We start from the raw sequence: 72089 nt of genomic DNA, 5'->3' as shown, positions 1-72089 counted from the left end.
AGGCCCCGAGCGCGGAAAACAATACTCAAGCCGCTGAATCACTTACAAACGCCTTCTACCAGCACCTGCAGGACTGCATGGATAAGGCAATCCCAAGCAAAACAAAGACTCTTTGTACCAAAGGCAAGCGTCCAGTCTGGTGGACCCCAGCCATAAACAAACTCTACAACAAAAGGAGGAAGCTACTACAAGATAGAGCAAAATCCTTAAAAGGTAAGACACCCTTGATCACTATAAGTAAAAACTAAGAGCTCTCATAAAATCATCCAAAGCAAATTTCGAGAGAAAAATAGCTAAAGACTCAAAAGACAATCATAAGGCCTTCTTTAGCTATGTTAGAAACCTAGGAGGAAACTCCCAGATATGCTCAGAACTAGTTCAAAATGATGTGAAGATTACTGATCCTACAGACATTGCCAACATACTGGCTGACAGGTTCAGTGCAAACTTCTCCCCACTCCCCAAAGGAGAGATATCTATACCAAATGAGTGCAGCCCCAAACATCTCCAGCCCAAGTGAGAACTGCTCTCTCCAAAGCAAAAACACAGCATCCATGGGACCCGATGGTGTCCCCGGCTGTGTGCTCCACGAACTCAATGAGGAATTAAACCCACAGCTAGGACAGCTGTTTAATCAAAGTCTTACCTCTGGATACGTACCCAGGAGTGGCGCACTGCAACTGTGGTCCCACTTCACAAAGGCGGTGCCTCCACAGACCCTGGAAATTACCGCCCATTAGCTTGACAAGCCTTATCTGCAAAGCCATGGAGAGGATCATAATGGACCTCATAAATAAAGACATAGGAATTTGCAGACTTTGGATCCAACCCAGTTTGGCTTTGTCAAAGGCAGATCATGCCTTTTAAACTTGGTTGACTTTTTGAAACAGTCACCAAAGCCATTGATGAGGGAAAGGCAGTCCATACAGCCTACCTCGATCTGGCTAAGGCCTTCGATACAATACCCCACTCGGGTATCATTGAAAAACTCATCAGCTTAAATGTTAACCCATACATCACAAGATGGGTTGCAAACTGGCTGAGTGACAGAACCCACAGGGTCAGAGTTGCTGGCGCCATGTCAGACTCAAAGCCTGTCACAAGTGGTGTCCCACAGGGCTCAGTCCTGGGCCCACTCTTGTTTGGCATCTACTTTTCCGAGAGTACAAGCAAACCCAGGAGGGTTAAGACGGACAAAGTTTGCAGATGACTGCAACCGTGGCGCCATAGTAGAAAACACATCTGACACAGATATCCTTCAGAAGGGTCTCACAGAAACGGATAACTGGTGCCAGAGCCACGGCCTAAAGTTAAATGCCAAAATGCATAGTCATACCCTTCGGGAAAAACAAGGTTACCCCTAGCTACCAAATAGGTGGCAATCCACTGAGCACAGAAGAAGTTATCAGGGACCTGGGGACCCAGGTTGATAGTAGTCTGTCATTCGACACCCATGTAGCTAAAGTAGTTAGGAAGTCCTTCTACATTGCCCACCTTATCATGAAGGGATTCTCATCTAGATCAAGGGAGGTCATAGTCTCCTTTACTCATCACCATCAGACCAATGATTGAGTACAATGCCCCATTGAATGTATCTGACCCGACACTTGCAGCAGCTGGAGAGGCCACAAAGTTCCTCACCAAAAGGATAAAGGGTCTCAAAAATCTGTCCTATGCTGCCCGACTGAAAGAACTCCAGCTCTATTCAGTCGCCACTTTGCTCAGAGGTGACCTTTGCCTAACATACAAGGCCATGTCAAACCCAGATTTGATGAATATGCTTCACCTCAAAAATCTAGATCCATCAGAGCCACAAGGGCGGGAGACTTAAACCTCGACACGGCTATTAATAGGACGTGCTGGAGAGATAGATTCATCACCCAAAGACTCCCTATGCTGTGGAACAAAATCCCGGTACATGTGAGGCAGAGCACCTCGCTGGCCTTGTTCAAGAGAAATCTTGACCAATGGATGGGAGATCGCAGATATACCCCAGGAATTACCTCAGTGTCACTGCTCGACAGAGGCACAGCAAAATAATGGGTATAGTTCCCCATACTAAAGGGGTGGCGTAAGCCACAAAACAATGGGCTAGGCTTATAAATGCCCTCGGGCAGATAGCCTAGTATGAACCTATGAACCTATGAACCTATTAGCTATGCCCCCTTCTGACAGACTATAAGGTAGTTATTACTACCACCAACCCCTACTTATCAGCTACTATAAAGTACTATAAAGGCCCTTACCAAGAGTGACCAGTCCTACTGTTTAATGTTACTGTTATCCAAATGGTAATTGTGACCAAGACTAAGGCTATTTAGAAGTGGGCTGTACAGTGTCACCAAATACATATGCAAGTACTCTAAGAGCTTAAATATCTCCAAACAAACCAGCCACAAAGATAGGTTTAAATATATTTAATAATAAATAATAAAAGAACAAGACAATACTCAAACAACACAGTAACTACAGTGTTCAGAATCACAGGAAATATTTTAAAACAACATTGCAGGACAGTCTCAAATAAATACAGAAAATATCAAAACTAATCTTTACTATATTCCTATCTATCTCTAAAATAAATACTTTGCCTAAATCTTACTTCCAGAGCAACACACAGACAGAAGTGCTGAAAGGATGTTTCTAGGTCCAAGACAAGATACAAAATGCCAGTCTTTCTCTTAGAGAATTCCTAAATTGCTAACAAACATTACTGCTCGGCCAACTTGGATGGCATCACTCTTTGTCACATGCCATCAGTTCCCAGGCTAACAGATACCAACAGAATTTTATCAGATCTGTGTGAGAAGTACATATCTCTCAGATAGTCAGCTGCTAGGAAGCAATAAAACACTTTACATGTTAAACCTGTAATTCAAGTTACTTTCAGGACAATAGAAACACTTCTAGCTCTAGACACTATGTCTGCTTGCTGCATTGTAACTGAAAGATAACACAATCATAAAACATTTTGATTCCAGCCTATTTTCTTGAAGTTTTGCAAGTTAACTCTGTATGTTCCAGCTTCTGCTATTAAAACATACATTTACACAGGTATATAGTTTATATACATTTCTGTTCTTTGCCAGTAGGGTACACTGTGGTTACATTCTTAAAGCTCAGTGCATAACATACAGTTCTGTATAAATCATAGCAATATTCTTAAATGACATAGAATTATTTACAAAATTCCAGCTAGCTGGTCTGGCAGCATCACAGTAAGTATCAATGATTAGAGAATGGGTGACCCGTACATTGGCGTCCTGATTAGAGAATGAACGTTCTTCAGCAGGGTGTCAATTAAAAGGTAGTGCTCACTGAAAAATGAGTCTGCTATTTCATGGCAGCATATTAAGCTGCTGTGGAGCTCAGACTGAAAGTAACATAATGGCCACCATTATTTTACCATCACTAAGCAGTGCTTTTGCTGTTTAGTGAGTGCAAAATAAAAAAAATAGAAAAGAGTGTATGTGTGTGTGTGTGTGTGTGTGTGTGTGTGTGTGTGTGTGTATGCATGCATGAAAGTGAGAGTGAGATTGATTGAGCCATTATTTTACATTCACTAAGCAGTGCTTTTGCTCTTTAGTGAGTGTAAATTTAAAAGAAACATAAAAAGAAAAGAAAAATCTGTGTGTGTGTGTGTGTGTGTGTGTGTGTGTGTGTGTGTGTGTGTGTGTGTGTGTGTCTGCATGTGTGTGTGTGTGTGTGTGTGTGTGTGTGTGTGTGTGTGCATGTGTCTGCGCGTGTGTGTTTGCATGCATGAAAGCAGAAGTGTGTTTCTGTCTGTGTGTGTGAAGAGTGAGAGTGATCAAGCAGTGGCAGCAGCAACAGTTAAGAGGTTTACATACCTCTCGACCTCTTAGATCAAGAAATCTGGATAAAGCCTAAAGGAAAGGGGGGACAAAGGCTCATAAATAGAAACATATTTTAAATATTGCTCTTATAAAGTTACAATGTTGCTTCAATAGCAGGATTTGTGTTAACATGCATTCTCTGAAATGCAAGCGTGTGTGTGTGTGTGTGTGTGTGTGTGTGTGTGTGTGTGTGTGTGTGTGTGTGTGTGTGTGTGTGTGTGTGAGAGAGAGACAGTGAGAGCAACTGACCAGAGGCAGCAGCAGTTAAGAGGTTAGTATACCTCTGGACTCCTTAGCTCAAGAAATCGGAATGAAGTCTAAAATAAAGGGAGAACAAATGATCAAAACTAGGAACAGATTTTAAATACTGCTCTTATAAAAATTAGCAAGTTGCTTGAATAACAGGATTTGACTTGGCATGCATTTTCTGAAGGAAATAAAGTCTGAAACTCAAATGTGTGTCATTATGTTGTAATTTCAGTCCCCATAACAGACAACAAACTACAGATGTTATTAGTAAGGGAACAAAAGTGAAGTAAATATCTGGATTTTTTTGAAAATTTTGTGTTTTGGATGTAAAACACATAATCCAAACACCATTTACATATACTACAGCAAGTTTGAAACATTAGGCAGAGAAATTATTTTACATCAAAAATATGCAAAAAATAATATTATAATAAAAAACAAGTAAGTAAAACACAACAATTTTACAGACAGCCCATTCTGTAAGCACAATAATGCCCTCCAGGGTGTGTGTTACTGTGTAAATAATGCCATTCCATGGGGTGTAGAGGCTCTCTCCCTGCAGCACTGGGCCTCATAACACCCCTGGTTGGGTGTTATTTACATAGTAATACACAGGGTGGGCTGGGCATTATTGCTTGCTTAACAGATATGCTGAAGTTATGCCCTCATAAATGAGATAGCTAACTGCATTTACTTGTATCCATAATCACTGATTTTCATCATTAGATCACTGCTGCAGTAGCCTTAGCTATATGAGTTATATTCTGCCTAGGCTATAACAGCTAACCAGCTTCCAAAGCTTAAAGGCACCTTTGAAATACTCAGGCCATTGACATCTCAATCAGGGCTTGAGAAAATATGGGCACCAAGACCATCACAGCTTTCCTGCTGTCAAACAGCTCTTCTCTTGCAAACTTTTGAGGATCGATGGTCAGCCAGCATTTCTCTATTGCTGTGCATATTAGTTTAATTTTTTGGGGGGAAGGACAAAACCTTCTCCAACTAATTTTATGGCTGAAACAATACTTTTCTGACAAAAGCCATATTTTTCTTCAAAATAACTATTGTCTGTCTCTTGACATTTGCATCAGTTAAAAGTGTGGTTCTTTAATAGTTTTAGTTCAAAAATTTTTTTCTGTGGTTTCTCTGGACTTTATTGTTAAAAAATGTATATCGTTTGTAGGTGCTGGAGCAAGTATATGTTGCGCTTGCTATAGTGTTTTTTTTTTATTTTTTATTTTTTTATGAATGAACAGCTGTTTTCATACTAGCCAGTTATTGACTGCTGCTGTCACTGTTACCCAGATTTACAGCTTCTTTTGGCTTTAACCTTGGATCAACTTACTTGTTCCTCAGTTCTTTCTTCCTCCAGCCACAAAAAGAAGAAAATTTCCAGTCAGCATTTGACTCTAAAGCAAGATACTACTTTGACTCAGCCACAGATGGGTGACTTTGCAGTGGCCATTTCTGATTACTCAGACCACTCATCTTCTTCTTTGGTTTCCTCTGGTGTAGTCCCTTCAGTCACCATGGACTACAGGTTAGACACATCCTCTGAGGCAGTTGGAGTGTTCTTGTTAGGCATGGGAGAACTGCTCTTCTCAGTTTCAAATGAAGGAGTGGAGAATGTTTATCAGCCTAGCGGGACTGAGTTTCCTGTTCCACTGAGTGATGTCCCTGGCAGGAGTTGGTCTGCTTCTATGGAGATTCCTGTCAAATGACACAGAAACTTAAACATTTGCCATCTCCTGCCTCTGATGATCTAGACAGGGAAGATTTACTGGACTTTGCTCAAAACTTAGTTCAGGCTCTTAACCATTTTCTTTCTAAGATTTACTGGTAAGAGAAAAAGAGTCTGTAGTCCAAGATCCATCCGATCTGCTAAGCTTCTCATTTTATGACATAAAGTGAACGCAGCTACTCTGCAGAAGAACTGTATTCCGAAGTTTGTATCCATAATAGTTCATAGATTCATAGGTGTGTACTAGGCTAATGGCCCTGGAGCCTTTACAAGCCTAACCCAAAAAAAGTACCTAGGAATCATGCCACCCAATGTTAGTTCACAGTGGCCCTATCCAGCAGGGTAACTGGAGTCATCTCTGGGGTAAACTTTCTGTTACCCATCCACTCATCAAGATTTCTCTTGAAGAGGGCCAGCGAGGTGCTCTGCTTGACATGAATGGGAAGCTTATTCCAGAGTATGGGCAGTCTTTAGGAGATGAACCTGTCCCTCCAGCATGTCCTGTTAACTGCAGTAATGAGGTTGTGATCTCTGGAGTGTGTGGTGCAAGGTGGGGGGGGGAGTTCTTTAGGTGTAGCATTTTAAGTAGGAAAAAAGAACTGCCATGTATAATAGGTGGGAGTAATGGCTTTCTACCATATCCTCTTCATATTAAAGGGGAATGTAAATGGTCTTACAGGTACAGACAAAAAGCAAAGTGTATTACATTATATGAGGAAAAGCAGGATACAAATAGCAATGATGCAGGACAGAAATGAATATGTGAATTTGACAAAATATAGGATTTCAGGATGGATATTCAGCAGAATATCAGGGATAAAGGAAACTGGAAGTGATAATACTGATTGCTGGGGGGGGGGGGGGACTCCAATAGTAATAACGGTAGAGGATTATAATGGCATTCATTTGTTTGTCACCAAAAACTGCTATTATAGAGCTGAGGAAAATGTTGGAAGACATAAGGGCTAGCCACCTAGCTGTGTGAACAATGGTTCTAGATGACTGCCACTTTTGTGATGATACCCAAACCCCATGTGCTAAAATGGGGGAAAGGGGGTTTATGGATAGATGGAATCAGTTTTCAGCAGGGATTATTATTTATGGATGGGGACTGGAACTTGATTTGCAGTAGTACAGACATACGAGAGAGATCCCGAAGGGAAAATACAACAAGAGAGTGTAGATTTTTGAAGAAATATATGAAAATTAAAAATAAATAAAAATACAACAAGAGGGTATAGATTTCTGAAGAAATATTCTTCTTAAGAAATATATGATCATATTTGATATGGAAGAGGTGAATTCAATAGAAAGAACTAAGAGTTTACAAATTATTCACCAAGGTACAATGACTGGGCTAGACTGGATGGAAATGTTTTACAGAAACAGATCCATTTAATTGAAAGCTTTGACACTCGCCCAATAATGGTTTCAGATCATGTGTCCTTAAAAACTGAGATAAAAATGCAGAGTAATGAATTAAAAATGAGGGAGTGGCACTTTCCAACCTACCTGTAAAAAGAGGAATTTAAGGAATGAGTAAAGTGGTAACTAGTGAGTATGGTAATACAAAAATGGAGTTTAAAAACAGGGTAGAAATAAAAGATAAAGAGATCTAGTTAAGAGGTAAGAGGAATTATTTAGAGAAGCTAACAAACGTTAAATAAAGTACTGCAGAATAACTAGAATTTCACAGACTAAGAAGAGGGCCAAATACAAAGGGCTAAAGAGAAAATAAGGGAGTATTAAGTTTAGAAATGTGGATGTTAAATGACATTTTTTTTAATCTATAGAGCAAAACATTTTTACACAGTGACAAAGGCAACAGAAAGTAAAAGGGGTTGTTGCCTATTCCTATGAAGGTATTCGCGATATTTCGGAAATTTTATAAAAATCTGTGTAATGCAGAGGAATATGGAAACCAAGAAAAGTTACAAACCGAAATATAATTATGGGAGACTTAATTATGCCAAGATTAGAGGAAGGTGAGGTTCAACAAATAACAGTTAAAAGAGAGGAGATAACACTGATGCACAATGAATTAACAGGGAACCTTTCAGGAACAAAAGGCATTCCTGTGGATGTTTGTAAGTTTGGAGGGAAGAAAGTAATAAACATCTGGAAGGTTTTGTTTAACAGTATTTTAAAAAGAAGGAAGGGAAGTATTAGCACATTTTTAGAAAGCTGTGGTGGCTGTATTCCCCATAGAGAATAAAAGCCATTCAGACCCAGCTTTATGCAGAGCCATTTCAATTTAAAACCATGATTTAAGTGTCCATGTCTACACTAGCTAAGAGAATGGAAAAAAGGTTGCCAAAAGTGGTTTTGTGGAGGGGAAGAAAACAGTTGACAGCACTAATAGAACAATAATGATCCACAGGCAAGCAGAATATAAGAAAATACCACAAGTATCGGTGTGTCTTGGTGAAGAGAAAACATGCAACAGAGTCAGCTGAAGTTCTTCTGGTAGGGCAACAGAAACATTTGCATTCCTTGACAGAATAATAGGATTCATTAGCAGGATATACACTGGGTCAGAGGCAAGACATGAAGTGGGAAACTTCCTCCCCCAACAAGCTGTGTTTGAACAGAGGAGACAGGCAGGGGTATCTTGTTTTCCCTCTATTTGTTTTATATTTAGAGCCACTGATAAAGAAAATAATGGCCTCATATATTTAAAAATATAATTGGTGTGGTAATCAAGAAAAGTTAGCTTTATTTGCAGATGACATTATTTTGTACCTTATAAATCCAGGACATGTTGGTGCTGTACAACATTCTGAGACAGTTTCAGATTTTCTGTAGACATAAAATTAATACCAATAAAACAAAGGCTATAGTCGTAAATTATGTATCCACACTCAAATTGGATCAGTGATACCCATACTTATGGAGACACAATAAGATGAAGTATTTAGGAGTATGGATCAAAAAGGATTGCATTATGGCAGCTAATGAGCTATGAGAAGAAACAAACTAAACAAAATATAATACAAAAATTGAGAATCTGGAAGGTCTTAATTATGGGTATGTACAGTAACATACAAGAAGTGAATATGTTTGTAGTCCTTTTAGTTTTATATACTGATCAGGAATACCTTTATCAACTAGGAAGTTGTGGACAATAAGTAATAAAGACATGAAGGAATTTATTTGGGAGGGGAAGAGGCCAAGAGTTAAGTAGGAAATGTTGATCCTCCCCTTACAAGGTAGTTTTTAATTACCAGATTTACACAGTTAAGGCTCATGTACGTAACACAAGCAGAGATTATACATCAAAGTGGAAATGGATGTTGATGAAATAGTGAAAGTTCAAAACATAAGGTGCAAATTAAGATTTTGGATGCAGACTTTTAAGGAAAGTAACAACCAAATAGAATATTATATCTGTAAAGCAGCAGATTCTAGGAACTAAGTCAACACTGTAATGGAGAAAGGAGATTCTGCCAGTATGGATGACTACAAGCAGGAGTATTGAAAACAGGCAAGAGAGGTCTGGAACTTACAGGAGAGAACTGGCAAAGTAACTAAGTTATTGGGAACAAATAACTAGACAGGAAAGATAATAGAGTGGGATGATGCTATGCAGAAGTTTATTTTTTTTTCACTAAACAAGAAACATCCTTATTAAATTATCACTTATGACATAGGTAAGCATACACTTGTATAAATGAAAGCAAACCATACTGACAAAATTTTAGTTGCAAACATTATACACCACTTAAAATGGATCCAGTCACTGTCAGTCAAACATTACATAGCTCATTCAACTCTGTCCTTTTAAACCTCATTCCTCCTCTGCATGTATTGTTCTCACAACTTCCATTCTTGTCTATGTAATTTGCTCCTACCCTTTTCTTAGTATGCCAGTTTTGGTTGTTTTACTGTTACTATATTCACTACTTCTAGTACAACTGGTTACACTTTGATTTCCATTTCCTGGTAATTGCTTTTTTGGTAGTCGTCATAATTAAGACTCAGCAAGGCCTTACTATGTCTAGGCAATTCTGATTCTGTATCACAGCTCAGAAAACATAATTTCCCCAGTCACACCAATTTACTCACCCAGTATTTCTGACAGAGTAGTCTGCATGGAATTTTCAATGTCCACCACCTGATTACACTGCCAGAAATTGTTCCCAGTTACCTCTTCCCCATCAAATCTCCAAAATCTACTTACCTGAGAAAAACTCTCTGAAGTCTACTCGGGGTATAAAAACACCTATGCAAACACCTCCATGCAAAGATCCCAAATCCTCCAAACTTTGTTACATATTTGGAAGACACCCCCCATTGTTTCCCTGTGAATTGCTTATCCAATCTCTCTTCCCAATTCTTTTCAACCTCCTCTGACTGATTCCCATAGTTATCATGCAGTATTCCATATGCTCCACCAAATATTCTCCTAATCGCATCTTCTTGGTCACTACCCATCATTCACAAATATAGGTAAGGATGCAAAAGAAAAGACCAAAGAGTTCCCAAGGATTAAGCCCTGATTGTTTGAACCAGGCTCTGCTGATGTGCATCTCTGGGACATTTCATAGGATCATAGGAGGTTACTAGGCTATTGGCCCTGAGACCCTTATAAGCCTAGCCAAGAGTTTAGCCCATATTTAGACAAATCAGCACCCAATGCCCCTGTCCAGCAGGGACATGGGTGAAATCCTAGAGGTATATTTTCTGATTCCCATCCAGTTATCCAGGTTGCACTTAAAAAGGGGTAAAGAGATACTGTGCTTGATGTAGAGAGGGAGTCTATTTCATAGATGGGGAGTCTCTGGGACACAAATCTGTCCCACCAACAAGTCTTGTTGATGTCACAGACCAGGTCGAGGCTGCGCGTGTGGGTTACTCCAGTGGAGCTTGACTTGCGGATATGCAGCAGTTCCATCAAGGTTGGCTCCATGATAACTTTGTATGCCAAACAGAGGTCACCTCTGAGGAGTCTGTATGAAACTGAGTAGAGGGATAGGGCTTTTAGCCTATCTGTGTATGGCAGATGTTTGAGGCCCTGGACTCTCCTGGTGAGGAACCTCTGTTGTCTCTCCAGCTGCTGCATGTGCTTTGTGAGGTATATGCCAGAAGGGGCGTTGTACTCAATAATAGGCCTTATAAGGGAAGAATACAGGGATGTTATGACCGCCTTGTCCCTGGATGAGATACCATTACTTATGAGGTGAGCCATGTAGAAGGCTTTCCACACAACGGAAGCAACATGGTGGTCAAAAGTCAGGTTGCTATCAAACTGAGTGCCCAGATCCCACACGACTGATTGCATACTTGGGACATTGTTATTAATATGATAATTTGTGGGGATGTCACTCTTCCCAAACGTGATGATGATGATGCATTTTTTAGTATTCAGCTTGAGGCCATGTCTCTGGCACCAGTCATTTGTCTAAATGAGACCCTCTTGGAGGATGTCCACATCACTAGAGGAACTGATGATAGCACCCAGCTTGCAGTCATCTGCAAACTTACTCAGCCGTAGCCCACTGGTTTTTGCCTGCACCTCAGAAAAGTATATCCCAAATAACAGAGGCCCCAAGTCCGAACCCTGGGGTATGCTGCTTGTTATGGGTCTACTGCTTGAGGTGGCTTCCCCTATTTTGACTACATGGGCTCTATCAGTGAGCTGATTTGCTACCCATCTGGTAACATATGGATTGATGCCTAGTTGAAAGAGTTTATCTATTATGCCCGAGTGGAGAATAGTGTCAAAGGCTTTGGCCAGGTCAAGATAGGTGGTGTGCACTGTCTTCCCCTCATCTATGGCTTTGGTGACTGTCTGAAAGAAGTCGACCAAATTTAGCAGACATAACCTCCCCTTGATGAAGCCAAACTGTGTGGGATCAAGTGTTTGGAGGTTGCCAATGTCCTTGTTAATGAGGTCCATGATAATCTGTTCCATGGCCTTGCAGATCAGGCTATAAGGACACCATATATACAAATGCCATAGATATAGCAAACTTGCTGGTTGACAGATTAGTCCCCCCCATCAGTAAATCAGGACATCCCCAATACCTGCCCCCTTCCCCTTATATCTAGGGAACAGGCCATCACTGCTCTCTCAAATACAAAAAATGCAGCCTCCATGGGACCCGATAACATCCCAGGCTGCAACCTACATGAACTCAGGAAGGATCTTGCAGCACCTTTGGGCATGCTACTCAACCAAAGCCTGAGTACCGGCTTCATCCCAGCCGAGTGGAGGACAGCCACTGTCATCCTTCTGCACAAAGGTGGAGCTTCCACTGATCCAGGAAATTATAGACCATCGGCCTAACCTGCCTGATCTGCAAGGCCATGGAATGGATTATCGTGGACATCATTAACAAGGACATTGACAACCTCCAAACACTTGATCCCACACAGTTTGGTTTTCTCAAGGGAAGGTTATTCCTGTTAAATTTGGTCGACTTCTTTGAGACAGTCTCCAAAGCCATGGACGAGGGGAAGAGGGTGCACGCCACCTACCTTGACCTGGCCAAAGTCTTTGTTACTATTCCCCACTCGGGTATAATAGATAAACTCTCTCAACTAGGCATCAACCCTTATGTTACTTTATGGTAGCAGACTGGCTCACTGATAGAACCCACCTAGTCAAAATAGGGGAAGCCACCTCAAGCAGTAGACCCTTAATGAGAGATGCACCCCAGGGATTGGTCTTGGGGCCTCTGTTGTTTGGGATATACTTTTATGAGGTGCAGGCCAAAACCAGTGGGCTATGGCTGACCAGGTTTTCAGATGACTGCAAGCTGGGAGCTGTCATCAGTTCCAATAAGGATGTGGGCATCCTCCAAGAGGGTCTCACCCAAATAAATGACTGGTGCCAGAAATATGGCCTCAAACTGAATGTCAAAAAATGCATCATCATCTCCTTTGGGGAGAGTGACACTCCCACAAATGATCACATTAATAACAAGGTCCTAAGCATGCAATCAGTTGTGAAGGACTTGAGCACCAAGGTTGATAACAAACTGACTTTTGACCACCATATTGCCTCCATTGTATGGAAAGCTTTCTATAAGGCCCACCTCATTAGGAAGGATATCTCATTCAGGGACAAGGATGTCATAACATCCCTGTATTCTTTGTTTATAAGACTCAGTATTGAGTACAACGCTCCTTTCGGCATGTACTTCACAAAGTACATGCAGCAGCTGGAGAGACCACAGAGGTTCCTCACCAGTAGAATCCTAGGCCTCACACATCTACCATACACAGATATTCTAAAAGCCCTGCCCCTCTACTCAGTCTCATACAGACTCCTCAGAGGTGATCTCTGTCTGGCATACAAAGCAATCTCAGACCCCGCCTTGATGGGACTGCTGCATATCCGCAAGTCAAGCTCCACTCAAGTAACCCACACGCGTGACCTCAACCTGTTCTGTGATATCAATAGGACTTCTTGGTGGGACAGATTTGTGTCCCAGAGACTCCCCCCTTCTGTGGGATATACTCCCTCTCCACGTCAGTCAAAGTACCACATTAACCCTTTTTTAAGCGCAACCTGGATAACCGGATAAAGAACAGAAAATACACCCCTGGGATTCCACCTGTGTCCTTGCTGGATAGGTGTATTGGGTGCTGACTTGTCAGAACATTGGCTAAATTCTTGGCTAGGCTTGTAACGGTCTCAGGGCCAATAGCCTAGTAACTCACTATGATCCTATGATTGTGTCAACTATGACATAGAAGACAGATTGATTAGAGGCCCTACTGGGGTCTACTTTATTTACGAGAAAGCTTAAAACAGCGAATGCATATGCATCAAACCATATGCATCGAACCGAGAAACCATCGAAATACAATAAAAATGGAACTACACAACAAACATGACATGTAACAGCTGTAGGCAGGAGAGCAAGCCCCCCCTGCATCCCCCCCCGCTACTTAAATATACCAACTCCGAGATCGCACTACATTGAAGTAAATGGAAATCTCCACCTACAGAGATTTCCATTTACAGTTTTCGATGGTTCACACTTGCGATGCATATGCATTCGCTGTTTTAAGCTTTCACATAAATAAAGTAGACCCGCCCTACTGCTAGAGAAACAGGCAGGAGACGGTAGGGTGGGTCTGGCCTCACCCATCTAAGGGGAGGGAAATGGTGGACTGTCCAAACTACTCCTGTGCAAGTTGGTAAAGGCTGCAGGATCAGGAAATATGGTTTAGGTACTCCACTCTATTACCAGTAACCCTCATTGGTAGACATGTAATAGCAGGCATATCCCAGGAGAGGGGAAAGAACACCCCCACATTGAATGTGTGCTTATATCAACTGCCAGGAGGTTAGGGGCTTAAGCACACAACTCCTGATAACTCTCCCTGTCATGGCTGCTAGGGAAGGGATGGCTGACAATCATCACAAAAGAGGAGGGAAATAGCCCTAAAAACAGCAAACTTTGAGATTCCTCTCATAACTAAGCTATCACTTCATCAGTATGCTGAGGTACATGATCTCCAGTACTGCTGCTGCACCTAGACGCTGGCTAATGCCCGACTCCCCTTAACTATGCCAATGAATAGTTTTCCATAGAAGTGAGCAAGCCAGAGTTGGCTTGAACCAGGTTACAGCGTGATAGTAAGTTTGGGTCTGGCTCCTTTTCTGGCAAGGTGACGAGCTAGGAATGAACTGAGCCAATTATTTTTTCTCGCTGCCTTCAGACCAGAGACCTGCAAACTGTGATAACTTTTTATTAGGTCCAGTCTGTGACACTGTACTATTTTATGGGCAGAACTTTTGGTGGGGGAGTTACCAGTGTATTGACTTTTTTTTTTTGCTAAACTTCAGACTGGACCTGCAGGCTCTGATTGTTTTATGTTAGGCCTGGTCTGCAAAGAAGAAATTATGATTGGTTATAAGGCTGATAGGGCAGCAGTTTAATCAGTTGGTCTCTTGCTGAAAGTTTCTACTTTCTTGATCCTTTGGGATAATGGCAGCTAGCAGTTTGACTAGAGTTTAAGCTTTTAAAAGATCTTTAGTCTGTTTCCTTTGGAGTTTCTTGCCAGCATGAGAAGCTTCTTGCCTGAAGAAAACATGGCATAGCCTGAGGACAAAGGACACTTAGCCTAGATTAATGAAGTCAGTGGACCAGTTCCATGTGTTGTTTTTTTTTTCAGTTCTGCTTGGCTAGTGGTGAAACCATTCCTTTTGGCTTCCTGGAGGACAGGATAGCCTACTAGTAAATAACATTTAAAACAAGCCTGCAGCTTATGTTAACATTAGGGAAAGACTGTATACAACTGCAGGTTGAACTGTATTTTTTTTTTGAATGCCAGAGGGTGGACTGTCAACCCATAGTCATACCTCTCAGCTTTGTTCAGAAGTCCTGAACAAAGCTGGAAATAATGGTGGAGCAAAGGATCACACCAGGGACATTTTTTAAATATTACTCTAATTCACTTAAAAAGTAAAACTAGTAACAGGTTTTACATCAACATGCATTTTCTAAGTAATAAGAAGTATGACACTCTGATGTATGGCATTATTGGCCATAATTCTCAGTGATTTACTATAGCAATAACCCATGCCTGGGTGTGGGTAATGCGGGATTTACCCACGGGTGGCGTGGTTTCGCCCGACGGACCAAACAAAGACAACCGTGGGTAAATCCCGCATTACCCACACCCAGGCATGGGTTATTGCTATTATACTATGACATTATTTAAGAAAATAAATAATTACTTTTCTTAAATAATGGCATTGTATAATGCCTCTTTGCTGCCCTTCCGCAGCTGGCTGGTATCTGCGGCAGTTCTGATGTACTGCGCATGCCTACGCAGTACATCAGAGCTGTGGCCAAAAGCAGCGAAGAAAGCAAGATCTCCGTTGCTTTTTACTGTTTCGCTATGTTAAATGGGTTTAACATAGCGAGACAGCTTTAAAATAAGCATCGGAGATGTCCGTTGCTTATTTTAAAGCTGTCTCGCTATGTTAAACCCATTTAACATAGCGAAACAGTAAAAAAGCGAGATCTTTTTCTCCTTTTAAACCTGTCTCGCTATGTTAAATGGGTTTAACATGAGACAGTTTAAAATAAGCAACAGAGATCTCCGTTGCTTATTTTAAAGCTGTCTCGCTATGTTAAACCCATTTAACATAACGAGACAGGTTTAAAAAGCAACGGAGAAAGCAAGATCTCCGTTGCTTTTACACTGTGTCGCTATGTTAAAGGAGTTTAACATAGCGAGACAGCTTTAAAAAGCAATGGAGATCTCTGTTGCTTTTAAACCTGTGTCGCTATGTTAAACTCTTTTAACATAGCGAGACAGTGTTTAAAGAGACTTATACTAATGGAAAAGTCCGGGCGACTGGACCTTTTCCATTAGTATAAGTCGATTTACAACGTGCACGCTGGCCAATCAGCATGCACGTTTTGGAATATTAATGGGGGGGTCATGGTATAATAGAGAATCAAACATTTTTTACAGGGAATATGGCAAAAATATGATGTCAAATCTGGAGCATTCTGCAAAGTTCTAAACATGCCAGTAGTCTGTTCAGCAGAGCTAAAAAGTGGTGTACAAGCTGTAGACTGAACTGTGTTTATATATATATATATATATATATATATATATATATATATATATATATATATATATATGTGTGTGTGTGTGTGTGTGTGTGTGTATATGTATACATATATATATATATATATATATATATATATATATATATATATATATATATATATATATATAGATATATATATATATATATATTTTTATTTTACATTTTGTTTGACAAGTAGTAGTAAAATTAACGTTCATTTTTTTTATTAGAAAAAAAAAAAAGAAGAAAGGAAAAAAGCACACACAAGTATTTGAGTAAAGTGGTAAGTGGTAGTAAAATTAAATTTATTATTTTTATTTTTGTTTGTATCTACGGAGTTGCATTTGATTTTCCTTGCCAGTTCAGAAAAGAAATAAGCTATATATAATATATAATATATCCAAGAGACATTTTCAGAACATACAACTCCAGAACACAACAACTTCTGCTAGGTAATAAATACAGCATAGTATATCCTACAATTTAGAGCTTTTCTTTTTTTTTTGTTTGTTTGTTCTCCCAAAATCTTTTTCTCCACCTTACAATGTGCATGCAAATTATTTAGCTCAGCAATAATTAATTTTAGATTTTGATAGTAATTCCTAGGATTTACTTTGAGTTTTTTGTTGTTTTTTGATCAAAAGCTAGCAAGAAAGCAGAGAGTGTGTGGGATTGTCTATGGAACCTACAATCATGGAAAATGATGACATTGTTAAAATGAAACATATTTACAGAAATAAATATTAATTAATTTTTAAACAACAAATAGGCAAGGTTAATTTGTTTTGTTTGGTTTTTGGGAAATAAAATTTACATCTTATTTAAACTGTACTTAACTGAATGTGATCCTATTTGTGCAGGGTGTGCAAATTGTGGAATGGCTTTGGCCATTTAGTATCTTTTTTTGTCTTTATTCTAGAACTTTGTTTCTTTTTTTTTTTATTTATTTTTGGACTTTATTTTTTTTTTTTATTTTTTTTTTGAATCCATTTTGTTACATTTTTTACATTTTATTTATTTATTTTTTTACATTTTATTTTTTACATGTTTTACATTTGGGCTTTTAAATAATTAAAAACATTTTAGTTTAACAAAAAAAAAACATATTAAACAGAACAACAAGACACAAAAAAATAAGCATAAATACAACATAATAGGCTAAATGCTCTATAATTAAACATACTTATATACTGGACTCAAGAGCTGCCATGACATGCAGGAATAGTGGAGAAGCTGAATGCATGAGCATGCATACTATGCAATTGTGCAGAGCAGCAATTCATATGCGCAGCTACCAGATGCACGAGCTTCCTGCACTACTATGCCATGATGCACACTACATTTGCTGGTGAAAACTATGCAAATTAGGTGAATTAGCGATTTAGCAAGCAGGCAGGTGTGCATGCAGAAATAGTGTAACCTGCAGAAGTAGTGTAACCTGCAGAAATGTATTCAGTTACTAGCTGAATGCATTTCTGCAAATAAGAAAATGGAAGAATGACAGCCTCAAATAAGGCATGTATTCCATTTATTAGGCATGCCAATGGCCAAATATATGGCCATTGGCATGAAAAATAGTTAAAATTTTTTAAAATAAATTTATTTATTTTTTGTCCGTTCTTGACTGTTTAAGCATAGGACAGCGGCGTGCAAATGGGATCCTGCCGAAAATAAAAAAAAAAGGGGGGGGTCAATTTTGAGAAAAAATCTGTATTTTGCCATTATAGCCAATGGCATGCAGAATGAAAACAATACCAGGGAATAGTGGTTGCTAAGGGGAAAGGCTCAGTGTAAGTGTAGTAACTCAGGAGTAAGGCAATGGTCTATGCAAATGAGGGGATTAATACTGAATCAGAAATTTCTTCTAAGTGTCAGACTGCACCTAACCGTGTAGGTGCTCTAACACCACTGTGTAGACAGGAGGAGCAGCTAGCATGAAAAGGGTGTGTGTCATGCTTACTGTAAGCACATTGGAGCTTAGTGGCCCGTGTCTGCCCTTAGCTAAGCACAGCTAAGGAAGGGTGTGTGTCTGAGGCTGTATTTTTCTATTCCATGAAATGCAGAGCGCGTTCGCATCCAGGGAGGGCCAGTTCTGCTTAACAGTGTTTACTTTAGCTAAACAGGTGTGTACAGCGTGCACCGGGCCTAAAACAAAATAAAACAAACAAAAAAAAAACGGGATAGAAGACTTGTTTACATTTGAGCACCGGGAATGCGCAATAGGGCTTAAACGGGGAGGAAATGGGAAGAGGAAACTGCAGTAGGAAGGCAATCAAGGAGAACTATCATAGCTGGCAGGTGGAATGTATCAGAATCAACCAATTACACAGACAGCAGCCCAGCACACTACTATAAACTATGCAAACACCTTTCAGTCTGTTTTTTCCCACAGACTCTATACCACTGGTGTACACATTTGGGGGGAATTTTAAACTGACAAAACTAACAAAACATGTTAGGGGTTGCTGTTGCTTTGATCTATCAGTATGTGCTAGAGACTGAGGGTGGTGAGGAAGATAATGCTGACAACCAACTCAGACCGAGGAGGAGGAGAAGAGTGTTCAGACCCAGGGTAAGTTGCCAGGGGCTACATGATCTGGAGATAGTGGAGCGCTACAGGGAGGGCAGGGACTTACTTCAGCAACTTGTTGAGCTTTGCCAGCCTTGCCTTAGAACCAGAACCAAAAGGATACCAAGGTATGTGTAGCCTTAAGAATACTAGCTACAGGTACTTTCCAAAGACCAACTGGGGGTACCATGGGGGTCTCACAGGGATCTGCATCCAGGATACTCCACCAGTTCCTGGATGCCATGTGACTGCATGCTGATTAACACATTTACTTCCCCAGCACCTGTGAGGAGAGGACCAGTGATATGAGTCTCTTCCACCATGTAGCAGAATACCTGGATGAACTGGGTGCCATAGACTGCATGCATATCCACATCAAAGCACCACCTGGTGACCAGGGTAGGGTCTACCTAAACCGTAAGGACTTCCACTCCATTGTCATGTGTGATGCCCAGGGCATTATCATGAATGTGTGTGCTGGCAGCCCTGGAAGCTTTCATGACTCCCACAACTGGCATTCGTCACAGCTGTACCGGGCATTTGCCATCCCATATGGCCATTTGGTGGGGGATGCTGGTTACTCACTGGAGCCATGGATGATGACACCCATCAGAAATGCACACACACCCACACAAGAATGCCATAATGAGGCACATGCACAAACCAGGATCATTATAGAGCATATGTTTGGGATGCTCAAGTCACGGTTCCTTTGCCTTGACATATCTGGTGGAGCCTTGCAGTACTCTTCAGCCACATGTGCACACATGTTCATAGTATTTGCCATGATCCTGTGGAAACAGCTGCAGCAGGAACAAAATGTGGAGGATCCACACAGCCTCACACCATTGCCAAGGTCTCCACAGGCACAGAGGGACTCGGAGGAGGAACATCCTGAGCCTGCCCCTCTAGGCAGATGGAGGCATGCCCAGTATGCCCTGTCCTTGGCAAAGAGGCAACACATAGCACATACACTGACACTGTAGGACCCAAGGGACTGATCTCTGTCTCTCTGACTCACACACACAGTAAAATGGATGCCAAACAACACACCACCTATACCCTACCATGTATAGGCAGTGTACTGTGTGCATCCGATATAGTCAGCCTTCAAGCACCATCATCACAACAGCTTCAGGCACAAAGTAAGTCAGTCTCCTTAACAAAATTAATTAATGGAGTGGAATGTTCTGATAGCATATCTGTGGTATTGATTCAAGCAAACAAGGGAATGGGGTGGTTTACTGGGATAGCAGCAGACAACTGTCGGACAGCATGAAGTGTATTCCCAGTGCTGGCCTACCCATACCATGCATTACCACCCTAGTTGACAAATACCACTGCAGTGTATGTGGTGAGGGTCATAGGTCACATGCATGGATGTCAAAGTGGGGGTCCCATACCCAACCCCAGCCTCACCCAGCAGATCAGCTGTAGAAAACCATACAGAAATGCCTGGCAAAGGCCCCCACTTGGCAACATCCATGAAATCCCCACCCACAGACATTTACACAGTGACATTACAGCAGGTCTGGCAGTGGCAGTATGGCTTTGAAAGGTAAGAAGTCTGAAACTACAAATGTCTATGCCAGAACAATCTGACCTGTGGTCGATACTGTTATGCCTGTAATCTGAAAGATAGGGCTCACCACTATGCTAAATGCGACCAAAATGTTAAGCAAATATCAGCACAATCGTTTCAAATGTGTATTGTGTACAGATGTGTCAACCTCCCCCCCTTAGTCCCATAGAAATGCAGTAACATGTCCCTAGCCTTAAGCAGCATCCAGCCATCAACTAGAGTGATGACTCAACACAGAAAGAAATTATCAGTAACACCCACAGTCAACTTACTGGTGCCATCCCAGGGATGTCCACTGCTGGCAGCCTGGGAACATATGAGAATGCACTGCCTTGCTACAGATGGCCTGCATCTGTCACACCTGGCCTACAGGACTGTGGCAAATGCCCATGCCTCTCCCACAGTACTCTGTTAGAGAATATCATGGGGTCCATAACACCAACATAACACAGTCTAAAAAAGGCAAAGGAAGGCCATGCTGCTAACTGCTCAGAGAAAACCTGCCAGTGTCAGAGAGCCAGAAATCTGACCAAAGCCATGAATAATGGGGTGAAAAAGGTCCAAAGAGGAGGGCATCTTTGAAATACTGCTCTAATAATGTAATAAAGTTGAAGGAATGATTGTAGTAACATGGAATGTCTGATGGGTATGAAGTCAGAAACTGCAATGTCAAATGTCAGTAATATCTGACTTCAACCCCGAATGACTTTCAAAACACTTTTCCTTGAAAACCACACTCGTTTGCGTAACTAACAAGACATATGAGTCATGAATGTGGACATTCTATGATACTCTGTACAGTCGACAGGCAGGGCCAGGAGTCTAAACATGGAAATGCACTCATTGCAGACAGTCCTAACCCTGGGAGATGGTGACATTTCTACACCCTTCCCTGATCATTCATCCTATGCAACATCCTGACCCCAAATGTGGCCAGCCAAGCAAAATGAGGTGGACCATATATATGTTTCATAGATTCATAGATTCATAGATTCATAGATTAGTACTAGGCTAACTGCCCTTGCTAGCCATTTTAAGCCTAGCCAATTATCCCTTGTGAGACTCAAACCCTGCACCTTGTGTTTGTAAGGCAAACACCTTAGCCATTAGGCCACTCTCCCAACCCCCTCAGACAAACACACACCTCCAAGCTGGTCAAACACCCTCCAAGTGCAGTCAACCTTTGAGCAGACCCATATGCAAAGCACTGGTAGCTATAGGCAAACATATCTGACCTAGGATACCCACCACCATATCTTATCCCCTACAAATCTATCTGGAGTCTGCCTGTCATCCTGAGCCTGTCTGACTTATATTACCCAACTGTGGACTGGAAATCAGACCAGACCAGAACAGAAATACACAGAGATTCCAACACTGTAATATATCACCAAGGTGACGGACTGTTTCCACAGCTCCAGCAGTCAGTTGCTTGTAGGCACACCTCTCAACAGGCTGGATTGTGCAAGAATGCGTAGCATTTGGCCCATAATTTTGGTGTGTGCATCATCTACCCTGTATTCCTCTGGTAAATCACTGTGATGATCTGAGGAGGTATGTCATTAGGTACTGAAACAATACATGACTGTGTCAAACAGCATATATGTCAGATGTCTGCTAAAACAAGCCCTGTAACCCTAGCAACCCATACATTACTGAGAGAAATAGTCGCAGTCACTGTATGGCCCATTGTCCCCCATTTTGAAAGGCTGTCTTCAGATATCCTGCACCAACAGGTTGAGAGGTATGGCTGTAGCACAAAACAAACCGTACTGGAGTACAACAATTCCTAGAATGGAGTCCCATATGTACTATAGAAGGTCACACTGGGCATGCTCATACACTTAGAGAAATGTCAGTAGGATCTAGGAATGTGAATGAACAGGTCTTCCCCACCCAGTGCACTTCCCATTGCCCAACATTAGCAATCCTGAAGATGTCTGTCACCATGGAAGTACCTTTCATCAGGCCTCAGCCCTATAAGCTCTGTGGCATGTGCGATAACTGTGTAACACTATAGTACAAACAACTAGTTAGATAGGAGTTCTAACATCAGTCATGGCAAATGTCAAAGTAAGTGTGTGTATGTGTGTGTGTGTGTGTGTGTGTGTGTGTGTGTGTGTGTGTGTGTGTATGTGTGTGTGTGTTTATACGCACGCACATGTGCATGTGTGTTTACAAGTTAAAGCTTTTGGGTCCATTCAAACCCAGTACACTTCCCCTTTCCCTACTTTAGCAGTCCTCCAGATATCAGTCACCTTAGAAGTCCCTTTTATCAGGCTTCAGCCCCATATGCTATGTGGTGTGTGTGATAACTGTGTAACACTACAGTACAAATAACTAGTTAGGTAGGAGTTCTAATCTCAGTTTTGGTAAATGTCAAACTGTGTGTGTGTTTACACGTTAAAGCTTTTGGGTCTATTCAAACCCTGTACACTTCCCCTTTCCCTACATTAGCAGTCCTGCAGATATCACTCACCTTAGAAGTCCCTTTCATCAGGCCTCAGCCCTATAAGCTCTGTGGGGTATGTGATAACTGCATAAAACTATAGTACAAATAACTAGTTAGGTGGGAGTTCTAATATCAGTCCTGGCAAATGTCAAACTGTGTGTGTGTGTGTGTGTGTGTGTGTGTGTGTGTGTGTGTGTGTGTGTGTATGTGTGTGTGTTTTCAAGTTAAAGCTTTTGGGTCCATTCAAACCCAGTACACTTCCCCTTTCCCACTTTAGCACTCCTGCAGATATCACTCACCTTAGAAGTCCCTTTTGTCAGGACTCAGCCCCATAAGCTGTGTGTGTGTGTATAAGTATGTGTCGAAGTGTATCTGTTTGTAGGACAAAGTATTTTGATAAGTTTAACACCCACTGCCCTACTTTATCAGTCCTACTGATGTAATTCCCCTTATAGGTTCATAGATGTGTAACAGACTAACGCACAGGAGCCTTTACAAGCCTAGCCCATAGAAGGGCCCTGCCATTATAGCACCCGATGTTACTTCCCAGTGCCTGTATCAAGCAGAGCCACTGCAGTGATCCTGGGGATGAACTATTACCCATCCGCTCATCAAGATTTCTCTGAAACAGGGTCAGCTAGGTGCTCTGCATGACATGTATGGGAAGTGTATTCCAGGGCATGTGCAGTCTCTTGGTGAGGGACCTGTCCCACCAGCATGTTGAAGTGATTGTGGTAATGAAGTAGAAGTCTCTGCAATGTGTGGTGTGGATGGACTGGGATGTCTTTATTAGTAGCATGTCTAAAACAGCTGGGTCAGACATGGCTTTGTAAGTCAAGCACAGATAGCCTCTAACTAGGTGATATGACACAGAGAATAGTTGGAGTCTTCTGAGTCTGTTTGTGTAGGATGTGTGTTTAATGCCTAGGAACCTCTTTGTGAAGTTATTCTGTGGCCTCTCCAGCTGTTGCAGGTGTCTACTGTGGTACATGGCAAATGGGCCAGAATACCTGATGAGTGGTATAATGAGAGGAACAGTAGACAGAGATCATTACCTCTGTCTTCTTGGATGCAAAACCCATGGTAATGCAATGTGCCACATAAAAGGACTTCTTGACTACAGCGGCAATATGGTGGTTGAAGGAGAGGTTGCTGTCAACCTGTGTCCCCAAATCTCTTATAATGCCTGCAGTGTTCATTGGGCTTCCAACAATGTGGTACTTACTGGGAACTGAGTGTTTTACCAAAGGGGATGATGATGCATTTTGTGATGTTAAGCTTCTGGCCATGGTTTCCACACCACGCATTGGTTGCAGTGAGGCCTTTCTGTAGGATGTCTGCATCACATGTGGAGTTAATGATAGCACCCAGCTTGCAGTCCTGTTGGGCTGGACTCCTGAGAAGTAGATGCTGGACTGGACACTACCTAGTCTTGATCCCTGTGGGACTCCACTTGTGACTGCTTGCCAGTCTGACTTTGATATTGCCACTGTCACACTGTGTGTTATGTGAACCAATTTGCAACCCACCCACTGATATAGGGGTTGATGCCTAGTTTGGTGGGTTTAGCAATAATTCTTGACTGAGGAATGGTATCAAAAGCCTTGGCCAGATCAAGGTAGGCTGTATGCAGTGCCTTACTATAATTTGTTTTTTCAGTGTATATCAGGGCTCTCATAATGTGTGTTGTGTCGAGGTATGTGTTCCACATGGTGTGGTGCAGGTGTTGACCTTATCCTCTTGACAAGCTAGTGCAGTTTTCACTGGAGAGTGCATATTTTTACATTTTGTGATATAGGGGTAACTCTCACAGATCTTAGTGTTTGGAGTTTAGAGGAGAGGGTTGTCTGTGTACAGGAGGCAGTTGCAACAGTGCCTCAGAATGGACAAGTGCACCAGGTTAATGGGCGAAAGCACAGAAAACTGCACTTCAATCATGCCAGGAGGGGTGCGCATAACTACTACATACTGGGGATAATTCTGTGAGGAATGAGTACTGCTGATGGCTCCCAGGTGTGCTATACTTATTGATACAATAACCTGTTGAACTGTAAAGCTATTATGCTATTTGAAGTGCAAGACAGAAAGAACTAGCAAGATGTAAGGGAAAACTGAAAGCAGAATTTCTACCACCTGTAATACTTTACCTAACTGCAGTTATCAGCACCTATGTCCAGTTGTTAGTCCAGTAAGCTCTGTAGCATGTGCGGTAACTGTGTAATACTATAGTACAAATAACTAGATAGACAGGGGTTCCAATCTCAAAACTGGCAAGTGTGTGTGTGTGTGTGTGTGTGTGTGTGTGTGTGTGTGTGTGTGTGTGTGTGTGTGTGTATGAGAATCATATACTGTGTGGATTGTACCATTTTAAGTTGTGTACCACCCTTTAGACTCCCCCTCACCCCAGTTTAGTAGTGCTGTTGATGTCATTCACCAAAGTACCTTTGGACTAGGTGAAGTTGTATAAGCTTCGTGGGGCATCTGATAACTGTGTAGAACTATAGTAGAAATAACTAGATAGGCAGGAGCTCTAATCCCAGTACTGGCAACTGTGTGTGTGTGTGTGTGTGTGTGTGTGTGTGTGTGTGTGTGTGTGTGTGTGTGTGTGTGTGTGTATGTGTGCGTGAATCATATACTGTGTGGATTATACCATTTTGAGTGGTATACCACCTTTTACACTTCCCCCACCCTAATTTAGTAGTCCTGTTGATGTCATTCACCTTAGAAGTACCTTTGGACTAGGTGAAATTGTATAAGCTCTGTGGCGTGTCTGATAATTGTGTAACACTATAGTAGACAGATAGGTAGGAGTTCTAATATCAATACTGGTGTGTTCATAGGTTCATAGGTTTATAGGTTAATACTAGGCTATCTGCCCTAGGGCATTTATAAGCCTAGCCAGAGTATGTTTGGCTTTCACCACCCATTTTAAATTAATTTTGCTATGCCCTTTTTCAAGGTTAGTATACTGTGCCTCTGTCTAACAGTGACACAGAAGTGATACCCGGGGTAAACCTACGATCTCCCATCCACTTATCAAGATTCCTCTTGACAGTCAATGAGGGACTCTGCCTAACCTGGACTGGGATTTTATTCCAGAGTGAAGGGAGCCTCTGGGTTATGAATCTGTCCCTCCAGCATGTCCTATTTATTTCAGTGCTGAGGTTCAAGTCTCTTGAGCATGTAGCTCGATGGGATTTGGATTTTTTGAGGTGCAGCATGTCCCTTAATTCCGGGTTGGACATGGATTTATACATTAGGCACAGGTCGCCTCTGAGCAGGCGGTATGCCACTAAGTAGAGCTGGAGTTTCTTTAACCGGGCAGCATATGGCATCTGTTTGAGCCCTTTGATCCTCTTGGTGAGGTACTTTTGGGGTCTTTCCAGTTGCTGCAGGTGTTTGGTAAGGTACATCCCAAAAGGGGCATTGTACTCGATTATGGGCCTGATGAGGGATGAGTAAAGAGGCACGATGACCTCCTCAAATCTAGATGTGAATCCCTTCATGATTAGGTGGGCTATATAAAATGTTTTTCTAACCACTTTGGCCACGTGGTTGTCAAATGAGAGATTGCTATCAACTTGGGTCCCCAGGTCCCTAATGACTTCTTCTGTACTTAATGGATTACCACCTATGTGGTAATTTGTGGGCACTTTGTTTTTACCAAAGGGGATGACTATACACTTTTTGGCGTTTAGCTTGAGGCCATGGCTCTGGTACCAGTTGTCTGTTTCTATGAGGCCCTTTTGGAGGATGCTTGTGTCGGCTGGAGAGTCGATTATAGCGCCCAGTTTGCAGTCATCTGCGAACTTGGTCAGCCACAGTCCTTCTGTGTTGGCCTGTACCTCCGAGAAATATATACCGAACAAGAGAGGTCCCAGGACACCACTTGCAACTGGTTTGGAGTCTGACATGGCTCCAGCTATTCTAACCATGTGGGTTCTGTCCTTGAGCCAGTTTGCAACCCATCTAGTGACATAGGGGTTTATATTTAAGCTGGTGAGCTTATCTATAATGCCCGAGTGGGGTATTGTATCGAAGGCTTTTGCGAGGCCCAGGTAGGCTGTGTGGACCACCTTCCCTTTGTCAATGGCCTTGGTGACGGTTTCAAAAAAGTCAACCAGGTTTAAGAGGCAGGATCTGCCCTTAACAAAGCTGAATTGGGTAGGATCCAGTGTCTGTAGGTCCCCAATATCTTTATTTATGAAGTCCATGATGATCCGGTCCATAGCTTTGCAGACCAAGCTAGTCAGGCTTATGGTGTGATAGTTTCCGGGGTCCATTGAGACACCACCTTTGTGGAGAGGGACCACTGTTGTTGCATGCCACTCTTTGGGTACATATCCTGTATTAAGGCTGAGATTGAACAGTAGTTTTATGTTTGGGTTTAGCTCTTCTTGGAGTTCATATAGGACACAGCCCGGGACACTGTCTGGTCCCATTGATGCTGTGTTTTTTTGCTTTGGAGAGGGCGGCTCTTACCTGAGCATCTGAGATGTCAGGGGGCAGCACTCTGCTGGGATAGATATTTGCCCTTTTGGTGGGGAGGGGGGGAGAAGTTTGCGCTGAACCTGTCAGCTAGGATGTTGGCAATGTCTGTGAGTACGGTATATTTTTTGTCATTTTGGATTAATGCTGAGCATATCTGGGAATTCCCACCCAGGTTCCTAACATAACTAAAGAAAACCTTGTGATTATCCTTAGTGTCCTGTGCAATTTTTCTCTCGAAGCTGGCCTTAGACGATTTTATGAGTGCCCTTAGTTTTTTGCTAATACTGATCAGAGATGCCTTCCCTTTTTGGGATTTTGCTCTATCATGTAGTAGCTTCCTCCTTCTATTGTATAATTTGTTTATGGCTGGGGTCCACTAGACAGGACATCTGCCTTTGGAGGATTGGGTCTTGGTTTTATTTGGGATTGCATGATCCATGCATTCCTGAAGGTGTTGATAGAATGCATTTATAAAGGATTCTGCGGTCTGGGCCGTATTTTCCACAGGCCCGGGGGCTTTGAAGGATTCCACCTCAGTTTTGAGGAGAGTGAAATTTGCTTTAGAGAAGTTTTTCACTGTGGTTTTCTTGGCAGGGGGTGGGGTCGGGATGTGAATATCCAGTGAGATCAGTTTATGGTCTGATCTTACCAGTGTGGGATACACTTCTGGTCTGGAGCATAGAGTCCCCATGTTGGTGATGATCAAGTCCAGTATGTTTTCCCCTCTTGTGGCAGTGGTAACAAGTTGTTCCATAGCATTTGAATTTATGAATTCTAGGAACATTTGGGCTAGGGTGCTGGAGCTAGAGTAATGCTCCCAGTCTATGTTTGGGTAGTTGAAGTCACCCAATATAATGGTGTTTGGAGAGACCTTATATTTTCCAGTGTTCTCAGGAAGGCCAAGTGGGGTTCCTGGGTTTGGGAGGGTGGTCTGTAGCAGGCTATAAACTGAAAGGCAGTTTTACCCACTGTTAGTTGCACATGGATAGTCTCTGATGCTTTGTGCTTTGCCACCAACCTGGAGGTGTGGGTATCTTTGATGAATATCGATACTCCCCCTCCTTTTGTGGTTCAGTCCAAGTTTTGAGGCCGAAAAGCATGGTATGAGGTATAACCTGGTAGTGCTGGACTGCTCTCGGGAGCCCTGAACCAGGTTTCTGTTACTGCACAGATATAGATGTTCTCCATGCTAAGGAGAGTTTCAAGTGCGTGCATCTTGAGGTTTAGACTTCTGGCGTTGAGTAGCATTACTCTTAGTTTCTTATCCCTTGTGATACCTATGGAGGTGGGTTTGTCTTTTAAGCCTTGCCTAAAAAAGGCACTATGGGTGTAGCAAGAGCCTTTGCCAATATCCGAAAGCCCATGGGTTACAGGTGCAAGCTGTCCCTAGTGAAGCATCGTGGCTTGTCGAGCATATCATCCCAGGCTGACAGGCATTGGATCCCCTTTGAATGACACCAGTACTTAAGCCAATTGTTGAAATTGATCATCTTGTCTTCATATTGTGGCATCATTCTTGGTGAGGGTAAGATGCTACTCAAGGTCAGGGTCATACCGGCCTGGGCTACATGCTCAGAGAGCTCCTCTATGTCTCTTTTCATGTAGTCCAGGGAGGTACATCTCAGGTCATTCACACCAGCATGGACAATGACTGAGTCATATTTGTACTTGCCTTGGAGTGACCTGAGTGCTTGTGTTATGTGGTGGATCCTAGCACCCGACAGGCTGCTCACCGTGACCTTCTCCTTGTTCAGCCTGGTGAGCAGGATGTCAGTGTGCCTCATGATAGAGTCACCTGTTACAAGTGTATCAGGTGTGTTGTTTAGCCTTAAGGGCTGTGACTGTTCGGCACACTGGCTTTGTGAGATATGTGTTGCACGTGTTTTGTTTTGGGGTAGCGGTTGCTTGGGTGTCTGCTTTGGAGGTCTCTGCTGCTTAGTCAGATCTTTATTTAGAGCCTCCGAGTATGTTTTTGTGTGATTATGTGTTTGGTTTGCTGTCGTGGTAGGTCTATGTGAGACTGGAATTGTACTGAGTGTGGTTTCCTTCTCCTCCTGACTGCTTATGCCAGTACTGAGTTGAGAGAGCTTAGCCTCCAGTTTGGCTGTATGGTTGCATCTCTCACATGTGTTAGAATTTGTTGGGAGGAGGAGAGGGTTGTCTGTGTACATGAGGCAGTTGTAACATTGCCTCAAGATTGCCAGGTTCACCAGCTGGACCGGAGAGGAGATTGACAACTGACCTTTGGACATGCTAGAATAATATTGGGAATTGTGTGTGTGTGTGTGTGTGTGTGTGTGTGTGTGTGTGTGTGTGTGTAACACTATAGTGGACATAGATAGGTAGGAGGTCTAATCTCAATACTGCTGTGTGTGTGTGTGTGTGTGTGTGTGTGTGTGTGTGTGTGTGTGTGTGTGTGTGTGTGTGTGTGTGTGTGTAACACTACAGTAGACATAGATAGGTAGTCAGTCTAATCTCAGTATTGGTGTGTGTGTTGTGTGTGTGTGTGTGTGTGTGTCTGTGTGTCTGTGTGTGTGTGTTTGCACCTGTGTGTGCGTGTAACACTATAGTAGACATACATAGATAGGTTGGAATTCTAATCTCAACACTGGTGTGTGTGTGTGTGTGTGTGTGTGTGTGTGTGTGTGTGTGTGTGTGTGTGTGTGTAACATTATTGTAGACATAGGTAGGTAGGATTTCTAATCTCAGTACTAGTGTGTGTGTGTGTGTGTGTGTGTGTGTGTGTGTGTGTGTGTGTGTGTGTGTGTGTGTGTGTGTGAGTGTGTGTGTGTGTGTGAGAGAGAGAGAGAGAGGGAGACACTATAGTAGACATAGGTAGGAGTTCTAATCTCAATACTGGTGTGTGTGTTTTGTTGTGTACTATATCTGTTGGGGGGTGTTTTGCAAATTTTTCACACTCAGTACACATCCAAATGTCCACTGTATAGGGCCCACTGTTGTCAACCACTATAGTGGTAGCTGTGGACACTCTGCAGCCCTATAAGCTGTGTGCCATCTGAAATAACTATGTAACAGTATGGACAGAAAAACAAGATAGGCGTGTCTTCTAATCCTATGCTACCATTCCCCACTCAGAAATAGACAAACACAGCGATCTAGGCATCTATCCCTACGTCACTTGGTGGGTTGCAAACTGGCTCATGCATAGGACCCACGGTGTGAAGGTAGCAGACTCCATGTCAGACTTCCAGCCAGTCATGAGTGAATTACTTCATGGTCTGGTCATGGGTCCCCTTATGTTTGTCATGTTTGCCTCTGACATACAAAACACAAAGAGACCCTGGCTGACAATGTCTGCAGACAATTGAAAGTTGGGTGCTATGTGTACATCAAATACACTCACCATCAGGATAGAAAAGTATTTACTGATGTATCTGGTACCTTGGCTTATGCCTTTAAAGAATGAATTATTACATCAGGCAGCTTTCTCTATATACCTCATACTTAATACATTCAATTAATCATCCTTCAATTACCAATCTATATTTAAAGTGCCCTTCATAAATTATACATTGCACATGTTCTGCTATGCATAATACATGTTATACAAAGATACAAAGTTACTAAGATGAATCCCACCTGCTTTCTAACATAAAAAGTGAGACACCAACAATGTCATTCCATTCCCATTAATAAAATGTGAGCATTCTCAACCATACAAATAACAAATGTCAGTTTATTTATTGTAAACATTAGTGTCTAACTCCGGTGGTGGTGCTGTGGTAGCGTTGTCACCTCACAGTAAGATGTTGTCCTGTTTGATTCTCAACTAAAGCGTCTTCTGTGTGGAGACATGCGTGAATGGGCGTACCTTCCTTGAAGGTTGTGCGTCAGGGCTGGCAACTCAGTATGTAAAAATCTACTGCCAATCATTAGCGGACCGGAGTTCCGCTGTGGTGACCCCTAACTGGGAAAAGCCGAAAGATACAAGTGTCTAATTCCATATTTAAACCTTTGGAATATAGTGTCCTGAAATGTATTATACATTTGGACTCCAATATTAACAACTTGTTAATATCCACCTCCCTGTTATTGGATTTAGGTTTAGCCAACACACTGAAAAAGAAAGTATCCACTGAACCACTATGTGCCTGAATAAAATGTGTAGCTACTGGATTTTCCAAACTATTCCTCCTTATGTCACTCAAATGTTCAATGATACTTTTCTTGACAGCTCTTTTAGTCTGTCCAATGTACCATTTTATCACAACCTACAATATAGACAATTCCACTAGATTCACAAGTGGATGCTTCACTTGCTCTATAAACCTTGCTATTGATGTTGACCCCATGTAAGTTTTTTTATTTTCTCACAAACTATACAGTTTCTACATGGAAAACTTCCCTTAGTATTTTGTACCTTATACAGTTTGCCATATGATAAAATCTCTTTTAAATTACTAGATCTCCCATAGGAAAACACTATCCTTTCCGGGAAAATGTCCCCATACTTTTCATCATTCAAAACTATAGGCCAATACCTACACACTAACTCCTTTAGTTTAACTGAAAAGGGAGAATATTGGGTAACAAAAAAAAGATACTTTTGCCCTTCCATCTTCTTATTCGAGTTGACATGATGCCATCTAGTACATTCCACTCCCTCCCTGGATCTCCCTCTTTACTTGTCTTATACGTGAATTCTAAGCCATATTGATTATCCTGCAACATGTTAATAAAGTTATCAAACTCTTCCATATTTCCGCCACAAATGAATATAAGATCATCAATGTATCTTTAAAAAAATACTACCTTGTTCTTGTAAAACGTCATGTTATACAATTTCATTCTCTCAAAATAATCCATGAATAATACTGCATATATGGGAGCATACGCAGCTCCCATTGCAGTCCCTTCCAACTGCAAGTAATGATTCCATCAAACGTAAAACAGTTGTGCGTTAATGAAAACTCAAGGAGATGGATCAGGAAATCTGTTCTCGGACCCTCCCCTAACACGTTGCTAATGGCTCTCAAACCCCATTCATGTTTTATGCTCGTATATAGGTTTTTCACGTCTACCGTGGCCCAGTACAACTATTACCCTTCAACAACTCTGCCAACATCTTTCCATTTTAACGAAATAATTCACCTTATTTAGATTATTCTTTAAATTAAAATCTAAAAATATCCCTACATTTTCAAGGAAAGCTCCTTTACTTGAGACTATTGGCCTCCCTGGTGGCTTTTGAATGACTTTGCGTATCTTGGAAATAGTTTTAAACATGGTATCCCTGGGATGTTTTATGTGAAGCTTATTAACATCAGAAGCGTTTAAGAAACCCAGTCTCTCTGCTCTTTCCAGAATCTCCAATAATTCCCCATTATACTTTGGAACTGGGTTCCCCAAAAGCTTCCTGTAAATAGTATTTTCATTCAATAAAGCATAAGTCATGTCTTTATATTGAGCCTCACTCATGACTACCCAATTGCTGCCCTTATCAGCTTCTGTGAACACATATTCCCTTCTGCTACCTCCTAGTCATTGAAGAGTTTCCCATTGTACTTTGGTTAAATTAAAAGCCTTGAAATTTCTTTTAAATGTGTCATATTCTTTTTCTACCTGTTTGCATAACACTTTCTCAAACATTAAAGAATTATTAGACATCTTAGGTGGCATAGACATACTATTATGAGGTACAGGCAGCATTGTCATTTTGCCATACCCAGTAAAAAAAAAATGGGAATTGCCTTCATTTTATTAGTACCCTCTTCCAAGGTTTCATCATACAAATCTGAATCATCATACTAATATATGGACAAATTTAACAAAAGGCTGTCAGTACTATCAAAAAAAATCATTTGCATCAAGTTCCCTTTCCAATATGTTGGCATTAACATTCAATATATTACTATCATATCTAACCCCCTGCCTTCATTTGTTGCAGAATCTCTTTATCTCAAAAATCACATCTGCTAAACTAGGGTAATGTGTAGGAATATACTTACTACCCTTATCCAGGATGGATAAAACTTTGGAGTCCAAAATTAAATCAAACAAATTCACCACTTTTAAATTGTCCATACATAAATTGGTCCCAAAGTCTACTAAAGTATTCCTCTCATTGTTGTTGATATGGTTGACCTCACAATGTTGTTTAATATCTCTTTCTTCATCTCCTGTTGTTTCATTTTTGCTGGAAACCCTCTTTCTGCGTACCTTTCTCATCGCTGGTATTCGTCTCCATCTTCAGCCTCGACCCCTTCCGAAATCTGAGTTCTCCTTCGCTGGACCAGTGGTTCCCAGTTCCTCATTGAGCTCCTCGAACGAGACACTGTTCTTACTACTATTGGGTGCCAAATCACCGGAAGATACAAAAAATCACAAAACTTCTGATTTCTGCTGCTATTCCTTCTATTGTTTTGCCTGCCCCTGGGTTCTTGCGCTGCCATGAAAAAATGGTGTTGTAATCTTTTACATCCCTTTGGAGCTTACCCTTTTTACAAGCCATAACTGCTACTTCCACTTCACCATACTTTCTTTTACCTGCTTTACTTTGTTATCAAAAACCACTGCAGGCACCTTTCCAGCTGGATCCGTCTGCACCCTCAAAATCTCCGCTCTCAATCTTTCTTGCTGCCTTTGATTTCACTTCACCAGAACTCTCAACTAAACCTTGATACATGCCAGTGACACCTCATTCCATTCGCTTAGAAGATCTGTTTCATCCTCTGCGAACTCATAGGTGGTAATTTGTTTATTCTGAGGCCTCTGGCCATGATATCCAGCAACAAATATTTCTCTAATAGTCTAATATCATAATGTAATGTTACCTCCTTAGTAAGAAGTCTTTCTAATTTCGTCAAATCCATCTCACATGGACTTGTTTCATCTGCCATCAAAGGGTCAATATCCATCATTCTGGATTCCCTTTCCTTCCAAATGTCCTCACATGTGGAACGAACTCCCTCAGCTGCCATAATCCTCCAAAATCTGCTCAAAACACACATTCTCCTCCAAAAAAACATGAAATGCACAAACCATCAGGATAGAAAAGTGTTTACTGATGTATCTGTTACCTTGGCTTACATCTTCACATCCCCATATCACATTGACATCCTGCATAAAGGCCCAACTGAGACATCTGACTTTTATCAGAACACTGGCCTTAGGCTGAATGGAAAGAAATGTGTCACAATCCCATGTGGAATCAATGTGGTTAGTATGAATTAACACATTGCTGGTAGTCCAATGGACACAGAAGTCTTTATAAAAGGGCTTAGAACACAGGCTGACAGTGACTTCTATTATGGCCACCACATTGCTACTGTGGACAGAAATAACTTCTATGTGGCACATCTCAGAAGTAAGGATGTGTCATCCAATAAGGAAGAGGTCAATGTGTCCCTCTACTCTCTCCTCATTAGGCCAACCAGCAAGTACAATGGCCCATTTGCCATGTAGCTCACTAGACACTTGCAACAACTGTGGAGACTGCAAGTGTACCTCACAAATAGGTCCCTAGCCTGGAAACAACTGTCCTGTATGGACAGAGTGCAATACCTCCAAGTATTCTTGGCCACATCTTGGCTACTTACAGGCAATCCATGCTTGACTGACAATGCCATGTCTGGCTAGCTGTGTTAGGAATGCCATATCTAGTGAAACTCTGATCTGTATGCACCACATGCCATGGATACCTCAACCTCATTACCACAATCAACAGAACATGCTGGGGGACAGGTACATAACCCAGTGAGTGGACATGTAATGCAATATATGCTGCATACATGTCAGAGCACCTCACTGGCCCACTTCAAGAGAAATCTGGATGAGTGGATGGGGAATTTAACTGTCACCCTGGCCATCACTCAAGTGGCAATGGTCGATAGATGCACTGGGAAAAAATGTCAGGTTGCATGATGCCAGGGTACTCCTATGGGCTAGGCTTGTCATGGCTCCATGCCCATTAGACTGGTACACACCTATGAACACATGATCCTATGAATCTCAGTCCTGGCAAGTGTGTGTGTGTGTGTGTGTGTGTGTGTGTGTGTGTGTGTGTGTGTGTGTGTGTGTGTGTGTGTGTGTGTGTGTAAGACCAGTATCCTGAGTGTGTGTGTTTGAGTGAGGAAGATATCCATTGAGTGGCCAAGTATTACAATTGTAGGCCATTGTACTCCCAGCACACGTCCTACATTCCACTGTACAAGGACTGCATTTTACATCAACCGTAGAGATATCTGTACACACTTTGCAGACCTGTAAGCCCTGTGCTGTATTCAACAGCTATGTAACAGTGTGGAATGGGCAGCTAGAGAGGCAAGGCTCTTAATCACAGTACTGGCACACTTGTGTGTGTGCATTGGTGTGTATAGCAGTGTTTGGGAGTGTGCACAATCATGCATGACATTAGTATGAGACCTGTCACACCCACTACACCACCCACTGCCATACCTTACAAGGGCACGTGATGTTACTCACTATACATGCACTTTGGAAACCCAACACACTATGAGCTCTGTGCCACCTGTGATAACTGCATGATACTGTATTACCACTAACAAGATGAGTAGGGATTTCAAACCCAATACTGGCAATTGTGATTATGTGTGTGTGTGTGTGTGTGTGTGTGTGTGTGTGTGTGTGTGTGTGTGTGTGTGTGTGTGTGTGTGATCAGTATTCTCTCTGTTTTGGGTCAACACAACACCCTCTGGATATGTGGGATTTACAAATCTGAGGTGTGTTCCACCACTACATTTACCATTGTCCACTGTACAAGAGATGCTGATGTTAGCCATCATACACTTACCTGTATACACCCCTCTGACCTATAAGCTATGTGGCACTTGCGATAACTGTTATACAGACCTGTTAAATGTGTACAGCTGTACCCTAGATGTGACACACTCGATGTGTTACCACACCATACTCCTTGTATTACATTGCTAAACTGTACTAAATTCACCCTGTGCATCAGACCCATATTAGCATGTCCCTGCATCGATGGTATGGATGACAGGGATGTGGCACAGGTATCATCTTATGCACAGGGTATGGTGTGGGTCTGCCAGAAGCCTAGGGTTGGCCATTTGTTTGACATCATGTGTGTGTGTTTGGGGGTTGTTCATTAAATGGGCTGTGCACAGGTGGTGTGTGTATGTCTGGAGGTGACCTGGCTGTGATGGTGATGTGTGTGTGTGTATGGCTGCCCTACACAGGGGTATGTTTGACAGCTGTGGACCGTACATGGCAGGGTGTGCAGTTCACCATCTCCAGCCACGGACATGGGAACTGGGCCTGCCAGAGGACCAACTGGCATGACCAGGCACAAGGCCAGATGCAGTACTACTTCATGATGGTGACTGCTGTCTGCTGGATCCATGTCCCTGTTGAGACCAGCCAGGAACACATGTCCATGGCCTGCTGCATTGTGGCATGGACAGCGACCCCCCCTGCAGTCATGCGGCTGGTACTGCCACTACAGGAGCGAGAAGCTGCATGGCCAGGAAGAATCTCAGATGTTCGTGCTGCTGTCCTACGTCCATGTGGCCGACAGACAATGCCCACCACATGCTGTATTACAGACATTCCATGTTCAAGGATTGACATTCCATGGTCGAGGATTCCCACCATATCACCCATCTGTCTATCCATGACCTCAGCATAATAAGTGGGCATCAGCATGATCATGGAGGTTGTCACACATAGCAGAAAGAGTGGCATTCACGACCCTAAGAAGCTCTCTTGTGTTACATTCACTATGTGCCTGTGCCTCCATAATGGTCTGAAACATGCTTCTGGTAACACTTGTGGCATTTGTGACAGGGTCATGATGGGCAGCAGTCCCCCTTTGAGCACCCCTGCTTGTCCGCCTGTGTGGGACCTCGCCTGTTATTTAGCTATGGCTGATGTCTACAGACGCACTTGCCATAGTCGCCACACATGCCTGCCCCATGCCACCACCCACCAACTGTCCATTATCTATGACCACTGGTGATGGGGTATGTGTGGGCATTGTGACTATGTGCAAGGGATGGAGTGGATAACAGTGGGATGCCAACCAATGGCACAAATCAAATTCAGCCCCTGACAACCCCACCTGTGCCTCACTATGGCTATCATCATTGTCAGAGTCTGTGGAGACACTGACATCAGTTCCCAAGTGGGAGGGACCCCGACCCTTATTGCCACCTGTGAGAAGAAGACAATAAATTTGAAGTAATACCTGTGCATTATGGTTGACTGCCACGAACACAGACATGCACACAGACACTTACAGGTGAGGTAACACAAAGCTATTACAGACCTGACATTACTCAAAAGGTGACATGCATGACACACAGCCCTTATAAACATACATTACAGCCATTCTCATTCCTTGTTACTAACAATATACATCTCTGGTATGCATGAGTACTGTTAGTAGGTGACGTCCATTCCCCTAGCACATACTGCACCCATGTACACATTATTGCTGTTCACCTGTATAGCACAGTGGCAACTACTGTAGACCATACCTCACAACTGTACAAATCATTGAAGAATATGTAGATTTCTGGCACATATGTTTGCTCTGTTCCTCACAACCCCTATGTGTTTGTCTGACACATAACTGGGATCATATGAGGATTGATGTCACTAATTAATGACATACATTTGATTTGCAGACCTCATCACCAGCAGTGAATGTTTATTCAAACAAATCCTGTGACACCAACAACCTTCTAAGCTTAACGTGGATGTGATAAGCGTACACATCCCTGTTAACATGGCAGGCTCTTCTGTCATATAAAATGAGACCACAATACTGTATTCAAAAACATTACCCACCTTAAATGCGACATATGACCTGTGCAATCCAATCGAGAAACAAGCAAATGTGTTAGTTGTGAAATATACTGTGTGAGATGTGTATGATACAGTGTTTGCATAGGTGGGGACACCCTTAAACCAATACTTTTTTGAAACACCTGTTAAGTGAACTACAGCAGTCACTCTTCCTGGCAAGGAGAGCATCAGCATGGCATATCTTGACTTGGCATTATTTGGACAGTCTTTTCTGCAAAGGTCCCCCAACTCTGTCAGCTGGCAAGGGCAGCTGATGTGCACAGATGTTGGAGGTCACACTGGGGGTTTACTATTGGTGTTAAGTCTGGTCCTTGTCTGTCCCAATGCATACTCCTGATTGTATTCAGGTGGAGCCATTCTTAGGTAGCTTTGGATGTATGCTTCAGGTCATTGTTGTGTTAGAAGCTGAAACCACTCTCCATTTTCAGCCGTCTTGCACACACTTGATGAGTTTGGCCCACACATGAGTGTTATTTGAACTGTTCATAATTCCCTCCACTGTGCCTACAGGCCTAGTTCCAGCTAATGAACACCAACCCCAGAGCATGGGACTGCCACCAGTGAGTTTCAACATGTGGATGGTGCTCTTCACATAAAGTGAGGTGTTGCTTGTGCACCAAACGCAGCTGTAGGGATAGCGGTTGCACGTTTGAACCTTGGTCTCATTACACCATTACATATTTCAACACATGCCTTTGGGAGACTTGATGTCATGTTTTGCTACCTGTACACAGCTCTGCATGGTGTTTGGTGTGGGTAAATGCTTCTATCTACTGACCCTACCCCATAGGCCAGACTAATGCATAATCCAGGCAATTGCTGCCACATGTGCTACACAAAAAGTACTTGCCAAAGAGTCCTGCAAGTACCTCAGTGTTGCTGCATGTCTCTTGGCAGCCTCTCTGACAAGTTCTCAGCATGTCTTGTCATCTGTTTTGGAAGGACATCTGGTTCTTTTCAACAGCACTGTTGTCCCATTTTTAATCCACCTTTTGATGATTGTCTCCACTGTGTTCCATGGTATATGCGATGCTGTGGTAATTTTGTTGTACCCTACGTCTGACTGATACCTTTCAAATATGAGATCCCTATGATTCTTTGTAAGATGTGTGAAAGCCATGTCTGCTTCTGGTACAGGCAGCTGAGCAAATGTTATGAATACACTGCTCTGACAGTGGACCATTATTCGTTGTTACATTGAGTCCCTGTACTTGATGGCAGGTGTGTACCCAAGCAGAGTGAATGCTGTCACTGCATCACAAGCTGGTCCCACAATATGTTATTAAGAGGATGTGCACACATATGCATCCAGTGTATTGTAAGGTTTGTATACCCCATATTTGGTGGCCTAACATATTGTTTGCTTTTACAAGCTAGTTCAGTTATGGTCACATTACAGTTTGGAAAAGGTGTGGAATGTAATATTGTGATCGCTCATTGTATATATTAGACACACTTGGCATCTGGACAGGGTGTGTACACTGTGGTGTCCACTGTATAGGATTAATTTTTCATACATTAATCCTATACAGTGGATTAATGTATGAAACATTAATCCTATACAGTGGATACCACAGTGTACACAGCCTGTCCAGATGCCAAGTGTGTACACTGTGGTATCCACGGTATAGGATTAATGTTTTATACATGTCCCTACCATAGCCCATTTGTCCCCTCAGTTTGTTGATCTCTGTCCAGATATGTTGCACTGACAGGTTTTGAGATATGCTGCAGGAATGTTACATTACCCTTCAGATAGGCTCCCGTAGTGACCACTGCGATGCACTGCAGTTAACACCACCACAAGTGAACATGGACATCAAGCAATATGGCTAGGTGTGTATTGGGAAAGCACAACAAAACAATTCCATACTCACAAGCTACAGGCTGCTGTCCCACTTGTAGACCAGAGGGAGCTAAATAGGTGTGGGAGAGAGGTACTGTCAACATGTGGCCTTGGTACATGAGGTAAGCAGAATTTCTGCACATTAACAGTACAACCCCCAATACTACGAAATATGCTGCCCATCACCATAGAGGTGCACTTGGTGCATTACCAAACCCCATCCACAACTTCTATCTTATCTGACATATGCATATAAATACTCTACAGATACAACTATGTATGCTACAGTACTCTACTAATGTGCAGTAGGGCCTTACCCACACACTCCTCGTCCATTGTGTGGGGGGCAACCACATCCACAATGCTGGATTCAGCATGATGTTGTATGCCTGGGGTGGGTGCCCCAAAGTTGGCAAGGAGTTGTTCGGTCGGTGTCAGTGGGACCTGCATGACTGGGCCCCCACCTGTGACTGTCGCTTCTCTGGCTATGGCAGCAGCCCTTCACTGGGCATTACATATGAGGTTGGTAGCACAATGCAGGACTGGCTCATAGGTTCTTGTGAGCAGGCCAACATCATTTACCCTGTGGACTAGGTCATTCAACAGAGCAGTCTGCTCCCGCAGATGTTCCTGGGTACGTCCAAACATGACAGCATAATTGTTGACAATGGTGTCAATTATTTCACTTGTTTCTGCTGTGCTGTAGGGTGGATTTTGGGGGTGTTGCATCCCACCTGGAAGACATAAACAGTAAAACACATCATAGCACCTCATACAGTATGGACAGAAATTGCACATCAACAGCACTCACAACTATACCAAACCCCTGTAATCTATCAGCACAATATTAGCTTGCTTTGCACTCCTGGTACTGATGTGTCATATTCCCCCCAATGACGGACAGTTAATTGCATAAACTTCTATTTCCCATTCATTTCTGTGTAGAGGGATAATAGTGGCCATCGTCCATGTGGATGGGGTGTGGATGTTGCCAAGGCTGTGTTTGACTACAGTGCGAGATGGAGCTGTGAGCACATGCCTGAGTTCATGTAGGATGCAGACAGGGATGGTATCAGGCTCCATGGAGACTTGCTGTTGTTGCCTTTCAGTAGGCAATATGTACCAGCTCACCACTGATGAGGGGAGGGGTGCAGTTGATCTGCATATCTCCCTATATGGATGGGGGGATGGGGGTGATGTTCACACCTAACCTGTCTGATGCAGGTTGCCTATAACCATGGCATGTGTATATGAGATGTGATTTAACACCAGTACCGGGTGAATTGCGATGTAGCCTCTGAAACTGACAACATATGTGGAGACACCCTTGTGATTGTTCTTGGGAGTGTGGATATGTCTGATTTGTACTCATAGTTAGCCTTACAGGGAGTCACCTGTGACCTTATGCGCTTGTTCAGAGAGAGCTAGAAATGCTTCCAAGTTGTTTTCTGCACCTATGTGGCCCTATATAAAGTAATATAGCAACCTATTATGTGGTTTGTGTAATGCTGCTGTCCTCCAAAGGGAATTACTCTACCTTGGTGGAGGCGGGTTTTATAGGTCAGGTATTGCTGAGTCCATACAGTTACAGTGGATATATAAGTGTACGCACCCCTGTTACAATGCCTGATCTTTCTGCTTTCGTAAATTGACACCACAATAACTCATTTCAACACAATTCCCACCTTTAATGTGACCTATAGCCTGTACAGTTCCATTGAAAACACAACAATCTGTTATGGGAAACACATGCAAATAGAAATCAGTACAATAAGCTGGTTGCATGAGTGTGCACACCCTTAAACAGCACCTGTTGAGATAATGACAGCATTCAGTCATCTTAGGTCAGAGCCTATCATCATGGCACATCTTTACTTGGTAATAGTTGCCCAGTCTTCCTTGCAACAGCACTACAAATATGTCAATTTGTAAGGGCATTTCTTGTGCACAGCCCTATTCAGGGCAACCCACAGATTTTCTGTTGGATGTAGGTCTGGCCACTGGCTAGCATATTCCCAAACTGCAATTTTCATCTGGTGAAGCTATTCCTTTGTTGATTTGTATGTATGCTTGGGGTCATTGTCATGTTGAGAGATAAAATCCCTCTTCAACTTTCTAGCAGATGACTGAAAGTTTGGCGACAAAAATGCTTGGTATTTGGAACTGTTCATACTTCCCTCCACCTTGACTAGAGGCCCAGTTTCAGTTTATGAAAAGCAGCCCCACATCATGATACTGCCACCATCATGCTTCACCAGGGAGATGGTGTTCTTTTGGTGATGCAAAGTGTTGTTTTGGACCAAATATACTTCTTAGAATTGTGGGCCATAGGTTTAACCTTGGTGTAATCAGACCATGACACGTTGTCCATCATGCCTTTTGGAGACTTGATGTACTGTTTGACAATGTTTGTCCAGCTCTGGATGTTGTTCTGTGTAAGAAAAGGCTTCCATCTAGCAACCCTACTCCATAGAGCAGACATATGGGGAATACAGAAGATTGTTGTCACATGTGGTACACAACCAGTACTTGGCATGCATTTATGCAGCTCATAACAGTGTTGCTGTAGGTCCCCTGGCAGCCTCCATGGCCAGTTGTCATCTTGTCATGTTATCCATTTTGGAAGTACGCCCAGGTGTTTGCAGTGTCACTGTTGTCCCATATCTTCTCTACTGTCTGCACTTTATTCCATGATATATCTAATGTTGTGGACACTTTTTCTACTCTTCTTCTGACTGATACCTTTCCACAATGAGATCCCTTCAATGCCTCATAAACTCTCTACAAAACATGTATTTGGCTATAGCAGGCAACTGGGTAAAGGTCAAATAAATGCTAGTAGGACAGTTTAACTTTATTTGGGGTTAGCAGAGTCTTGTTAATTGATGGCATGTGTGTAACCAAAAAGAGAATGCTGTGATTACTGCATGAGGTTAATTAACCAAGTAGTGGTTTATGTGTGTGCACATGTATGCAACCAGTTTATAGTATGTTTTTTTATGGTTTATATTTTCTCCACTAACAGATTTGTTAGTTTGTCAATAGAATTGTACAGGTTATGGGTCAAATTCAAGGTGGGAAACATTTTGAAAAGATTTTCTGTGGTCTCATTTTTGTATAGTACACAAACCTGGCATTTCAACAGGGGTGTGCACACTCTTGATATCCACTGTATGTAGGTGTTCAGATAGCTGTTTGTGGTAGGCATGAACACAGGGTCATAACACATGGACACAGGGTCATAACACAGTTGCACACTTCTCCGATTACAACCTGATAATCATGCCTATTTTACTACTCATATTATTATCATGGCAATGCAATAACTAGTACCTGTAAACATTTATGTCTGTTGTATGCACTGAAACTGATATTACACACAAGTAGAACAAGCACAACATATTTACATACATAGATAAGCAAGTTGATTGCACAGCAGGCTTTGCTATCACAGTGCTAACCTGGAGGATGCCCACATTCATATCTAGGCTATCTAGGCTATTATGTTATAGTGTCATTGTTAACAGACTTGACAATGGTTTGCATAACATAACACAACTCTATGTGTAAGTGACTACAGATATCAGGCACACATTTGCTTATAACACTGTACAGTTGAATGGTATGAACTCACTAGATCACATGCATTTCAACACACACTTCTGCAACAGTACTTTACTATGCACATGCTCTGTATAGGTCTGTTATATTTACAAAGGAAAAACATGTATCATAGTTATATTCACAGGTAACATATGGATATGTACAACATCCCAGTAGCTGGCCTAGCAGTGGCACAGTCAGTGGTGTTTGACCAACACTCCAGTACTTGGCAAATGTCAGCTGTCCTTTCCTGGGGTGAGTCAGGAGCCTGAGCTGTGATCTATGTCACTGCAGACAGAGCCACATGCTATGGCTATCGGTGCTGTTCAGCAGTACATCAGTACAGCAAGTCTTGTTGAGACATATTCTTTCATACTCCTATTTTCCATTATTACAGACCACCTACTGCACTCAGTTACAAGCTTACTTGTTTCACATACCTTTTTTTAAGTAGATTTGGTCAAATATGTCTTCTGTATTCAGTCAAATGATTTTCAGTTGTATCACTGTCTATGACAGAGGTGGTTTGAATAGATAGCAGTTTGACTTTTGTAGGTAATGCTCATGACCATGAGATGGCCTGCACTCCAATTGGTGTTCCCCAGTTGCTAATTGCATGCAGATCAGCCGTGTAGTTATTCCAAGAGCCAATGTGATGGCAACACACTCCTATAATTGAGTACTCCATGTGGGCATTGGCCCTTTTCCTTGCCTGCGAGGACATCCTGGAGGTGTGTGAGCTAATACCTCTTACAACAAGACTTGTGGAGACAAGCCAACTAAATGGTGGAGAAGGTTCAAGACTTAGGGGCAGAATGTGAGTATTGGTGTTACATGTTTTGAATACTGCTAATTTAACAGGGTTTGTCTGAACATGCTACTTCTGCATGGGTTTCAGTCTGACAAAGTTATGTGTCTGCATAGCTCTTAACTGTAGGGCTAGACACATAATGGCCAGAGGTTTGCCTGTTATGTTTGGTCTGTTTCCCAGACAGGTGTTGTCCTTAGCAAATCAGTATCATACTCTGGTGAATGTAATCAGTAAATGCTAATGTCCATTTGTGTTTCTGACTTTATATCCCTCAGAAAAGTTATATTACAACAAACCCTATAACACCAGCAACTTTCCCAGTGTATAACAGCAATAAGTATAGCCATGTTTTTGGGCCTCTGTCCCCCACTTATGTCAAGCTTTGTTGTCATAGGTCCTTTTGTATCCAACTGTGCATGCTGCCCTCGTTATGGGTGGTCTATCAGCAGCATATGTTTTCATGGGTATTTTGAGACATGTATGCATATATATATATCTATATATGTGTATACACACACACACACACACACACACACACACACACACACACACACACACACACACACACACACACACTTCTATGTGCTGTTATTACAGTAGCAAGGGGTGTGACTATACTGTATGGGACACTTGGGTATACATGGGTAGTATCACTTTTTTTTTTATAAATGGGTAGTATCACATGTTATATGCACTCACACTTGCATGTTACACCAACTACAGTACACTGGTTGACAAAAGTAATTTAACACATATTGTATTATTAAATTAGTACTTTTAACACTGCTGTTCCATGTAAAAGTAGATTGTCTACTGTAGTACTCAAAACATGCACCCCTGCATGTAAAGCTGGGACTCCGAGTACTACACTAGCTTGTTCTTGGTGTTTCAGCTGTATGTTTTTATGTATCTCCTATTGGATATTACTATGATATTATTATATTAACTGTAGAGTACTATGTTTTTGGCCATGTCATTGAGGACTGCTGTCATGTAGTAATGGCATACATTTCAGTTTCAGACTTCTATCCTTTAGAACATTCATCCTAATCTATAACCCCATAACCTGTTTGCTATTTACTTTCTGTCTGTCCTCTGTGCAGATGGGATGACACCATTGCTCAGGCTGTGGTAGACTACACTGCAGAATGGATCTAAAAAGCCATGCCTGTGTTCATGTAGGATGCAGCCAGAAAGGGTATCAGGCCTATGGAGACCTCCATGTGTTGCCTTTGAGAAGGCATTACAGACCTGATGTGTGATCATGAGGGGAGTGAGGTAGGTGCTGTACATGCACATGTGTGCCAATGGGGGATCAGGGGAGTGATGTCGACATGCACCAGTCTGCAGTCGGTTGCCTATATCTATGGCATATGTCTATGTGGTGTTATTGACCATCACTACAGAGCAGATATGTGTGTTGCCTATGGAATTGCAGACACATCTCTAGAAAGCCTAGCGATTGGCCTTGGTGGATGTCTCCAGTTTGCAGTCAAAAACAGCTGTAGGGTACATCACCAGTGACCTTATGTGCTTGTGAAGACCAAGGTGAGATGGCTTCCAATGCAGAACCATTTTCTCCATGGCCTATCCAGTGATTATTTCAACCTATGATGGTAGTTGTGTATGTCTGCTATCCACCACAGGCTTCCACACTACCTTGAGGGGTTGATGCTGTCCTGCCAGGTATTGCTAAGGCCATACAACTATGTAGGTGCTCACATAGTATTGTGCTGTGGGTCTGGACACTGCTGCTAGTTCCAACATGTGGGATGTCCTTCATGTGGGTCTTGCCCCTTTTCCTTGCCTGTGTGAGGGACATTACAGAGGTGGTGGGCTACAGATTCACAGAAAGTAGGTAGGAATACTTCACAGGATAGGACATTTGGAGACATCCCACCAACATGGGGGACATATCTCCAGAATTGTGAACAGATTCTATGTCATCAGTGCTGTTGTACACATGGTGGGTTGATAGATTGACAGGGTTTGTGTTGACATGCATTTAGTGAGTGACTTCATGTCTGACAGTGATATGTCTCTGACATACCTCTCCACTGACATGCTGTCCACAGACTGGCCTCATGTTTGCCTGTTATGTTTTGTCTGTTCCCCAGACAATTGTCCTTGGAAAATTAGTTGGGACTCTGGGGAATGCAGTCAATAAATACTAACATCCATTGGTATTACTGACTTCATATTCCTCATAAAGGATATGTTGCAACAAACCCAGTTACATCAGCAACTGTCTCAATTTATGACAGCAATATGTCCAAACTACACCTGTGTTTGCGCCTCTGTCCCCAAATGATGTCAGGCTTTGTCCAGAGGGTCATGCACTGTGAGGCTCAGAAGTAGTTAGTATCATTATTTCATGCCTTCATTCCTGCTACCATCCCAGTGATGTAGTATACCCACAGACATTTTACATGGAAGAGGCCATAGATATGAGTCCTGAGCCTGTACATTCTGACGTGAACTGTACATTTGAGAGGTCTGTGTATGTCTGGCCATTGTTAACTGACTGTCAGGATTGTGTAGACATGTCATGTGTACATGTTATTTTGGCTGTGTATGGGGGGGGGATAGATGTAAGTGTTATGGCTCCTTTTTATCTGACTGTGCATGCTGCTCCAGTTTCTGCTGGTCTATTGGCTGTATGAGTTTGTAGGGGCAGACTGAGACATGTCCTGTACCATGCTCAGGAGTCAGACTACACTGTGAATTGGGTCAGTATATGTAGGGGTAGTGTGTGAGTGGCAAACAATGATGTATTTGTTCACACAGTCCATATACTCTACTGTTCACTTGACTTTCTGGTATGTGACTGTGACTGTGGTGACATTGGTTGGGGGTATGCACTTTCACACTGGTATCTGTTTTTCAGTGCTGTTATATCCCTGTAGTGCCTGATATGCTTGCAAATACATGTGTAATTCCCCATAGCAGATTTGCTATTTCAATTACTTGTGCTACGTCAGTGAATATATGTTAGAGCAGACAGGAGGGTGTTACTGAAGCAACCTGAGTCAGCTTATCTATGCCAGTATTTCAGATATGTCCCCATTTTCATGGTTTCCACCCACAACTTTGTCAGTCTTGGTCCAGATTCCCTGCAGTAAGGGGTTCTGAGCATACCTCTCAACTGGCTGGATTGTTTCAGAATGTCCAGGTTTATTTCTCATATTTCTGGTCTATGCTACAGATTAGTCTCATTTCTCTGGTAAATCACTGTGATGATATGAGGATTTTGTCAGTAAATGATGACATACATTTTATTTTCAGACCTCACATCCATCAGAATATGTATGCTGAAACAAACTGTGTTACTCTGGCAACTTTCTACATTTATAAGGGCAATATTTAAAATAGGACCTTAGTTTGGGCCCATTGTCCCCCAATTTTGACAGCCTTTGGACAGATTTCTTGCATTAAGAGGTTGAGAGGTATGATTCTGAGGTACAGTTCCACTACATGTTCTGAGCACATATATATATATATATATATATATATATATATATATATATATATATATATATATATATATATATATAATCTCAAAATACTGAAATGCTGAATTTCGGTATTTCGAGACTGAATAGTTGAAAGTGCAGTTACACAAAACTGCACTATGTCGAATGCAGAAATGTCGAATCCGCTATCATGGTGTTGCATTCATGACATGTGGTGCAGTTTGGGGATATATCTGGGGTTTCAGGTAAGTGGTGTATGTGTAAGGGTATTGGGTAGGGATTTTAGTGTGTGTGTAGCGGTGTTTTTTGTGCGTTTGTTTAGTGTGACCTCTGAGTTAGTATATACAAGTGGGGGGGGGTGCATGGGAGCTTGCCCTCCTGCTTATAGGTAGGGTAGGTGTGTTTTTGTGTTATGTTGTGTTTGTGTGTGTTATTTTGTTTGTTTTACTGTAGTTAGGTAGGTGTATGTGTGTGTGTTTATGTGCTGGTTTGTGTGTGTGTGTGTGTATGGCCGCTATTGTGCTGTTCGCAGTTTTGGGCTTTCAGGTATGTGCGTTTACAACTATTCACTCTTGAAATACTGAAATTTGACATTTCATTATTTTAAGATTGTATAGTGAATCCATTTATATATATATATATATATATTTATATATATTTAGGTTCATAGGTGTGTACTAGGCTAATGGGTCTGGGGCCTTTTCAAGCCTAGCCCATAGGATTACTCTGGCATCGTGCCACCTGACCTTAGCTCCCAGTGCCTCTGTCGAGTAGAGTCACTGGAGTGATCCCAGTGGTGAATTTTCTGTTTCCCATCCACTCATCGAGATTTCTCTTGAAAAGGGCCAGTGAGGTGCTCTGTTTGACATGTATGGGAAGTGAATTCCATAGCATGAGCACTCTCTGGGTTATGAATCCGTCCCTTCAGCATGTTGTGTTGATTGTGGTAATGAGGTTGAGGTCTGTGGAGTGTGTGATGTAGAGGGATTGGGATTTCTCTAGCTGTAGTATTTCTAGCAGTGCTGGGTCAGACATGACTTTGTAAGTCAAGCAGAGATTGCCTCTAAGTAGGTGATATGAGACAGAGAATAGTTGGATTTTTTGAGTCTGTCCATATAGGACAAGTGTTTAAAGCCTAGGATCCTGTTTGTCAGGTACTTTTGCAGCCTCTCCAGTTGTTGCAGGTGTCTAGTGAGGTACATGCCAAATGGGGCATTGTACTCAATGATTGGCCTAATGAGGGAAGAGTAGAGGGAGACAATGACCTCATTCTTCCTGGATGCAAAAGCCTTAGTAATGAGATGTGCCACATAGAAGGACTTTCTGACCACAGTGGCAATGTGGTGGTCAAAGGAGAGGTTGCTGTCAACCTGTGTTCCCAGATCTGTGTTCCCAGATCTCTTATAATACCTTATGTGTTCAGGGGACTACCATCGATGTGGTAAGTCAAAGGGGATGATGACACAGTTTTTGTCATTGAGCTTAAGGACATGGTTCTGACACCAGTCGTTGGACTCAGGAAGGCCTTTCTGTAGGATGTCAGCATCACTTGTGGAGTTACTAAGAGGTCCCAACTTGCATTCGTGCACAAACTTTGTCAGCCAGAGTCCCTTTATGTTGCCGTAGACTTCAGAGAAGTAGATACCAAACAGGAGAGGACACAGGATCAAACCCTGTGGGACTCCACTTGTGACTGGTTGGCAGTCTGACTTGGAATCAGCTACTTTCACATTGTGGGTTCTATCTGTGAGCCAGTTTGCAACCCACCTAGTGATATAGGGGTTGATGCCTACCTTAGTGTGTTTTTCCATGATTCCTGAGTGGGGAATGGTATCAAAGGCCTTGGCCAGATCCAGGTAGGCTGTATGAAACACCTTGCCTTCATCCACAGCTCTAGTGACTGACTCAAAGAAGTCGACCAGGTTGAGCAGGCATGACCTACCCTTCACAAAACCAAACTGTGCGGGATCCAGGGTCTGGAGATTTCCTCTATCCCTGTTTATTAGGTCCATGATGCTGCCTTCCATAGCTTTGCATAATACACTCATTAGGCTAATGGGGAGATAGTTCCCAGGGTCTGTAGTCACTCCTCCTTTGTGGGGAGGGATGACTGTAATAGTGTGCTATTTGGTAGGGACATGAGGCTGTGTATGAACAGGGAACACAGGTGAGGTGCCAGTTCACTCTGTAGTTCATGTAGAACACAGCCAGGGATATTGTCAGGTCCCATAGATGCTGTATTCTTGGCCTTGGACAGTGCTGTTTTAACCTATGCACCAGTAATACTGAATGCTTAGTAATCTACTGGTATTATGATTGGTTCTTCGGGGGGAGGGGGGTAAAGTTGGTACTGAATCTGTTTGCCAGTATATTGGCAATATCTGTTGGCTCGGTATAGGAGATACCATTGTGCAGTAGCTCAGAGCAAATCTGGGTATTGCCATGGAGATACTTTACATAACTATAGAAGGCCTTGTGGTTGTCTTTACTATCTGCTGCAATTCTGTTTTCATAGCTAGCTTTAGAGGATTTGATGAGGGATCTCAACTTTTTGTTGAGGCTGGTAAGGGAGGTTTTCCAGTCTTGGAACAGCACCTTATTCCGCATCAGTTTCCTCCTTCTGTTGTAGAGTTTGTTTATGGCAGGAGACCACCAGATTGGCTTCCTTTTTTTGGAGGAGAGCATCTTGATTCTATTGGGTATGGCGGAATCCATGCATTTGTGTATGTGTTTGTACAGTGTATAGGTGTATGATTCGTTAGTCATGCGACTATTCTACATTTGCATGGGTGCCGTGAAGTTAGCCACCTCTGTCTTTAGGAGCCCAAAGTTACCTTTAGAAAGGTTTTTTATGGTGGTTACCTTTGCAGGGGGGGTGGGTGGGAGGGATATGGGTTTCCAAGGTGATTAGTTTGTGGTCAGATCTAACCAGGGATGAGTTGATTACTGGTGTACAGCAATAGTCGCCCATGTTAGTAATGACCAGATCAAGGATGCTGCAACCTGTAGTGGGGGTAAGAATGAGCTTGTTCAAGCCATTGGAATTACTGAATTCCAGGAAACATTGGGCAAGTGCATTGGTACATGAGTAGCTTTCCCAGTTAATGGAGGGGTAGTTGAAGTCAACCAGTATGACAGTGTTAGGTTGGACCCTAATATTTTCCAGGGTGATTAGGAACGTGGAGTGTGAGTCTTGGGACATGGTTGGGGACCTATAGCAGGCTACAACCTGAATTGCTGTCTTACCCAATGTGAGCTGCACCTGCAGTATCTCTGATGCATTATGTGGGGTTAGCAGTCTGGAGGTGTATGCATCCTTTATGAATATCAAAACACCACCACCTTTGGAGCTTCAGTTCAAGTTCTGGGGTCAAAAGGTGTGGAATGAGTTATAACCTCGTAGTGCAGGGGTGCTTTCTGTTGCCTTGAACCAGGTCTCTGTTACAGTACAAATGTCAATGTTCTCCATCTTAAGGAGTGCTTTGAGTGAGTGCATTTTGAGATTTAGACTTATAGCATTGAGCAGCATGACCCTCAGATTGCATTTGTTTGTAGCTGTTATATATTTATTTATATCTATCTCTCTCTCTCTCTATATATATATATATATATATATATATTTCTATATATGTATATATATATATATATATATATATATATATATATATATATATATATATATATATATATATATATATATATATATATATCGCTACATATATTATGTATTTATTTTTCCATATATATGCTTCTCCATACATCATCATCATCTTCTTTCAGCTGTTCTCATTAGGGGTTGCCACAGCAGATCATCTGTTTCCATTTCTTCCTGTTCTCTGCATCTTGCTCTGTCACACCAACCACCTGCATGTCCTCTCTCACCACATCCATAAACCTTATCTTAGGCCTTCCTCTTTTCCTGTTACCTGGTAGCTTCATCCTTAGCATCTTTTTCCCAATATACTCAGCTTCCCTCCTCAGCACATATCCAAACCAACGTAATCTTGCCTCTCTAGCTTTGTCTCCAAAACTTCCAAACTGGGCTGACCCTCTAATATACTTATTCCTAATCCTGTCCACCCTCATCACACTCAGTGCAAATCTTAACATCTTTAACTCTGCCACATCCTGCTCTAACTCCTGCCTTTTTGTCAGTGCCACTGTCTCCAACCCATATAACATAGCTGGTCTCACTACCCTCTTGTAGACCTTCCCTTTCACTCTTACTGGTACTTTTCTGTCACAAATCACTCCTGACACTCTTCTCCACCCAATCCATTCTGCTTGTACTCTCTTCTTCACCTCTCTTCCACACTCACCATCAAGGGAGCCCACAGGATTTTTTGCAGGGGGGTGCAAACTCAGAGCCCCACTCACATGGCTCTCCCTGCCCCCTGCCAACACAGCCCCGCCCAAATCCACCCACCCCAAGCCCCGCCCACACAGCCATTCCAGTGTCCCATTACTTGGCTATTTCTCCCCATTTGCCGTAGACAATGTTCAAATCTTTGTGTGCATACTGTTTTATGCTTTAGTTCTACAATGATTACAGGCAGTCGGATTTAATTTACAACTTTTATTTCAAATATTATAGCCGAAACACTGAGACATTTACTAAACCTAAACAAAGCAATAGTCTTACAATGAAAACAGACTTGGCATTAAAGCTTCTCTACTTTTGAAACTCACATTCAATGAAACAGCATTGAAACCCACATTCAAAGAAAATGCATCTGGCCAGTGGCAGGTTATTTACCTTTGAACTGTTTTCAAGCAATAGGCTCCTTGCACACTGTTAGGGCCATGCAAAAGTTTCGATTTACCTGATTGTATTAATTATAATATATAATTGAATTATATCCCTTGTATTATACAGCAGCACTTTTGAGTGTCTCTGCCGAAGTAAAAGTAATCTGAATAATTCCACATTAAAGATATATGAAAATAATGATGTTGTTGCTAGAAAACTGTATATTTCAGTGTTTCATCTACAAATTCAGTGCCTGCTGCCGTCAAAGAATAAATTGCCTATGTTAAATTAAAAAAATGGTAAGCTGGTATATTGCAATAGAAAATGGATGGCAAGCTGAAAAACAGGTTCATAGTTATTAGGCATCTCATCCAAAGGAGGACATCCTCAGGACTGCAGCATACAAATGTACATGCTGTAGGAATAGAACCTCAAGCCTCTACATTAAGATGCAAGTATTCTACTTGTGGTGCTACTAACATAACTTTAAAACTTTATACCACAATAGAGATACCATTTGCTAAACAAAACAGTTGCACATTGTAAATAGACTTGGCATGAGCAGCAATAAACTTTGCTTCCCTTAAAACTCGCACTTCCTTGAAAATGCACTTGAATTCCACCTGCTAACTCTAACTTGGGCATTTCACTTTCTCTCTCTCACAAACATACCACACCCATCAAGGCCTCAACCTTAGTGCAAGAAATCTGAACAAAGCCTAAAATAAATAGGGACAGATTATAAATATGGCTCTCAAACTTAGAAAATTGCAAGAGTAACAGGATTTGTGTTAGTATGCATTTTTCTAAATATGACATCTAAAACTGAAATGTCTCATTATCTAGCAACTGCAATCCTTTTTAGGAGGAATATGGGGCAAAAATCTGGACATTATGCAAAAACCTGGACAGCTGAGGGGTATGCTACCTCCCTCTTGTATACACACACACACACACCCCAAATAATTCTGGTCAGACTTGAATTAGTTCTGGGAAGGTTGCACTGAATGGCACCGTGCTTGATCTGAAGTGGGTGAAATCCTGGTAGCCAGTGATAACTGTGATCTGAAGCTCAGCAATGTGGAGCATTAAAGCATTTTTAGCAGAGCATTGTTTCATCACTACCTATTGTGTTTGCACATAAGCTGTAGTTATTTCAAACATTTGCCTTTTTTTGATTACTACAGAGTACATTTACCCACCAGAGCTGTTGTGTTTTGACTTCAAAGTGGAGCTTAACTAGTTGTTGCAGGGCTTGGCTTTTAAGTAAGGTAGCAATGCTTATTTACCATATACCATTAAAGCTACCCAACTACAAGTGTACTAACACAGAGACACTGCTATAAGACACTGGTCTCCAATAAAATGTAATGAGCTTCTGAAAATACTGTAATCCTGTCCTTTTATTACAAATACTGTCATATGCATTTCAATACCCAAGGCTTATACATTATCTAGTTATGTAAATATTCTCTGCATGGCAACAACAAAAGGCTTTCAATGCTGGTAATTCTTTAACAATATGCTTACTAAAGCTTACTTGCATCTTAGAATCTCCGACAAGCTTACCTGATGTTCATTAAACCATGGCTACTTAAACAGAGCAACAGGGCACTGTGACAGCATGCAGTTCCTGAATAATAAGAAGCATAAATCAACAGTATAAAAATCTGATAGAAAACCAGAACATTCTGCAAAATCAAGGACAGATGAAAAGCCACGGTCATATTTGTGATCCACCTTGGATGGGGGAATACTCTGCACACTTACACTGCATAACTGTTCCTTGCCTTCCTTGGACACATCCAGAGCCACTACAATGGGGGGTGGGGTGCAATAAGTATGTCATAATTTGAAATGTCACAGTGATGGCTCTGACACTCATACCTCTCAACTTCAGAGCAAGAAATCTGGACAAAGCCATACATAGAACTAGAAGTGGGACACAGGCCCAAAAATAAGGCCAATGTTTAAATATTGCTCTTATTAACTTAGATAATAGAACAGTAGTAGATCTTGCATTAGTACAAATTTTCTGAAGGGTATAAAATTTGAAACAAATGTCTGCCATTATTTTCTAACTTCAATCTTTAATGACTTGCCACTAATTTGCCAGAAAACCACAAGTTTATGAATAATGGACCAAAATGTGATGCAAAAATACCTGTCAAAAAAGGGACACCTTTTTAGTATTAACATTAACTTGAGCAGCTAACAGAATAAGAGCATCTACATGCATTTCTGAAATAAAAGTAATCTATAACTCTGATCATTACAGTTATATATAATTGTAAACCCTCCACATTTTCTTCCAAAATTGCCATTTTGGAGGAGGGATTATTAGAGGAGAGCAACATTTTGAGCCAAAATTGGGGACAATTGAGGGGTTTGGATATTCCTAATCTACAAAGTGATTTGCACGTACCTCTCAACCTCTTAATGCAGGAAATCTGGACAAGGCCAAATATATTGGGGGAACATACAAACACTACTAAAAATTGCTCTTGTATAAACTTAAGAGTCTTGCATTAACATGCATTTTTCTGAAGGTTATGATGTCTGAAACTCAATGTGTCATTTAGTGACTTCATTCCTAAATGATTTGCTAGAAAACCACAAATTTTATGAGGAACAAACCAAAAATAAGAAGCAAATATCTATTAATTCTGCAAAGATATGGACAACTGAGAGGTATAGTTCATTCGGGGCTGTTTGCTACCCCCCCTCACAAAATCATGGTCAAATGGAGCCCCCCCTGCATCCATTCCAATGTCCCATTCCTTGGTTATTTTGCCCCATTTACCATAAACACAGTAATGTGCACACTGCTTTACTTCTGCGATGATTTAGGATTTCATTTGAAAGTTTTATTTTGCATTTTACAGCACAAACCCTAATACATATCTGTTAAAAAAGCAATGCAGTCTCACAATGAAAATAGACTAACATTAAAACTTCTCTGCCCTTGAAACAGCATTGAAACCCACATTCAAAGAAAATACATTTTGCCAGTGGCAGATAAATATTAACTCTGGGCTGTCTTCAAAATCATAGGCCCCTCGAACATAACATACACATGCTCTTTGATACACCTTCCTGACTGTATTACATTATATTCCTTGTACAATACAATACAGTACAGTTGTTAGAGGGCATTTTAAATTTATTGTTTTGAACATTTTTCCAGTAAACAATGAAACAAAATGCATACACCAATGACAAAACTGCCCAATTCAGAACATTTCCATCATAAAAAGTCTACTCAACCTTCTATAGTCCACCAGTATCAGTAAAAATATGCACAATCTCTGAAGTAGTAAAATCCACATTAAAGAAATTTGTAACTAATAAAGAGGTTGCTGCTAGCAAACAACTTTATATGTCATTGTTTAATCTACAAATAAAGTGCCTGTTACCCTTGAAGAATAAATTGCCTTTGTTGCATGCAATAAAAAATGATAAGCTAGTAATACCGCAATAGGGAATGGATAGCAAACTGATAACAGGTTCATAGTTACTAGGTATCTTTACCAAAAGGACTGCAGCATCCACCCCCTTTACAACACAATACAGTATCAGCAATGCATCTACCTACTGTGGGAGTAGAACCCACAGCCTTCAGCATCAAAAGCAAGTACACTATCTGTTGTGCTATTAACAATGCAAACAGACTAAACATAAGCAGCACTAAACTTTTGCTCACCTGCAGCTCTCAGCTCGTAAAATCTACTCGACACTCAGCTGTATCTCTGAACTTTGCAGCACAAGAAATCTGGAAAAAGCCAAAATTTATTAGGGGGGAGGACAAAAGGCCAAAAACCAGGGACACATTTTAAACATTGCTTGTATAATGTTGGAAAGTTGCTAGAATAAAATGCTGCGTTACCACCATACATTTCACTGCCACGTCTTGAACCCAGGGGACCCTGTGCAAAACAGTCAGAGCAACATACCACTACACAAATCAGCTGTTTTGTGAAAGAGGAAGACAGAAACTTAAATGGCTACCATTTAGTGAATTCAGTTCTCACCATAGCACAGCTGTCAACCTCTTAGCACAAAATACCTGAACAAAGCCAATAATGGGTGAATACAGCCCCCAAACATTCAGTGAATTCAGTTCTCACCATAGCTCTCAACCTCTTAGCAAAAAACACACGGACAAAGCCAGTAATGGGGGAATATAGCCCCCAAACATATTCAGTGAATTCAGTTCTTACCGTAGCTCTCAACCTTAGCACAAAACCTGGATGAAGCCAATAAATACCTGAACAAAGCCAATACTGGGTGAATACAGTCCCCAAACATATTCAGTGAATTCAGTTCTTTCCATAGCTCTCAACCTTAGCACAAAACCTGGATGAAGCCAATAATGGGGGGGGGGGGGATTTATTGTCATACAGGAAAGCTTCAAATAAATATTTCTTATTAGTAAGTACTATCTTGGGTGTTTATTTTAAACATATGTATTTCTACTCCTTTTCATGAATTTACAATGCATTTCTTGGAATACAGCACAATTTCCACTACAATTTCCTGTGAGACAGATAACCCTTGAGCCACTGAAGGACTTTGAGAGGCCATAGAAGGAAAGTTCATATATCAGTTTTTGGTGGCAAACAAATGTCAATAGCCTTTGACACGTAAAGGAATAGAGCAGAGTCCAGAGTGCCTGAGTTTCTGTTTTGACTGACTGTGGCAGTAAAACTCGGAAGGGCAGAAGCAGCGTTATGGCTGTGTTAGGCAGAAGAAATTGCAGTCTAACACATTTCAGAAGCTGTGAATGAATGCATGTTTCCAGGACTTCTCATAGTGGAGATAACATTGCTAGGGGCCTGTAGTGTATCAGGTTAGTGGAAGTTTATGTACAGGTAAGCTCATAGATTTTTTTTCTCAGTATTTTGATACATAGATTTTTTTTTTTTTTTTGATAGAGCTATTTATGAGAATAGACATGGGGTAAGCTGGTACATCTGCTGCTGTTTTGATGCATTCATAAGATAGCTGGTCAGAGGATGTAGCAGTAGTACATTTTAGACTACAGAGATTATTTTTGATGGTCAATGAGGAGACTAGTTTAAAAAAGGAAGGCTCAGAAGAGTGATTTCTTACCATATTTAATACTGTATTTAGCTCATTTTCTAAGCAACCGAAATGTAGGTCAGCTGATTCTTTATTCTGTATCCAAGTTTTCTAGGCTTTATCTCTGCATGGATATTTTAAGTTTTTAGTTAGCTATGAAGTAGAGTTGGCTTGTACTGTTTTTGTTCTGAGTGGGATATGTTTATTAAGGATATAGAGATAGAGCTTGTTACATTCTATGTCAGCATCTAGTTATAGTGTTTTTAAGGATGTCCCAGCTGCACCTGTGTAGAGTATTAATAAAAGCTTTTATTTGGAAGTTAGAGATTTTGCATGTTGTTAAAATGACGGTTCTAATGATATGGGTACTGAGTTCTGATTGCAAAGGTTGGAAATTGATTGAATAAGGTTGCAGGCAGTGCAATTGAAAAGCAAGTGCAACTGCAAGTATTTTAATAATAGTAAAAATATTTATAACTGTGTACTGTGTACAATGTTAGTTCCTTTCTTAGGTAGTAGTATTAAAAAATAGCAAGAAAAGACATAGCTATCATGCATTTAGTAGTAAATACACATATTTAATGGAATCTACTTTGATCCATTGATAAACCACTTAATCGCATTCCCAGTTCAGAAAAACCTCACTTTAAGGAAAGCACTGACTGCCGACATCCTTTCCCTGAGAAAGGAACCACTTTGCCACCACGACAAAAAAACCCACATGGACCAAAACTAAACCTTCCAAAGTGGGGAGGGGGTTCAACCCCCCCCCCAATAAAATATTCCAATTCTGAGATCGCACTTCATTGCAGAAAGGGCAAAGTTCACAATGGTGGCCAAGTGGCTCTTTTCTCAGGCAAAGGATGTCAGACATCTATGCTTTCATTAAAGCGAAGTTTTGCTGAACTGGGAATGGGAAAGTGAGTTTCGATTAAGTGGTTTTTCGATGTATCAAAGTAGATCCATATAATTAATGATGTACATATACATATATCCTATACTCATGACAAGGACATGGGAGAAAAAAAATAGCACATATTTACTAATATACAGACATAGCTTTACACATTTTCTCTCATCAGAGCAGCTGAGGTGTAAATTACTGTCCATTTTTAGCAAGTATGGACTTCCTAAGAAATGCAACTCATGATGCAGCTCAAAATGTGACGACTTTAGTCACTTACTTTATCATAAACACTCAACATGGAAGCATTTTTTAAATTAGACTTCAGGTAACAAATAAGTAAAATTCATTTGAAGTTTAGCGTAGAGGATTAAGGCTATGGGTTGATAAATATGTTTCATCCTGTGGTCCTGAGTTTGATTCTGTCAGTTTCCATTTGACTGCTCTGAACAAGACACTTAACCAGCTAGTGAACCTGAAAAGGGACAGATGTGCCTAACTAGTTTATCCAGATAAGTAACTCTATAACAAACTCCTGATTCGTACTTGCCATCCCATGTTTTTAAGTGAAAGCTGTTGCCATAAAGTCATCTTTGAATTGATGAAGATGATGAACGTTTAGCATGCAGGGCTCAGAGGATGATGATGTACACATGATGAATAGGAAGACACTGACCCTGTATCCACTGCTTGTATACTCATGGAAACATTCTGCTTCAGCTTTACAAATAAATGTACTCCCTATCCCAAAATACATCCCTCCCCAACAAAATTAACTGTATTCAGGTTATACCAGTCTTTGCTAAAACCAGAAGCAACAGTTCCATGGGTCTTGATACTAAGCATCACTTAGTCAAACCCCACATAAATCATTGTAACCTTAGCCTACTCATGAGAGCAGTGCTGTACCTAGTTCTCCTGGTGCCCCGGAAACAGGAAGCCATGGCTAAATCCAGCACAGGGACTGACACACATGCACACACACACACACACACACACACACACACACACACACACGCACACACACACACACACACACACACACACGCACACACACACACACACGCACACACGCACACACACGCACACACACACATACAGACACACACATACAGACACACACATACAGACACACACACGGACACACACATACAGACACACACACACGGACACACACACGGACACACACCCTAGGCACAGTCTGGAACATCACAAAGTCACCTACCTGTATGTTAGATATGGGAATATAATGGAGGTTAAAGTAGACTAAAGTAAACAAACACAGAGCAAATATGCAGAGAAGGCAGCCTAGCCAGAAAACAGACTGCAGGACAAAGAGTTGTTGCAGCAGTACATTACCCTGTAAATCAGCATTAGCAATTGAAACAGGAATACTAAACAATTTGTCAGGAGGGAAAATCACATTTACAAGGTTATAATGAGGAAATATCAGTAAATAATTATAAGCATAACCCCCTGACATAATAAAACAAATGCAATTGCAAGTTCATCACAGCAGCAGCTGCACTGATAACCTTAGGACAAACTAAAACTGAAAGAATAACTTTACTGCAGCATCATAATCTATGCAACACATTTTCAACATCATAATTTGGGCACTTTTCAGTCCACTCTGCACAAAATCTCAACATATTTGTTTCTTTAAGTCAAGAATATCTGTATTCCTTCACATTATCCAGGCAGACCTTTACAAAAACTTGATTCGGAATGTGGAAGGGCTGCTGCAAGCTATATAGTGTGATAACAGCTAGTTGCTGGACCCTTGAATTGTAAACCTCATTTTAATTATTTTTTTTTTTTTACTAACCAGAATATGTGCAATAAACTGTGGAGAAATGGTACTACAGAATATATGTACATTTCACACATGCATACATTCAAGCATGCAGGCATGGTACTACACACACACACACACACACACACACACACACACACACACACACACACACACACACACACACACACACACACACACACACACCCTACCTTACTAAAGCTGCCCGTTTCAGTTCCCGCTCCACTAAAGCGTCCCATCTTCCGCCCGTTTCAGTTCCCGCTCGCTTGCAAGGGCCCCATCTTCAGTAAAGTCCTCTAAACCGTTTCAGTTCCCGCACGATGATGTCACAGCATCCTCTAAACTGTCGATTTTAGTTCCCGCTTGCAAACTGCACGCGATGATGTCAGCACGCCTGCGACTGGACTTCTTAAAGAAGAACGTCCTAAAAAAAAAAAAAAAAAAAAAAAAAAACTTTTTTTTTTTAAATGAAAAGATTAACTTGTCAGTGGATTCCAGGGGGGTGCAAGTGCACCCCCTTGCACCTGCCTGCGGGCGCCCTTGCTCACCATTACTCTGAACTATTGTTCCCAAGTATTTAAACTCATCCACCTTCACCACCTCTACTCCTTGCATCCTCACCATTCTTCTAGCCTCCCTCTCATTCACACACATATATTCTGTCTTAGTCTTGCTGACCTTCATTCCTGTTCTCTCTAGAGCATATCTCCATCTCTCCAGGGTCTCCTTCACCTGTTCCCTACTCTCACTGCAGATCACAATGTCATCTGGAAACATCATAGTCCACGGGGCCTCCTGTCTGATCTCGTCTGTCAACCTGTCCACCACCACTGCAAATAAGAAAGGACTCAGAGGTGATCCTTAATGTAATTCCACCTTCACCTTAAACGCATCCGTCACTCCCACCGCAGAGCTCACCACTGTCACCCTACCTTGTACATATCCTGTACCACTCTTACATACATACACATATATATATATATATATATATATATATATATATATATATACACACACACACACACATACAAAACCTAACTGATGCTACAGAATCTTTTTCCTACTGTTGAATGACTCTATTGAATGATATGTTTGAAAAAGCATCAGTCATTTCTATAGCTCAGATGTCTTAGTGGTAAAAGTGCTGTTGCTATGGTGTACAGGGTCCTGAGTTCAAGCTCTGCAAGGTCTGATTGTTTTGTTGCTGGGCAGAACAAGGGCTGTTGGATACAGGCACTTTTAAGCAATTGTAAATGGGTTTGTGCAGGTTTGCATGATGGTGAGTGATGCCAACACATGGTTAAATGAGAAACTGCTTAATCTGTGTAGGCATCGCTTAGCATCGAGCAAACTCGCTTACTGCCACTTACTGCTGCTTACTGCAGCTTACTCCCACTTACCCCTGTGCTAATTTCTTTAAAAGAAAAGAAAAAAGTGGTGGTAGGAAAGTGGTGAAAAAAGGGGCACACAGAGGGAAAAACAATATTAAAGATAGCTAGGGATGTGCAGGAAGGGTGTAGGGAAGGTCCATAGCTGTTCATTTCTTCTACAGCAACAACTGTGCATTTATACAAAATTTGGAGGTAAATTTGGACACTAAAACCCCTGAGAGGTGGGTGAGGACAGCAATAATGTGTTGTAAAGCCAATTGAACCAGATTACATGTATGAAGTGGACATGTGTGTGAAATGGACAACTATGTATGGGGTGACATTTATTTGTGGGAACAGATTGCCTTTTTTTTTTTTTTTTTTTTTTTTTTTAAATAAGGTGAGAGTGGGATGTTGGGGAAGGGTAGTAGGTGTATATGGGGAGGTTGATTGGGTAGGAAGACAGACAAGACCTACAAGATAGCAGACAGGGGCAGTATATGATACATGTGGGGGTAAACACCTTGGACAGGGAGGGTTGTTGGGAATCAGATGACCACCAGTCCCCAAATGGGCAGTCACCACTGCACCTTTATAGCCCCAAAGGTGGCTGTGCTGGGGGCTGAGCAGGAGAGCCAGGCTGACCCTTGAGATGTGCCACGCAACCCTCAAGCTGGCGTAGCAGATCTCTGAAGTCCTTTCGAAGCTCACTACGCACCAATCCCCGGACCTAATGATGTGTGACATTGTCCTGTCCACGCCTATTCCCAGAGGGGGTGGCCCCATCCCCTGAAGTCATTCCACCCAAAGGTGGTGCAGGACCAGAGGACGGGGAGGTCCCAGGTTGAGTCCCAGACATGCCGGGGCCCAATGCCACAGCCAGTTGAGGCAGGACAGGTGGATCCGCTGGGATTGGCCTTCCCAGATGTGCTATGGTGTTGCAGTTTTATAACATATGTTGATTAGTCATGAAAACACATTCCAGGATTAGTTATAACAGCATGCATAGGTATTCCCATTAACCCAAAACAACAGATTTGGAACAGTTGCATAGCAAACAGAACACATGTATATATGGAACCACAGTGGGCATTATAACGGCATGCATGTTACACTTATAGCAACAGGTCACCAATGATAGTATTTGAACAGGGAACATTAATATTCAAACATTTAAATATTTGTAGAACAATAAAACACATGTCTCAACAGTAGGTTTGGTGAAAAACATACCCATTGATTTATGTGTTGAGATTATTGGTGCAGATAGGATGGGGACAGAGAGAGAGAGAGAGAGATGTCAATTAACAACTGTATAGGCTTCAATTGCTCACAATTTTAATGATCAGTGCTCTAACCTTTACTCTCCAGGTATTACCTCACTTTACACCAACCCATGGCCTTGGGTTGGGCTGTGGTACGTTTGTACACAATGTATAATTACAGCCTTCTTACAGCTAATATGTACCTTTTCTTGCCTGCCAGACCTGTGGAGGAAATTTCTGTTAACACTACCTGACTGTTTCTACCCATATTCACATTGTCATGGTTACATATGTGCACTCATATTGTATGTGTGTGCTACTGCCATACTTTGCCTTGATTTCTGTCAGTCACCTTGGGTGTGGGCGGCAGTGACCACTAGTTGTGACAGCGTGACACTTGAGGGACATTTCTTGGAGAAGGCTACTTGGTGTATTTACTTATCTTGCTGTCATTTGCAGCCTTGGGGTTGGACATTGGGTGTTGTACACAGTGTATAATTACAGCCTTCATACAGCTAAGATATACCTTTTCTTACCTGGCAGACCTGTGGAGGAAATTTCTGTTAACATTATTTGACTGTTTCTACCCATATTCACATTGTCAGGGTTACATATGTGCACTCATAGTATGTGTGTTACTGCCATAATCTGCCTTGATTTCTATCGCTCACCCTGGGTGTGGGCGACAGTGACCACTAGCTGTGACAGCGTGACACTTGCGGGACATTTCTTGGAGGAGACTACATGGTGTATGTACATATCTTGCTGTCATTTGCAGCCTTGGGGTTGGACAGTGAGTGTTGTGCACAGTATATAAGTACAGCCTCTTTACAGCTAAGATATACCTTTTCTTACCTGGCAGACCTGTGGAGGAAATTTCTGTTAACACTACCTATTTCTACACATATTCACATACTCCTGGGTGAAAATTTGCATACAGATTACTACCACTCCCGGGATTCGAACCATGTCTGTTTCTGCATAAAATAGATCAAAGTTTGTTTCATCAGAATAAGCTATTGAGAAACTGCTGTCTTTTGTTTGACTGTTTTCTTCCTGATAGCCTGTTGGTTGTATAATCTGACCTTGTAATTGTGCCATTCATGCATGGTAGATAGTTTGTATACTGTGTATTCATACTTTGACATAGCAGTCTGGAAAACACTGGTTGTCACAACATTAATATTCAGGTATCAGATCTTGGTGTATGGAACATTTCATATAGTTAATCTCCTGTTTTACAACTCCACAATCTTTGTCGGATGAGCCTTGATTATTTAATGCTTTCAGAGCTATAGTTGTTGTGCAGAAACTGTACACATTTCGATTCATACCACCACATACCAAAGTAAACACAGCCAGTCCAGGGTTTTGACTTTTATTGACAGGTACTGACACTTTTATTGATATATACCCTGTACGTCACTATTACTCTGCTGTCTCGTTTATTCAGTACAAACTATATCATTTTTAAATACTGACAGGTGACATTATACTCCTTTCTATTTATTTGCCCTGAATACTACAAGCTAGATTTGTACTCACCAGCCACGTGACACAGCCTTAGCAGCCTGCTGGGATGGGCCTCCAAGTTCACGGCCCTCTCGTCTGCAGCTGTACAGGAGATAGAGAAACATGTATGCATACCTATCCATCACATACACAGACTGAACTTTGGAAAACACTTATTGATAATGATACTTACACATGTCTGGGACATTCCCCGCCCATGCATCTTGGACCCACTGTTACAAGAGCTCCCTCTTCCTATGCTTCAAGTCAGGAAAATGGTGCCAGATGTGCTCACCAGTGCGAGGGATGCCAGTGGCACTGGTGAGATCACATGCGAGACGGTCCCAGGCCTCCACTCTGTTTTGGGAGCCCTGGAACTGGTCCTGCAGCAGTCTCCCTTCATGGTCTTTTACTAGGAGTCCAACCATGATCCTAAACTCCTGAATGCCCCAGTGCTGCACCTGAAAGCGCACAGCTTAATCAACACCAGCCATAATGCCTGCAGTGATGAGCTACAGCTAGTTATTGGCTGTATTCCCACCTGCAAGGTTTAAATAAGGCTGATTTCTCCCACTTTGTTGTGATTGGACAGTTTTGAATATGCTGAGCTAAGCTAAGCGTCGGGCAAACCCTCTTAGTACAGATAAGCATTGCTTAAAGGGGTAGATGCTAAGCACTGCTTACCAGTGCGCAAATCCGCTTAGCTACATTACTTATTGCTAAGCATACAAATGTGAGCAATGTTTACTCCAGCTAAGCATAGCTGAGCACAATTTAGCATTGTTCAGCTTTCATTTTATGGACTATCAGGATTTTGGGGTTGATTCCTTCTTAATGACATCTTATGATATGTATGTTTCCTTCCATAACATTCCCCTATGTGCTTTCATTACCTTATACTCTTTTGTGGCTATACTGTATGGGACACTTGTGTTTATATGTGGGTTTCACATTTGAACTACACTAACACCTCACATTTGCACCTGCTACACTATCCTGGTTAACAGATATATATTATTCACTACCTATTCATAAAAAGATACTTTTGGTGCTGTTTTCACATATAAAAAATGAATGGACTGCATTGGGGCTCAAACCATGAATACATGCATGCTACAAAAATGCTCTAATCACTACGCTGTTTCACTTTGATTGTCTTGGCTGTATGTTTCTATTTAGCACCTTCAGATGTTTAAGCTACGCTATACACACCTGTGCGACATGCACACCCACTCAGCTATGCTTAACTTTAGTGGGGATGGGAAAAAATAATAAACGTGTTTTATTTTTTTTATACTTTAAGGGTATGCATACTACTTTCTGCATCTCAAGGCAGGACATCTGGACAACTACATCATATGTGGGGGAATTGGCTTAAATGTTTCTCTCAGGAACATACTTCCTTATTTGGTATGCCAGCATGTACACTGGCATACCATTCTGGTCATCTGTGCTGGACCATTGTGAGGGTCTGTGCTTTTTGTGGTTTTTACTGTACTTTGTCCGCGGCCACTGTTATGTTTGATAGTGTCCGGGGACACTGTTAGTTGCTTTGGAATTGCTGTATGGCAATTCTGGACTGCAGGGGGCGTGTGTACTGTGCGAGCAATGCTCAGACATGTCCCTGCACTCATACATGGATCGTGTCTGTGTGAAGAATATAGCAGCGCACCTTCATTAATATGTATGACACGCTGCTGTTCTACACGGGCACGATCCGCTCCGTGCAGGAATAGCACTATTCCTGCACAGAGTTTAATGAATCCTAGGGATGAAGGCATGCTCCATATACCCAAAAACTTTAAATCAGGAATGTGACAAGTAGGTACTGCACTGGCAGTATGCCAATGACAAAAAATTAAATGTACAATTTTTGGACGAGTTTACAACTTAAATGAGCATATTTAGAAATTTGATGAATAGGTAAAAAAAAGGTTAAACTAGACAAGGTGTGAAACATTTTCCTTTCATTTGACTCTAGCAAATAGGTGGCAAGGTAAAAGCTAGTAAACAGTATTAGTAATGCAGCAAGTAGAGGAGGCATGCATTATGAACTAATAGGGAGGAAAAAATGGTATGGTGAGTCTACGTGTAAGACATTATGAGCTTAAAGTTCCACAGCAGTGCAGGTTCATAGATTAGGTTCATAGGTTCATAGGTTCATAGATTCCTACTAAGCTAACCGCCCTTGCAAGCCATTTTAAGCTTAGCCAATTATCCCTTGTGAGACTCAAACCCTGCACCTTGTGTTTGTAAGGCAAACACCTTAACCATTAGGCCACCCTCCCAACCTTATTAGTCTTATTAATAGACTAGAAATAGAACTGTAGAGTAGGTATAACTACCCAGACATTATTGGCAAATAGAGAGTTTAGAGTAATACAGTAGTGTAGTCTAGTGATAGACAAAAAGTACTGTGGAACAGGTATAGTATAACTGGGAAGCTTATTGGAAAATGGAGAGGGTGAGAGGAGAGGGGGTATAGTAATGGAAAAGAGGGTGGGACAATGAGAGGACAGAGAAGGTGAAAAGCAATTAGAGAAATTAATAAGGGCTAATGTGTGAGAAAGAGGGTGAAAAAGGAGCTAAGAGAGGAGGGATAGATCATCCAGGGTCGGTACAGGAGCAGAGCCAATTGTTGGTGAGGTGTTCTTTCAGTAGTGTTTTAAACTTTAGAGTATTGTTAGTACTGATGATTGTTTGGGGTACAGAGTTCCAGATTTTGGATATCTTGTTTGATATAAGGGAGTCTCTGTAGAAATTGTTGGATTTGGTTACTTCTAAATGAAGTTTGTTGATTGTTTTTAAGGATCTTTTGCTGTTATAGGGACCTCACCGGCCCTCTTCAAGAGAAATCTTAATGAGTGAATGGGAAATAGAAAGTTCACCCCGGAGATCACTCCAGTGGCTCTAATTGATAAAGGCACTGGGAACTAACATCGGGCGGCACAATGCCAGGGCACTTCTATGGGCTAGGCTTGTAAAGGCTTCAGGGCCATTAGCCTAGTACACACCTATGAACCTATGAATAAGGTATTTTAGGGCTGGGCAGTTGCTAGGATGATGAAAGACATTGTGTGTAAAACTTAGTTGGTTGAAAGTTAGTAGGTTTGGTAGTTCCAACCATTTTAGTAGGTGCAATGAGTTGCAGTGGTGTGATCTATTAGAGAGGCCAGTGGCAAATTTTTCTGTTTTGTTGTAGCTGGATTCCAGCTTATGATTAGTAAATATAGGTGAGGCATAAAGAAGGGAGGAGAGTAAGTGTGTGTTGGCTATGGATTTTCTGGTGGTATTAGTGAGGAAGGTATGACTCTATAGAGTGAGCAGTGAGCCTAGTTTGATGTGTACCTTTTTGATGGTAGTAGCTAGATGCTTATCAAATCGAAGATTGTTGTTGATAGTAGCACCAAGGAGTTTGGTGTATACAACAAGTTCTGTTTTAGTGTTATTAGTGGAGCTGATGATGAAGGTTGAATGTAGAAAGTATGCTTTTTTGTCCATGAAGAGCATGAGTTTAGTCTTGTTGGGGTTCAGGATAAATCGGCAGTTGGGGAGGAATTGTTCAATGTCAAGGAAGGCTTTTTGGGTAGTTTGTAGGAATTCTGGGAAAGATTGATCTGAGCATATAAGTGAGGAGATTGAGCTGAGCATATAAGTGAGGACTAGTCTGCATATTGGACTATGTTTGCAAGTTTGTAAGCTGAGTGGAGTTTATTGGTGAAAATAATGGATAAAAGTGGTCAGAGTACGAGACAGGCAGTAGAGGTGAGAGTTTATCTTGCCATTTTACTGGTTGTTGTCTGTCAGACAGGTAGCTTTGAAACCACTGAAGGAAAGGTTTAGGGAGGCTAACTCATTGAGCAGTTTGGGGTGTGGTGGTATTCAGAAACAGCTGGCACATTACATTATTTGAAATTTCATAGTGACCAAAGTGTAGGGACAGGGAATTTCAGAGGCACATGCTTGGTGACAGTGCAGTCATGCAAAATAGTACTAGCAGGCATATATGTAAATGACCATGTAATAATATGTAAATGAGGAATATTATGATAATGAGGGCAGAGACAAATGTAACTGAGGTAATATAGCATAGTACAGAGATTGTAGAAAGGTATAAATATTCTGCTTTGAGCTATGGTGATCAGTTTTTCTTTACAGTGTCATCTGCTGATGAACAGAATGATTGACTGTGCTATGAGACAAGCAGTTGTATCAGAAATAATGAAAAAGCAAATGTTAGCGGCCACTATTGCAGCCAGAGACAATGACATCATGTGACATCATCTACTGTGTAACAAACGGGTACATCCTGTGGTGACATACTATCACCTCTATGACAGAGACATAGCTAACATTAACTTGTGGACAGACAGTCCCCCATATGAGGGCTAGTAGGCATGTGGCATCCTCACATAGAATTACATGGCATGCATGGAATGTGTATCCCATTGGGCATTAAAGTCTGTGTCATACTAACCATCCTTGCTACAGGAGCTTTCAAGTGGCCATAAGAGGACAAAGAAGGAGTTACGCATGTATCTGCCTCATGAATACTGCGCCAGTTCTTTTTATCATGCAGCAGCATGTGGAGGAGTATATGTGGTTCTTGGGTACCTCAGAGGAGAGAAACAAAAGATGACAGTTGAACAATAGTGTCACAGGATGACTATGATACAGCAAATGGTAGAGCACTGCACAGGTGTGCATGTGAAAGGGCTGTTGGGGCTACAGTTGGGCTTGGGATAGAGTGTGGATGACCCTGTCCATGGGGAATCCCCTGCATGGAACAAGACTTCCATTGTCACCTCCATTCAAGGGTCACACTGACTATGGGACTAGGACCACCTCTCCACATGATGGTGAGGACCATCACATGATAGATGTACAAGAGGGCAGCCCCAGCATGCCAGTGCAGGCTTACCACCAATAACTGGTATGAGCAAAATACCACTGTGTAAGCCAGCTGCACCAGCACTGTGTATTGTACCACGAGTGGAGACTGAGGAGCATTGCAAATGAGTATGGCAATGGCCACAGTGGGCAGTATTACAGTATCCATCCTCTGGTGACTGTGGTAGCTGTAAAGGGGCCCTAAGATGTTGTGTATACTCACTGTGCAGGTATTCCATTGCCACTTGCAGGTGTTGCATGACTTCACATGTGTCATCACGTATGCCACGTAATACAACAGTTGTCTTCATCATAGCATTGCTGGCACCTGTCTGTGCCTATTTTATGGACTTGCACTTACACTAATTTATGTCCAGGGTGACACCTATGTCAGGTACCTTTGGCAATCAAGGTGCAGTCATCCAGTGGGACTCATTTCCTTGTGTTGTCCTCATGGTCCACAGTGATTTCACTGGTCACAGCTTATGTGGGAACATGGGATGTCTGCATGCAGTATGTGTTGGATTGCCGGTGGTGGTTTGCTCTGCCATAGACTGCAGGGAAGGGATTCTGAAGCACTGTTCCTCTGTGAGGGTGGTAGGATACCCTCCTCGATAACCATTGTTGATAGTTGCACTGGGCTGTTTGACTGCACCATGGTGAGGCTACCATCGCTGGCAGGCATTAGTTGGTGCTACACTGACATCAGGCACATACCTCCTCAATTAGTGATGACCATATGACTGTTGTACCTTTCATGACAGACAGAAAAACATCAGTGTGTATTATGACATGATCTGTGCTCAAATAGCAGCCCCAGCACTGGAGGAGCTAACAAAAAGGGAGTAGAATGAAGAGATCGTGCCTGTCACGTCTTCCTGAGGAAGGATGGAGATTATGTGCAAGGGCAGAGTATATCACTAAGCTCCCAGGGGTCTGGAAATCACTCTGGAGCTCATGGCAGGGAGTTGGATCATTGGAGAGGTTTCTCATCCTCAGAGAGTGGCCATGGGACCCCACTGCATGCTGCTAGAGGTACAGCCACATATAGGCAAGTCACTGTGGAGCTGGGAAATTTGCCTTACAGGGCTGGAAGCCCAAGAATTATCCTGGAACTAGCAAAGTGAGATAAGACATAAAATCCCACCTGTTTGCAGTATGATGCTCTCTATTCAGTAAACCTGACCCTAACTCTTACCGGCCAAAAGTGCACAAATGTTCCAACTGAGCGACTAAAGAAGTAGAGCTAATGAATAGCAGGAGGAAGAGGAAAGACAAAATAATATGCATTATGGAATATATAGAACAATCCCCACCCATACTGACACAGCCCTGTTGCACTTATCTTATGGTTTACAGTCTGACCACGTAGTACCTCGTGTAATATGTTGTACTTTTGACATCCTGGACATGCCTTTGTGAGACATTTGGAGCAGATTACCTTCTGCAGATGCTTGGCAATGTTGTACAAACTGGCAGTTTTAATTAATTAATGAATTAATGAATGAATGAATGAATGAATGAATTAATTAATTTGTTTATTTATTTGCATTTGTTTGCCAGGAGGTCTGCTGGGCCATGGTGAGCCCGTTTTCAGTAGAGACCTGAAGAGAAAAGCTCCAAAAACAAACAACATGATAAAGCTACAGAATCAAAATACAGAAGTGAAGCAGTACAGAACACTACATTACAGAATAGGTGATACAATAAAATAGATACTACTTATTATAGAAATGTTAGGTTTTAAGTATGCAACCCAAACAAGAATACAGTTGATGGCATGGGATAATAGCGAATGTGTGAACAATACAGTATTGCAGTTTTGCAGTAGAGAGGGAAAGATGGAGAGCAGCAGATTAATGATTCTGAGAGTAAGGGACAGCCTTAGAGCTATTGCTATGTAGGCATCAAGACTGAATAGAAGATGTGGCAGGTAACTTATCTGGAGCATTTCTTCCTGGGCCTTTGCTGAATATTGGCTCATTCCAAGTCGGACTTTCCCAGTAAACAAATGCTAAATAAACAAATAAATAAATATGTAACAGATTATGTGTGACACATGTTGGACTTAGTAAGTTGGAAGCAATAAATGCATATATAAGGAGTCTGAGCCGTAAGTGGATGGAGAGGAAAAGTAGGAAGGCTAGGAATATTGTTTTTTTTTTTTTATATAGTCAGTGCTGGTACATGTACATAGTCAATGGGAGAACAGGTGTTGTTTCCGCAAAGTCTTAAAGAATTCAGGGTTGCTAGTAGACCTAATTGAAGGAGGGAGAGCATTCCATAGTTTTGCTATAGCATGTGGGTAACACATTTGACTGGCAGAAAAGTTAGGTTTTGCTACATTAAGGAGCATCTGATTGAATGATTGTAGAGGTCCATTTGGGTTATACATGATGAACAGAGATAAGCAGGCAGGATAAATAGAAGACTTATAGATTGGCTTATGAGCT

This window comes from Protopterus annectens, chromosome 4.part0 (genome assembly GCF_019279795.1).
Source record: "Protopterus annectens isolate FY-2018-M chromosome 4.part0, PAN1.0, whole genome shotgun sequence".
In the NCBI taxonomy this organism is placed as follows: Eukaryota; Metazoa; Chordata; order Ceratodontiformes; family Protopteridae; genus Protopterus; species Protopterus annectens.
Note: the sequence above shows the minus strand (reverse complement) of the source record.